This window comes from Molothrus aeneus, chromosome 11, assembly GCF_037042795.1.
Source record: "Molothrus aeneus isolate 106 chromosome 11, BPBGC_Maene_1.0, whole genome shotgun sequence".
Taxonomy (NCBI): Eukaryota; Metazoa; Chordata; class Aves; order Passeriformes; family Icteridae; genus Molothrus; species Molothrus aeneus.
Window position 1 is genome coordinate 11,277,202 of NC_089656.1, and position 72,089 is coordinate 11,349,290.

General features: G+C 44.8%; 1 protein-coding gene and 1 long non-coding RNA gene across 3 annotated transcripts; one reads left to right on the forward strand and one right to left on the reverse strand.

The window, feature by feature from the left end:
- Positions 1-19,575: 19,575 nt before the first annotated feature.
- LOC136561303 (uncharacterized) lies at positions 19,576-33,357 on the reverse strand. The gene is made up of 7 exons (XR_010784316.1): positions 33,240-33,357; positions 32,538-32,593; positions 31,941-32,067; positions 28,228-28,332; positions 27,340-27,504; positions 27,007-27,138; positions 19,576-19,786 (listed from the first exon to the last, which is right to left on the reverse strand). It is a non-coding gene; the product is annotated as an uncharacterized lncRNA (long non-coding RNA).
- A 2,038-nt stretch (positions 33,358-35,395) lies between these two features.
- Positions 35,396-38,753, forward strand: IRX5 (iroquois homeobox 5). 2 transcript variants are annotated; one of them, XM_066557527.1, is made up of 3 exons: positions 35,396-35,650; positions 36,841-37,246; positions 37,494-38,753. In XM_066557527.1, exons 1-3 carry the CDS (start codon positions 35,402-35,404, stop codon positions 38,258-38,260), a joined length of 1,422 nt encoding a protein of 473 aa, XP_066413624.1. In that variant the 5' UTR covers positions 35,396-35,401; the 3' UTR covers positions 38,261-38,753. The 2 variants fall into 2 exon arrangements, with proteins under 2 accessions (XP_066413624.1, XP_066413623.1); XM_066557526.1 differs by having other exon boundaries at positions 35,402-35,650; positions 37,497-38,753.
- The last annotated feature ends 33,336 nt before the right edge of the window (positions 38,754-72,089 follow it).

Consider the following 72,089-nt stretch of genomic DNA (forward strand, 5'->3'; position numbering starts at 1 on the left):
CTGGAGGGAAGAAGGTGCTGAGGCTGGAGGAGCCTTGGGTGTGGGAAGGGAGAGAAGTGAAGGGAAACCATGCTATGACATGGTATGGGAGAGCAGCAAGAGATGCCCTTCACAAGGGCTGCATTATCTGCAAGAGAGACATCACCCAGATTAGTCTCAGTACTAATCCATAGTCTAGAACGGGGAGGAGCTGAGCAAGACAAAGCAGCATCTCAGCATGGGTCAGGCTGCCTTGGCACAACTGCTTTCCCAGCAGAGCTGGAAGGGCTGGGCTGCCCTGGCTCTGCGTGGGTAGCAGGGCTCGGCCAACATGGATCTGATTGATTTGAAGGGGTTTTGTTCCTACCACAGGAGGAAACAGCTGCAGCAGCCCGAGCAAATCAGCCACCATTTCCCATACAAATCACTTCTTATCCTGTCTTAGCTTCCTGAAAACATGATTTTGTTTGTTTAGGAGCAGCCACATTAAAATGCAATAGCCAAAGCACTGGAAAATTGATTAGTGAAAATTTTAGAAGATCTACATCCAGCCATGGTTTAATGGCTAACACTGACCATGCACAATGCAAACACACAGAGCTCTACTGTTTACATGCTCTCAGAGCATGGTAGGAAAGGCACCTCACAAAAAAAAAAGGAAAATTGGGCAAGGAAAGTGCGAACAAAGCCTGCTATTAGCATAATTCTCTCTAATTGTTTTATAACTGTTAAATTGACAGCATAAAAGGCTCTACTATTATTACCAGCTGTAGTCTATCTCTCTCTATCCACCCTAAGCTTCCAAACACTCTAGTTACTCAAAACAAATGGAGCCAAACATTCAAGCTGAAGTCAAACAAAAAGGAGGATCTTGGAAGTTTAACACCCACTCACACCCAAGAACAAATAAAACCTTGCAAGGACCTATTCTTTCCTGCTGTCTCCAGTAACAAATCCATCTAAGCTGATGAAATTTTGCATTGAGCATCTTCTTGAACTGCTATTCACACCATTCCCAGGGCCTCACCCATAACAGATTTTTGCCAGTGTTTCCATGTCACTGTTTCCAGGAGATGTGTGTTGGGAGCTCATTCTCATTCCTGACTAACCACCCTGTATAGCCTGACAAGAAACAACAGCACCTTGCTTTAAAACCAAGCACCTGGCCTTGCCCTCAGCTTCTGCCCTGCACAGATCCTCACCTGCAGCTGCTCTGCTTCCCCAGCAAGGCAGCCAGGGGGGCAGATCCTCACACTTACCCCAGGACAGGGGGTGGTGTCCAAGGTCCACTGCTGCCACATGACTTCTTCACAGAAAACAATGACATCATATTAAAAGCATTAACGTTGAAGGAAAAGTGGTTGAGCAAAAGCTATTAATAGAAGGGAGTCCACCAGCTGATTACAGCATCACAGAATGTGCTGAGTGGGAAGGGTCCCACAAGGATCATTGAATCCAAATCTGGCCCCAAGAGTCCCACCATGAGCCTGAGAGCACTACACAAAACTGCCTTGAACTCTGTCAGGCTGGTGCTGTGACCGCTTCCCTGGGGACCCTGTTCAGTGCTGACCGGCCTCTGGGAAAAGAACTTTTTTCTAACACCCAACCCAATTACAAGAGGTGAAGCCTGGCTCCCTTTGCAATCCAAATGATTAAGGAGCCCTGTCTGAATGGGATGATGCTGACAGCTCATGGGTGAGACCGGCCTGGGGAGCAGCTGAAGGGGTTTTCATTCTCTTATGCCTCCCAAAATAGTTATTTCCCAATTGCTGGAAATACCAGGATAAAGAAGAAGTGGTGCAGGTCTGGACATTTCTGTTTATGCTTTCTATTATCCAACACACCATGCTTCCCAAAAATAAATAAACTATAACCACTTTTGCTTTTGAACAGATATTTTAAACCCCAGTGTCTGACTGTGCACAGTGGAGTGAGACAGGAATAAGGAGAATACACTTATTTAGGGAAGGGGAAAAACAGTGGAGAAACAGGGTAAAAATGAAAGCAGGATTCCATTTTTCCAGTTAAGATGCAGTTTGCCTCCACTCTTACAGGTCTGATCCTTCCAAGATCAACACAAGCACGCAAGCTTCTCACACCTGAGTATCAGCATACATGACCTGACTCGTCAAACAAAAGAAACATTAAAAAAAAATAAAAGCATTTTCTCAAGGGAATCCAACACACCCTGTTTCCCCTTTCACCACAGCCCTGTGTTGAACTTCAGAGCCTTGCCACAGGCACCTCTTCTTCCCTCCTGTCTCACACAGCTCCTCTGTCCCAGCCCAGGTGAGCTCTGCCCTCCCTGGCCTGCAGTGTCCCACAGCTGAGCCCATCCCACACCCTCAGCCTCCTTCTCTGACACAAGGGGGTCTGAGCACCTTCCTCTGTTGTGGGTTTGCCAACCATGGCATCACTTAAACCCTGTTAAAGCAGGGAGAGCACACAGACTCTCCCATTGTCCTCATCCCCATGCTGGAGGTCCTACACCTACGCAGGATTGGATTTGCTCAGGACAATGGCAAATAATGCATAATTAAAGGCATAGCCCAAGGCCCAAATTGCTCTGGAAGGCAAAGCACTGGCAACTCTCAAAATCCTTCTGAAGCCATCAAATACCTTTCATGTTATGACTGAAAACACCATTTGTAGCTCAGTGAGCAACTCCCTGACGTGTGGAGTTCCCTGGATGGGCTTCATTTTCCTTCACAGGAAACTTTCTGTGCTTTCTAGCAAGATAAATGGAGATCCCCCAGATATCCAGAATCCTGGTCTGGACCCAATCAGATCCAGACCAACCCTCTCACATCCCCATAAGTGCCTAGAGCATTCTGGAAACACAGCGCTCACTATAATGCTTCCTGACAAAACAAATAGGTATTTTTCTGCCTAGCAAACAAATGTGGCTGATCTTCAGGTTATGGTTGGCAATGATGAGAATAATGTTCTTGTAATGAAGGTCCCTTCCCCACTTGTAGGTAACATCTTGTGAATTATATTCCAGTTTAAAATTATTTGCATCAGTGAAAAATTAGTAACAAAGTACTTGGAAGATATTGCCAATTATTCACATTGTGGTGTAAGAAACTCAGAGAAGTAAAGAATATATTCTGATCATTTTAAAAGAAGTGCTTTTAAGCAAAAATAAACCCCTTAGAAATATATAACTGAGTTTCTTTACCAATAAGCATCACACAGGGGAGGTGACCAATTTCCATGTAATTGACTACGGAGACACAACAACCTGCTGCACTGCTGAGAGAATTTTACCAGCTTACAGCTTGCGTGAACACGTGCTTGTGAAAATCTAGCAAAGGTAGATCAGCGCATACAACAAAAGTCTGATAATATCTATTGTTTTAAGGGGGGGAAAAAAAGGATGTTTCAAAGGTTTCCAGCAGTGACAAACTGCTAAGATCACCAGCCACAAACTTTCACTGGGTAGGAGATTGAGGGGAACTCGCTGCAGCCAGGCAGCCACCAGCAGTCCTTGTGTGCTAACTGCAGCCTGAAATTGTCCCTCTTGAAGCAAGCAGCAAATAATCCATGTGTCCCTTTTATCTACTTGTTCATAGCATCATCCTCTTAGATTTTGAGTTGAAGACAGTAGCACCACTGTGAGATTTCCATATCCATGGGGTTGCATTCCAGTGTAAGCCCAAGGCCAATTTTAAGGAAGGCTGTGCAGTCACCTCCTGTAAGAACATCCTCCCCAGCTTCAGCAGTTGTGCCAGGACAGCAAAATCTGCACCCTGAGAGCATATATTCCTGGTGGCCATGTAATCACCTTCCTTTTGACCCCTTCCCTCTCTCCCTCCTCCACCTTTTCCCTTTCCAGCCAATCTAAGGTTTCTTGGTGTTCTGTGTAATTTTTCCTTGTCTGAATGCTACAAACACAAGAGTCCCAAATTATCATATTTTTCAGGACAGATTTTTTTATTTTAAAGAATCATACTTCAGTGTTTAAAAATTACTATTTTCAAGGTATAGATAACATTTATTTGTACAGTTCTCTCCAACTTCAGCTCTGAATTTCTATAGAGAATAATCTGTGTATTTCACCCTTGCACAAGTAACGTGCCTCCCCTTTTCCACCCCAAAAGAAATGTAACAGCAACCTCAATCACCCAAAGAAGTTTGTAACATTTCCATTACAAACTTATTTCAACCTACCATTACCAAATTATTTAATTATCATAATTAGATATGAAGCTTTACTGTAAATCAAGATTAAACCGGGTTGTTGAAATAAATGCTACTATATTTAATTGTGGTAATTATTTTGGCTTCACTGCTATTCCTCAACAGCAAGTCTTCCAAGTCAGTATGACTGAATGATGTCTTTACATGGAGTTACCCAAGCTCACCATGCAGCAAACAGCAGCAGCTCAGTGTCTGAAGCAGAGGGCATTTTTCCCTGTGTACCTTGACTTCCAGTGAACAGATATTGATTTCCACTGGAAGCTAACAGCTCTTCATTTTTACCTTCAAGGTTTCAAATTAATCTGATAATGGTTGAAACCTATTCTCTTCCAAGGCATTACTGGTAGACACAAGGAGTTCCTCCCAGAAACATGGACTGAAGCCAAGAGATTGGAAGCGAGCAGGTCTGCTCACACTTTGTGTGGCTGATGAGGAGAAGTCACAGCCCTAACAAAGCAAAAGGCAGCAAGGGACTGTTATCAAATGCACTTCTACCTCTGCCCTGTCCTGTCCAAATCTGCATCATGCTGCTTGTTTCAGCACTTACCTTTGAACTGAAGCACAATTCTCATTGTAGATAATAAAGGGTATTGCAAGGCTCACAGGAAGAGGTAACAAACTGCCTGTCCCTCACAACCTGTAGCAACATTTGAGGCCAGATCTCTGCTGCTGCAGCAGCCACACTGTATTAGCCAGATCCATGCTGTTAGCTTGTTTAATGTATACTAAAGGCAGGTACAATAAATTTGATTTGCAACCCGTCTCATTTACATGATGAAGGCAGTGCAATAAAATACTTCTGACATATTACACTTGCCTATGACATGATGCCAATGGAAAATTACATGTCCCACCATGCTGAATATGATAACATTTATCTGAATATGTATGCTGCTTTTTTAAAATCTCTGAACAATTCTAAACTTAGCCAGAAAACATAAGATAAAGCATGGATTGAAAAAAATACTTCTTTTCTCACCATCTCACCTGACTCTTCAAAATTAGCACAAGGCTCAGCAGATGGGGTCAAGCCACTTTCAAAAGGCATTAAGAAGCCTTTAGAGATATTTTTAAAGTAAACATACAAAATTAATCATAAAATAGAAACATTTCAATATTTATTTTCAATATTCTCTGGGAATTTCTTTTATGCAAGTCCTGGAAGAGCACAGAGAAGATTTAGGTTCATGCTGAAAATGAACTCATCAGCCACAGTCTTTACCCAGGGCTGGGGAGCCAAGGCCTGACCTCAGAATCTGCACATGAATCAACATTAAGCCTTCATGGGCATGCAGCATTTCCCTCTAAAGGCCTGAGAACGCTTTATAAGCACTAATGAATTAAGTGTCCAGCACTTGTGTGAGATAGGGAAACACCATCCTTCTTTGTAGGGACTGTGGGCAGAAGGAGGTTAAGTGATTTGTACAGGGTCACCAAATAAATCTGTGTAAGGCACAGCAAAACTCATGTATTCTGTCTCCAAGTCACCAGGCTTGGGGTGAGGCCATTCCTCATCTCCACCCCAGGCACACGAGGGCTGGTGCTTGAGTCACCAGGTGTGGGAGACAGAACCTCTCACACATACATTTCCTATCTCCCCCTAATTACTGGTACTTTAGAAATACTCACATTTTTACTGCTTTCTTCCATGACAAAGTCTCACTAGGCTTGGAAAGGTCAAAGTAATTACATGTAAATGTGTCATATGTGTTATAACAACCTGCAGAAACCAGTCAGGACTCTTGAAGGCCAAAGAGATGAGGAGTCTGTAGGGGACTGGAAGAGGGTCCATCTGAGCCTTTCCAACCTGGCTGTCACCTGCAGACACTTCCCTTGGAGACACACAGGGTTTCAGGCTGCTGAGAGCATTCTGAGAAACCAGCAAACCCCTGCTCTGAAAAATATTTTGTTTTTCTCACCAGCTTCGATTAAATTAAAGAAAATTTTAAATTGAATACCCAGGGCAAGAAACCAACTTCCTGGTACTCTGATGTATTAAGCAAGGTAATCTCCCAGAGGAAGTGGCAGAGCCCAGATCGCTCAGAGCCAGACAGGGCCAAACAATCAGTTCCCTTGTCCTGAGACAGACAATTTCTCACCTGCAAATGGGCATTTTTCCAGCACACAAGCCCAGCCTTTAACAAGATAGGATTTTTTTTTCCCCTTTTGTACACTTACAAAGATGAAAAGGCACAGCCAGGGGAAGGGAGACAGAGCAGCCAAGAAGGATCCTCTGAGCTTTCCCAGCACACCCCCCCCAGCCCTCACCAGGGGCAGGTGGGCTCACACACAGGAGATGGCACAAATTGGTCAGTAACAGAACTGACTAAAGAAGTACAAGAAATCCACATAACCTCAAGTGAAAAAGATCATCTATTAACTGCTTCTGTGACTGCATGCACGCACGCAGCCAAGTGAGATTATTTTGCACAACTTTTATTTACTATTCTTGCCATATTTAATTAAAAATGCTTTCATTCATCCAGTTTCATTAAATTATCCATTACCTCAGAAAGGCCAGTTTACACTTACATTTCAGTTTGAAAGCTCAGAAATCTACTTGTGATCTGCTAGAGCAAGCAAACCAGCAGGAAAAGTTGCAAAATCAGAAGGAATAAAACCCCAGTGCTGCTTATTCTCACTGATGGCAAACCCAATATATTTAAAACACATGCAGAAATTCAGAACTACTCACAAAGTGGGTTTGAGCTGATGCTGGTGAATATCAAATGAATGGCTTTGCAATATGTAAAAGATGTACTGGGAGCCTGGTCTGGTCTGCCAAAGGCAGCCTTGGTAAGCTGATCTCCAGAATGTCAGTGACCCAGCTGCAGCACTAAACCCCACCAGGCACTGTGGGTCCTGTTACACCCAGCTGAAAGGCTGGGGCTTCAGATGTTTGCTCTTGCACAGGGTTTTAGAAACCTGAAAGAATTTCTCAGATGCCTTTTCCAACAAAAGTTTTCACTGGAAAGGAAGCAAAGGCGAAGCAATTGACATGATGCTATGTGGTTGTTTGTATTTATAAAAACAGTCTCTGTGCATTATTTTCCTCCACTTTTTAATCATCAGGTTTTGTCACACCCCTTATTCCCCAGCCACAAGGACCAAAGCAAGCCTTTGCTGGAGAAGCATGGATTGCCTGCACTCCCATGGGCAAGGTCCTGCAGAGATAAGGCTTTTCTGGGGACTGTAAGGAGAGGAAACAGTGCAAAGAGACCAGCTGTGAGACTTAGAATGATTTTCTACCACCTTGTTCTTGATTGTATTCCACAGATTACTTATTCAATCATTATTTTACATTAAAAAACATATAAAATCACTGTTAAATGACAGATAAGTTCAGAAACCAAAGCTAAGAAGTGTAGAGCATCCTGTGCTGTTCGTGTCCAGCCCAACAGGCAGGTCCTCCCAGAAAAATATCCCCATTTCTTCTGGCTAAACAATACTGACAACATAAAGCCAAATAAAATGTGGGACCAGAACCTGTGACTACAAATAACTTCAGTCAGTCTGGGAAGGGCAACCATCAGGCTTGGCAGCACAGGCTGTAAATGTCCTTCACACACAGGCTGTCCAAAACCAGCAGGTTGTAGCAGCACTCTTAGTGGCACTGGGGACACCTAAGTGCAGCAAATTCCCAAGGGAGGTGGTTCTTCCCCTCTACAGGTTCTCATGAGAGCCCACCTGAAGCACTGTGCCCAGCTTTGAGACCCACAGCATAAGAAGGACATGGACCTGTTGGACTGAGTCCAGATGAGGGCCACGAGGATGATCAGAGGGCTGGAACACACCTGTGAGAGCTGTGGCTGCTCAGACTGGAGCAGAGACAGATCTAGGGAAGCCTCATAGCACCTTCCAGTACCTAAAGGGGCTCCAAGAGAGGCAGAGAGGGACTTCAGGGGCATGGAGTGATGGGACAAGAAGGAATGGCTTCAAACTGACAGAGGGCAGGGTTAAATTAGATATGAGGAAAAATGTACATAGAGATGTTTAGATGGGATATTAGGAAAAATTACCACAAGGGTGGTGAGGCCCTGGCACAGGGTGCCCAGAGAAGCTGGGGCTGCCCCATCCCTGGAAGTGTTCCAGGCCAGGTTGGATGGGTCTTTGAGCAACCTGATCTAGTGGAAGGTGTCCCTGCCCATGGCAGAACAGGATGGTCTTTGAGATCTCTTCCAACCCAAACCATTCCAGGATTACTTGTGAGCTGCTCAAAGCTGCACATTTAGCTGGAAGACCAGCCCAAATGGTCACATTGTCTCCTTTCCCCCCACAGGCACCTAAACCACTGCCAAATCCAGCAGACAGAGCTCTGAAGCTCCTCCCTTTCTTTCTCACCTTCCTGACAACAGGCTACATCCACGGTGCCTGCACAAAGGCCGAGGCAAGGAGGTGCAGCTCCTCTTGCAGCACTGTCCTGCCTCAGCCATTCCCCCACGGCAGCACCTGCACCATCCCCAGCTGGGGCAGATCTGCCTGGCCACAGGCTGCACCTGAGGCACGGGGTCCTGCAGTGTCAGGGTCACAAATGCAGCTCAAATGAAGGTGTCTTGTCGAAATTTAGACTTTTGTCCTCCAGAGAGCTCAGCACATGTACCCAGCTGCTCCAGCTTCTCTTCACCATGGAGCTCACTGCAGGGTTTATACCTATCCAAGCCACAAGTTAACAAAACCCTACACACCTCCTTCCTTTGCCTTACCCCAAAAGAAACCAACATCAGAGAGTGATTCTGCATGGCTTCAGCAGGCAACCCAGATGCAAAAGCCCAGCCAAGCCTTCCTTGCAGTTTGCCAAATTTCATCCATTTCACTGCCTTAATCCAGGCTGGTTACAAGATTTCAGCTTTTTCGAAGTTCAGCAACAAATGTGTAATGTTTCTGTCTATCAAGAATGCTAAGTTCCTTTGCTGTATTGTGTCTGATGGGTCAAACCCCTACTAAATCAAGCTCATCGTAAAGCAATACTAGGACACATAAATTTGAGCCTTTTAGTGCAGGCCTTTCATCAAGTCATAATGCTGTCCATGCAGCAAAATCTAGACACTTTGGAAAGCCTAATTGTAAGTTCAGGCTATGAAATGCTCATTTTCCTATTTAAACCTTTTTTTATCACCACTCCTTGTTGCCCTATGCTGTATATTGATTATATATATTATACAGCAAGAGATAATTGTGTGAAAAGAGCTGTGTGTCATTTGAGAAAAAGGGAAATAAATAAGTCTATTGGCAAGACTGAGACACACTGGGTGAGTACATGTCACTCTTCCTACAAAAATACACAGTGATTGCAGGCTCTGCTGTAACCTAAATTGTAACAATTACAAAAGTAATTGTTAAATTACAAAAAGACATCAAACTCTCAGACCTCCCGGGGACCCTGTGCATTTGGCCATCCTCAGCAGTAAAATGAAAGGTGGGTGTCCCCTTTGTCACCATATCATGAAAACCAGACCAGGTGGCTAATCCTCCTCAGGGAACTTGAACCTTGGCAAAGCATCTACCAGAGGCTGAACAGATGCTCAGGCACTCATTAACCAATTCATTTCACCGTCACGCACACAAATGGGAGTGTAACACTGAGAGCCTCACAACTCTGCTTCCACCCCCACCAGTGAGACCCAAAGCCTGCCCCTCGCTCATTTAACATGGCCCAGGTCAGTGACAGGAGTTTAACTTTTCCAGCCATCTGGGAACATGCTGGGCAGCAGCACAACACAGCAGGAACCCAATTTCAGAGCTTTTGGAGCAGTTGGATGTAAGTTTTTGGATTATTTCAGGGACTAGCTGCTGTATTTATAACAAAACAGTAGCAAAGCCCTCAGATGCCAGCCTGCAAGCACTGTTAGATGAGCTGCCACTGCCACAGCACTGGCAGGGGCACTGCTGCAAGCAGGACATTGGCAGCTCCCACCCACACAGCACTGGCAGCTCTTGGGTTCAGCAGGAGAACCCAGCAGCAGCATCAGAACTGGGTCCTGAAGACTGCACAAAGCCTGAGGATGACTTGAAGCATCACATTACAGGGGCAGGGTGGCTCTAATACCTCTAGCAACTACCTGAGGATGGGATTGTTAAAAAGAAAAGGAACAACAGAAACAACAACCAAACAAAAACACTCAACAGCAACAAGAAACCTTCCCACCCAAAAAAAAATACTGCAGGGGTGTGTTTACAAAATATAATTTCAATAATATAAATACAATAGGGGATATGAGCAGCAAGTCACAAAAAGCAAAGCAGATTTTTTTTTTCCTAAGAGTAGTTTTAGAAGTTTAAGCCATTAAATAAGAGGCAATATCTAAAAGGGACAGAGAAAAGAACTTAACCCTGCCTCAAAATATAGTTAGAAACAGAAACGCTCTTATCCAGCTACTTAACTTTCACGTTCGACAATAACTGAAAGAAGAGCATCAGTATCAGCAGAAGAAACAAAAGGAGCAGGACTCCTGTACACAGCTCTACTTTACTTTCAGCTCATTTGCTTTCTCCTAGCATAACACCAACAGAGAGCTGCTCCATCACCTTGGTAAAACCAACAAGCCACTGGAGAGTCATTCAGCCAGGGCTGCAGGAAAACTTCCAGCACTGCCCAGATATTTTTGCAGGTAAATCTCATTTTTTTACACTAGGTTCACTTGTTTAAACAACAGAAACATCCATCAGTACAATGCTGGATGTTTGGTCAGTTAGATGTTTTCAAAAAACGTGGCTATGGCAAGCACCACACCACTACCAACACCACTGCAGCTGCTTTGAAGAAGGTGTTAGCCTGAGTTCATATTAAAAACCACACTTTGAACATTTTTTATTTCCTGAAATATTATCTTAATTGGTGAAGTGCAATGAAATGTGCTAAAACTAAACCCTGCCTTAGGCATCAGGGGCTGTCAGAACAGCCAAGGCTGGACTGGAAGGAGGTCCCAAGGAAAAGTTTTGGTTTGTCTCTGCCTGTCTATGATCTGCCTGCCAGAGAGCTCAGAGCACAGTCATACCCACCAGGCAGCAGCCAAGGCTATGGAGAACCTTAGAAGTAATTTTAATGGTCTTTCACAGAACAAAACTTCTCTAAAGTTTGTATTTTTAGTCTATTTTTTTAAGGTAGAAGTTGGTGATGGAGTAGCTTGTAACATGGCTCTGAAGAGGCAATGCTGGTGGATTTTGGAGCCAAATAGAGGATTTTATCCTCAAAGGATGAGAAACCAGCAAAAGTCTGAGACTGCCTTTGTGTGTTTTACAGCACTGGGCACAGGGGGTACAGAGACTGGAAGAAGAGATTCCAAAGAACAAAAATAAAGCAGAAGGGAGAAACGCCTTTCCAGCTGCCAATCTCCAGGCAACTGAAGCCCACAGCCCCCCTCCCTCCCCATCCTCAGGGAGAGACAGACCAACTGCTGCAGGACTTACAGGAACTGATCCTGCCAATGACAGACACGACCCAAGCCTCAAAAACCTTCGGAAAGAACAGCTCTGTAGACACACACTTTAAATAAATAAATTAATATCTCATCCCAGGCCAGAATAGAGACTTAGACCACAGATCACTGACAAGACAGCCAGCAGTGGTGCTACTGTCATGTCAGTGCAGCTGTTGGCTCATCCACAGGAGAGGCTCAGCACAGCTCCCAGATGCCAGCACAGAAAGCTCAGTCCAGGTGCAGCTCGTCCTGCTGCCAGTCAGGGCTGCTGGCAAGACCCAGCTCTATTCCCAGGCCTCCTAATTGCATCAAAGGCAAGGAGAGTGGGAAAATGCCACCATTTCATTTCTGAAAGTAAGAGCTGATGAGGATTATTTACACACAGCAGTAATTCACAATTACATCAAACCCTTGGGTACCTTAATTCCGTGCATCACACAAATTACTGAGCACGAAGGGTTTCTAACTGCAAGTCTCTGGGAAAAAGCTCAGGGAGCTGGATCAAAGTAGGTGGGATGGAAGCACCCAGGAAAGCTCAGAGATACTCCACAAGGTGTCAATGTACTCAAAAAATGCTCCTTCCTACACTCTGAGCCCATAATTCATAAACCTCTTAGACAAAAGCTGATTTTCTCAGGATTCTTCACTTCTCAGGGAACAAAACTGAAGCTCCTGATTCTCTACAGAGTGACCTGCAGCAGAAAAAAGTGCTTGCAAAGCAGGAGAGCAGCAGCTGGGGCATTGCTGCTGCTGGCAGTGGCGCTGAGCAGTCCCTGCTTGCCTCTCCCAAGAAACAGGCTGTCCTGGGCCAGTGCCATCCACACACGGCAGCACATCCCTGCTGCGTGCTCAGCCCCAACACGAGCTCTGTCCTGCAAGCAGGTGCCAATGGAACAAAAACACCTTCAAGAACAAGTAGTCCATTCCTCTGCTCAATTGTCCTATTTCTGAGGAACAAATCAGTGCTTTAAGAAGGCCAAAGCATGCTGTGCCCAAGTACAGCTTTTTTTTTCTCTTATTTAGAAGGTACACAAATGCCTTCAAGCTTTCCTCCTTCCCCTGCCATTCCAGGGGAAAAAGGCCCAGCAAAACAGAAGAGAAATTAAGTCAAATGTGCTTTATTACTTATTAGTTGGTAACATAATACTTGTGACAAGCTGAACAGTTGTAGCAGGCGGCTGTGGAAGTCACTACAGTGTTTAGAACAAAAACAGGAATGAGAGACAGCTCTGAAAGGGAGATTTTAAGCACAGTTCAGCCATCCTACCGTGCCCAAACCAAGCACTGTTATTCAGTTAATTTAGTGAATGAATCCCTCAGGGTCTCCAGCCATCTACCACTACAGCTCATTAGAGCCCAATATCCGACTTTTCATGTTGTATCACTGAAAGCACTTATGCTTAAAATGTAATTAAACTTAAAACAAACAAGGGCTGGTTCCCCCCCCTCGGCTGCCCTGGGACGCGCCCCAGCCCTGCCCCACAGCCAAAGGCACCCATCTCTGCTGGGTTATTTGGGAAAACACCCCCTGCTTCCCACCCCACAGGCTGACATTTGCCCCAGCGTTCATCCTGTGAGCAATTAGAAATCTAAATACTGGGTGTAATGCCTGGCTGTTGGGATTTAGACTCTTACAAACGAGTAATGCAGTAAGACTTGCTGTCCAACGAGGTGTCTTATTGAAATATCCCAGGCTGGTTTGCTTGTCACAGCTGTCGTTTCAGCCATTTGCACTTACACTGTATTGCTTTCATTACAAAAATAGAAATTTGTGTCCTAAGTGCTGTTACATTACTAATGCTAAATATTTAATTCCCCGGGGTTCTAATTATGGTTGAGCACTGGCAACACTGATTCTACTTTTTAATAACAACTGTAAAAGCAGTTTGAGCATTTTTCAATTAATTAAATACATAGTGTACGAGTAACCTCTTGTCATTTTGCCCTCCAGGACCCGAGCTAATTTGCGTGGAATAAAATGTTTTGAAAATTAACTGATATACTGGTCTGATCATTGTTGTTCTATTAAATTATAGTCTGCCAAATGAGTGGTGGATAATAGTTACATACTGTACCGTTCCCTTATTTATGATGGCGTGGTGGTTTTTTGAAAAAAAACTTCTCCAGCACATTTCTGTAGAGCACACTGGAGAGGCCTAATTAGCAGGCAGGAGATGGTCTATGCACCACGGGCATCAGTAGACTTGCAGTGCAGGGAGACTTCAGCAATGAAAAACAAAGCCTCTCTCCATTCTCCAGACCTCGTTTTCACCTTCTTTCATAGCTGAAATTAAAAGTGTTAATTAAATGACTTTCTGCTGCATAAACTCCCATGGATTAGTTAGTAGTTTACACTTTAACACATGGGAATTGACTCACGGTATTAAAACCCACAAGTAGCTTAGAAATGTTTGTCTTCAACTTGCAGAACCCAATGTGAAAAGACTTGTCCATAAAATGAGTTTTTTGGACTACAAAGACACTTAAAAATACCTAGCCTGCTCATGCAAACAACCAGGCATAAAACTAACTTCTCCTGCATACCTAACACAATGCTAAAATTATAAAGTGTATTTTCCATTTACACAGTCCTAGAAGTTTAGAACACTGACACACAACAGCACCTTCCGTATCCTGGTAAGGGAAACCTCTTGTCCAAGTCCCACACTGAAGATGGGGACTCAACCAGGAACAAATTCACAAAAAACCCTGAAATTTTGAAAATGTCTTTTCCACATGTTTATTCATAGCTGATGAAGAATGCTCTTTCAGCATGTATTTTAATAGTGTATTTTATTTTACAGTGTACAACAACAGTAAGTTGAACATATTGCTTGAAAAATGCTTAAGGTCCAAACATTACAAAATATACAGGCAAAAGTCTGCTAGTTTTTGCCAAATAATCCAATAGTAATGACAACATCCTACTCTGAAATCATATGAAATACAGATGATAGATAAACAAGTCTATTTTTTCACAACTTGCAAAAGTATCACATGTGGAACATTGCACTCATCATACTGGTTAAAATGAAACCCAGCCTCAGTTTATGCTGAGTAAGATTCCTTGCTTGCTACCACAGCACTCACACAGTAAGAACAGCAATCCAAACTAAGCAGGGATGTGTTCCAGTTTAAAAAATAAATTAATTAAAAAGCCCCACAATATACTGCAGATTACTTTTCGTACCAAGAAAATTGAGATTCTTAGTCAGTATTGAAACACTTTTTGCCCCCCAAATAAATACTAAATAAAATATACAATCACTGTCAAATGAAAGTGCCCAGGTCAACCATTTGTTTGTAGGTGTACAAGTACATACATAAAACATACACATAGACAAAACACAGAGAACACGAGCAACACATTGCAATAACAGCTCTCTTCTTAAAGACAGATTTATATAACAGCATAAAACTTGGAAGTTATCTTTACTACTATTAAAAGCTCCCCAGTATCTCTAGATGCCTGCCTTCAATAAATCCTGGAAACATTCTGCTCACATACTGAGTTTTAAGGAATGTGCAGCATATGTCAGCTTCAATAAAATCAGTACAGTTCTTTAATTACTCCATTCACCCAGCAGCTACTTTAACAAAGTATTTCTCTGAACTTGTAAAAATGTAAAATACCCAAAAAACCAGTCATCTATGTACAATAACCACTCAGCATCTAACAATAATGGATATACTGAAGGACAAAACCGTGAGTTGTGCCAAGCCCATATTTCTCAGTGACTGACTGTAAAGCACTTTGAGTCAGCACTAAGCTTTTAAAACTCTAACCCTAATCAATTGTAAACAAAGAAATAGAGATCTTGTCACAATATACATTGCAGTTGAGATGGCCACAATGCACAGAGTATCACCATACCATTTCAGAAAGCTCTAAGCATTCCCCCAAACAGAATAACACCTTACCACGTCAGAAGGCTTAAAGCATCAACCCATACACCACTTCAGAAGGCTGCAAACTTCTGTCCTTCTTGCTCTTTAGCCCAAACTTTTATACCCCTCATGTTGATGCACCGCACCTGTGTGCCCCTCACTGTTCATGCCCTGCCCCTGTGTGCCCTCTGCTCCCTTTGGTGTTGGTCAGTGCCCCTGGGCACTCCATGGCTCATTGCTGTCAGTGCTGCTCACCTGCTGCTCACAGCTGCAGCTCATTGGGGATGAGGCTCAGCCCAGTCCCAGCCCAATTATCACAAACTGGGCACCTACAAGATCTCACAGTTATTTCTAAAATCTTAAACACTAGCACATAACTTAAAATACTTTTTCTGATTTGCACAGCATTCTTCCCAAGTAAAATATGGACTTCTGCATGAAAACAGGCTTGTATATACAAGCTGAAAAATAACAACACCTATTTAAACACATGAGCTAGTTATACCTGGCATTTTGGACTTTGGTGGTAATGTATTGATTGCCATAGAGCAGAACACATCCCTGCTGGCCAAAACCAAAGGTGCACAAGATTCAGAAATCTACACGGAGACAACCTCTCCCCTTCTCCAAACACTTCTGCCCAAAAGTCTTTGTGGTACAGGACAGCAAACACCATCTCCCCAGGCTGTAGGGCACTTGGAAAAGTACAACTTGCACTCATTTGGTGACAGCATGGCAACAAAAAGCCTATTAAACAGAAAAAGGCAGATAACTGGATACAATCAACTTGCAATCATTTTCTTGTAATGTGATAGTGAATGGATGCCAGCTAACTAATCTTAGTAGAGAGCAAACTTAATTTATCCACAGCAGGAAGTTGTCAGATTATTTTCAACCTAATAATTATTTCTAGCAGAAAGGCAATACTACACTTTGTAGAAGCAGACACTCTGTAGAAGACACTTGCCCTGAAAAAGATGTTCATGTGCTGTTATTAATGTGGATGGGGCAAGGATGGAGGAACCATAAGAAGCCACCTCAGCCAATGAAACACCCTTTAGTAGCAAGCAGTCAGGTGAAAGGGGATCTTTGAAAAAGGCATTGCACTAGGAAATAGGAACATTCCCAATGCCCCTCCCAATCTTTTTTTGAAGGTAAGCTTAATTACCTTTGAGCAACTTTTCAGTGGAAGCTGCTATTCTATAAAGATATTTGCTACACTGGGACTTCTCACTCCCTTCCAAGCCAGAAGGATGTCTAAGATGACCCAGTGTGACCCCAGGTGTTGCAAAAGCCACAGAAGCCAGTGAGGAATTCCTCTACCACCCCCGGTCATTTCTTCAAGTATATACCTCTATAAAAATATTTCATCCTCATTCAAAAGACAGAAAATCTAATATTCCCTTTCTCATCATTTCTAATGATTCATTGGTCTTATTAAAAGTTTGCTCCTTGTCATAAACTGATTTTTATCTCTGTGTATTGTCAACACATATTGCTGTAAAAATGTTGTGTTATGTCTGGAGTATGCAAACAGTCATATAAAATCAAGTGCTCCATTACAGATGTAAAGATTATTGTCAGGAATGCACCTTTTATTCAATCAAGTTAGAACTGAAATTAAAGGAGTTAGAAAGTAACCATATAGTACCAGTTAAGAAGGTAAACTATGTTTTGTCCAACATATTTGTGGAGAATTTATATAGAAGTCATGTGTTTATAATAATAAACACACCATTATGATTGGGATTCCTGATAGATTCAGACCAAATTCAGCAATCACCAAAGAGCCAGGAAGTCTACTTGAAACCAACTTCGTATTTGGAATATTTATAAGAAGAAACTCTGCCTTCCCTGAAGTTTTACTTTGTTGGTTTTTTAGCACTAGATAAACAGTACGGCAGTTTAACTATAGTATTTGATGGTTTTAAGTGCTTGGATGCAAAATTTTACTGATCAGCTTAACATCTATGACAGTGCTCTATGTAAGATGTTATTCTGCAGTACTGGTTTACCTGTGTATTACCACTTAGGCAGGTAAATATATTCCTAGGCAATCACAAGCATTTCCTTAAACATTTCAATCTCTTTAATAATCCATTTTAAGATAAAAAGAGTCATATGGATTATGGGCTGTCTCGGAGAGCTGGGGAGGTCATTTGCACTTAGCTCATGGTCAGGGGAGACGTGTGCCATCACTCCTGAACCCAGCACTGAGAGCTCAGCCACGGCTCAACCCTGGGCTGCTGGAACAGGGCACAGCTCTCACACCTGGAGCCACACCTGCCCCTTCCTCACACACCTGGCACTTTATTTTCTTCCCTTCCATGTGTGCAGTATGGCCACTGCATATTCCTCACCCTTTACCTTAAGGACAAATAAAAGATAATGGACAACTCACAACCTGAGTGAGCTGGAGGCTCAGTCCTTTCTGTGACTGTGTTCTTTTCACCTGGCAGTGCCCCAGGAGGAGACACAAGCAGTGCTGCTGCTCTCAGCTTTCCCTTGTTCTTTGTATGCCCAGGCTGGCTCTAGGAAGGCACCTACACTCCACAGCCTTTGCACAAGAAGGGTCAGTGTGGAAGGAGCTGTTCAGTGCACTGCTTTTACTCACTATGTCTCTGAGTACTAAAGATTATCCATACATTCTAATTTTGGCACAGGGAACAGCAAGAGCTTGGATGCCTCACCAGACTCCAGCATCTACTGATTCAACACTGTAGAGAAGCAACAGCAGCCACTCCTGCTGGAGCTGTTCTCCCTCCTCCACTCAAGGCAGCTGATGTGTCAAAAGCAGTTCTCCTGAGGCATGCGTTAGCTGAGGCAGCCTCTTTGATGAGTAAAGTAAAAAGTGTGCTCTCTAGATAATGCAAACACTTGTACCATTCCCACACCTTGACCAGATACATTTTCCTGAAATAGGTGCCTGGCATGTACACACACACACACCAGTTCTCTCCCCTCATACTAGCACACACAAGGACTAAGTCAAAGAGCACAGGTTTATTCTGCATTATCCAGGGTGTCCCTGGAATGTGAATATTATGTGTGACAGATCTGCACAGCTTTCTAACACGTCCAATTTTTACCACATCTGAGAGATGTAACTGCACCTGCTGAAAAGGCGACACAGCAGGGCCAGCCCTCAGCAACTCTTGTCAACACAGCACCCTTCCCAGACATGACGTCTGCACAGCTGGTCTGTGCATGCCCTGTCCTTTCATCAGACTGACCCAGGGCACTGATAACTAATATTTGATAACAGGATTCACTTTGGCTGAAGTCAGTCTGCGTGTGCTCAGGGAAACAGCTCCGTCTGCTTCCCTAGCAGGGAGAGAATGAGCAAGCAAGCGTGCACGAAGCCTCCTTCTTTAACCAGCACAGCTGCTGACAAAGGAGCCTGTATCTCTCGCCTTCTCTGAAGTTAATCCCAGCAGTTTAAAGCAGACTTGTGAAAAAGCATGAATCTGAAGTTACTCTGAAACGCTACTCCAAGGACACATTAGTTCCACTAGAGTCAAAGTATACGCCAGACGCAATAGGTCGAGTTCTAGTCGAAGAGATTGCACAGAAAGTAAGAGCTAATAATTCTTAATTTGGCATAACATGACATTCCCACCAGCTTCCCTCTCTCCTTCCAGTAATTGTATCTTGGCAGTATACATATTAAAAAATCATTGCACAAAAGACACATGCTGTTGGGAAAAAAAACCCAAAAACCAAAACACCTTTCTTTGTGTTGTGTCATTCTAAAAAATGAAGACACTTTCACTGAAAGGGAAAATATGCTGATCAAAACAAAAAGGGGACAAAACCTCATTCATTCCTTATTTGTTTAAGAATTACTAAAAAGAAACATTTTTGTAGGAGGCTAGGGCAACAATAATTTAGACATTAATAAATTGAGCATTGTAACAATAACTATTCAATTGAATAAAAGAATTCTGGCAAGAAACTTTTCACATGGCATTCAACAGATATTAAAATAAATGAACAAAGTATGCAAGTTAAATTACTTCAAAAATAATGACTTTCCAGCATTTTACCATAATGACAACATCCAATAAAAAGATACAATAGCACTGTGTAGCCTAAAAATTGTCAGTTTTATTTTACAAAGATGACTTCCAAAAGCATCTTGTCATGACAATTGAGTTTTGAGGAAAGACAACCTGATAAATAGAAGAAATTAACTGTCAATAAAGTCACTTAAACACTCCTCCTTCCTGTTATCCTTCTCATCTTGGCAGTAAATGATAAGAAGATTTTCAGGGAGGCTCAGTCATTGATGGCAGGACCTAGAAAAGAAACAATTTTGCATACAGTTATTCTCATTCCCAGGTTCCAGTTATTGCATTTCACTAACCTGCCCTCAAGTGGCTTCCTTCTGCCCCTGGCATGGGCACAGTGGACCATGTACTTCATACAAATCACTGCTCCCTGTTACACCTTACCCCATGAAAATATCCAGGTGGCTGCAATCCTGTGGTGTTAATATCACATACAAAGGTAACAGTAACAAAGGTAACAAAGTCCCAGTAACAGAGCCCTGTTATCCACCAACTGTGAATTGCAAATACCAGCCAGTGCTTTAGCCAATAGGAACCAGACATTACTCATTATCATGCAGTTCATTGCTTATGGGACATGGTTGAACTTGAGCCTGTAACTTCTGGAAAATGCACCACTCATCCACAGGAACATACCAACAAAATAAATGAAGGACCAGATGCAATGGTTACAGGAGAATTAGTGAACAGGCAAACTACAACAGCACATTTCCTTCCCCTGTTCCCTCCCAAAAAACATTACCCAAGATTTTTTCTGACTAAGCAAGCAGCTTCAAGAGGAAAGGAGGGCATGGATTGGGCAAAGAAAAAAGCTCTGAGCCTTGCATATCCAGACTAAGTCCCGTGCAACCCAGGAGGTTGTGTGCATGGCAACCCCACTTCCAACATACAGAGTAATTAATTGTATTCCCACATTAAAGCTACCATGGCACACCTCCACCTTGGCAGATTTCTAGCTGGCTTTAATCCTTTCCACCCTCCACATGCCAGGTTCCTCACACCAACTGGCCCTCCGTGACAGCTGAGTTTTCAATGCCATACAGTACCTTGATGCAAATGGGTTTTGCCCTTTTTTCCACCTTTTGCTAGGCTACACTGCCACTTAGTCACTGCACTGACATAACAACTCCACCTTCTCTGCTGCAGTGCAGCTGTACATCCACTGATGTGACAATGGAAGTGAGGGCTTCATCCCTACAGGAAGAGAGCTGCCTTTCAGTTTGCAACTTGCATCATTTTCATGCTGAGGACAGAGCATATGGTCCTTCGAAGGGACATCAAAATAAATATGACAGGTCAGTGCAATCATCATACTGAATGAATTCAAATGATGCCGTATCTAAAATGAAGTGTGTGCACATAATAAAGATTCAAATGACAAAAAAATTCTCCTACCCTTTATCCCTCTCTGAATTATTTATGAATTCTGCAACTCCAGCTGTTGCCACCAGCCCAAGGACACTACTTCATTTTGGGAATGACACTTCATATTAAAAGACAAGTTAACAAAAGAAAACAAAAAGAAGGAAAAAAAGGACACTGGGGGCCTTTAAAGACCACAGAAAAGCACAATACATCTCTTCCCACCTCTTACAAAAGAAAATAATCAACAATCAATTCTGTTCATGTTTCTCAACTTGTTTCCGTAATTCCAGACACAGATTTCAACACTCATGCATTAAGTCAGCCATGCCTTTTTAACCATTGCAGTTAAGCAAGACTCTCACAGCATCTTGGATCCCTCACATATTTTTATAGGGTTATCTCAGTCTTACAGTTCACCATAAGCCATATGCCAACACATCAAAGACTGATACTATCTGCACTACTGACACCTTTTAATACATAAAATGGTCATTCCAAAAGAATAAAATATTTGCATATACGGAATTGCTTTTGGGAAAGCAATAATTTGTCCACAAATTTAAACAAAAAGAAGCAACACCTTCAAAGTGAAGTTTAGGGCACAAAGAATTGGTTTCAAGTAATCATGACATTTAGATGAGCAAATTCTACACAGTGCTGTCTGCCTACTTGTAGACTGCTCTGATTTGGATTCCATCACACACTAGTTCTTAGATTTCAAATAAGTAATTTGGAAATGGGAAGGAGGCAGCATGGAGAAGGCTTAGCCAGTAAGCACAATTTCCATCACCTACATCAACATGCTCTCCTCTCTCACTTTAAACTAAACTTGTTTTAGTTGGCTGGTCTGTAGAGCAGATAGATAACACAGAGGCTCAGTAAACAGGAAAAAAAAATATAAATCTACCATTGGTTTTGGTTGCTACTTTATTCACAATGGAATCAAGATCTGAATTGTTACACAAAACCACCCACTACGAGAACATACTGATGTATTGTGTTCACTGTGAAATTAACTGAGTCAAAATCTGCAAGTTGCTCAGTGCTGAGGGACATAGCCCCTAAACAGGAGCCCCTCATGAGTGACCAACAGCTTCATCTCTGCCACAAATGATATCATTCTGTTCTCTACCCATTATCTTAATTTCACAGTGTGAAATAAACTTTTACCTTTACCCAACTGAACAGCAATTGGGCTTATGTTCTGTTCCTGGGAGATCCCAAATGCCACAAGAACTTTTAACCGCTTTCAACCAATTAATTACTTCGGATTTTTTCTTGTCTGAGGTTTTTATTTTCTCCTCCATAAAAATGGACTAACAATTGTCACAGTTCTAACACAGAAAGATGTACGAATAAACTGCAGAGCTTCCAAGGCACCATCATCAGACAACTCCAGTATCACCCACAAATTAAAATAAAAAGCCAAAAATGCACCATTTGCCTTTAGTGCCAAGCACACGGTTCAGGCCTGAGCTGGAATGTCAGATATTCATAAATAAACTCATCTTTGGGAAAGGCAGCAAAGCCAGAGTTGTTGCCTGTCTCACAAATGAAAAATGCCAATGGCTTGCAAGCAGCGATCTGCTGTTACTCAGTTTGGTACCATGAGCTCATGCAGCGTTATCCAGGAAAAGGAGATGTTGTTAAAACAAACATTTATTTGCCCTTCAGTCTACAGCAGAGCTGGCACCCAGCCCTGAACAGTCTCCCTCTTCCTCGCTACTGTGGGAAAGCTACTGAACAAGAATCCTCCCCTTCCATCTCCTGCTGTTGGCCAAAGAAACAAAAAGGCACAGAAACAAAGAACAGGCAGAGAACCTGAGGTGTGTAAAATGTCACTGAGCAGGAAGTTAAGGTTCTACACTGGAACATTTGTAGATCTCTTGTAACATTTACAAGAGCCCCAAATTCTCCTCTTGTCACAGCTATATATTTCAGTTTATTAATAATGATTAATATTCTACAATATTTTGGAAATATGCACAAATCCTCTCAAAACTACAATTATTTAGTTGTAACCCACTCAAACGTACATCATACTTTTTTTTTGAAAAGTAGCAAATTAAAAACAGGAACATATCTCACATTCCAGGGTTGCCATTTAACTCTCAATGCCACAGGTTCTCAAGTGCCTCCTGAAATAGTTTCTAGCTGTGCTAAAGGAATGACATTTGGAAAAAAATCACCTGTGTGCTGATAGGAAAACATCCTTCTGAAGATTTTCACAAGCTAGTTGGATGAATTGAAGTTAGTCCTCAGAAAATAAGAAAAGTCGTCTTCATGCCCAAACATGCTCACTAAATGCTTCTGGCTATGACATTATTTCATAATTGACACATTACACACAAACAGCCCAAGAAAATATCTTTTTGTCTATGTCTGGATTACACGGCTATTTATACCCAGTGCTTCTGCAGAGCCTTCCCCATGTTGCACGATGCTCTTGAATACAAATGACCAATTGATCCTTTCACATGATAGGGTGGGGGTTTTTTTAGTGTTCAATACTTCTAATGTTTAAAAAAATTGTACCTCAACATGGTCTTTAATCCTTACCCTGAACAATTTGAGTACATTCGTATTAATCTATTAGATGCTTTTCCACACCACACCTATGGCACTGCATAAATTACTGTAATTTAAATGAATTGCTGCTTGAGAATTCTCATGTGGTAAGAAACATGCAGTATTATATGTTATGGAAAGAAAAATGTGCATTATGGTAACTAAGTTTTATACCACAGTATATCTAGGTGCTCATAAACCAGCCATTCTAAACTGTTGAAGGACAAGAATATTAGACTGATCACACAGAACACACATCAGTATGTCAAGAAGTCAATAATAGGAAATTAAATCTACAGTTTCTTTAGATATATTCCAATGCCCATATTGAGATTCCACATTAAAAATGCCATTAGGCTAGCTGAAGAATATTACTGCAAAAGATATTTACACCTATAGTAGTTCTATCTCTGCCCTGGATAACTTGCATTTTCCTGTGTTTAATCTACTGAAACATATTGAAGAACAAACAACTTGGAGAAAGAAAAAATAAACAAGAAAAAACCCCAAAATTCTTTTGTTACATTACTCCACATATTACCAATGTTTAAGGATGACTTGTTTAAGACTGCACATTTCAACTACCTAACACTAAAGAATGAAAAGCTTCTTGCTACAAGCTAAAAAGAAAGTCTTTACTATGCTCCTTGAAGAGCTCATTTTCACATTACTCAGGCTTCATTATGCTGAATCAATATTCGTTTAGTCACTGGGTTATTGACATATTTTAAAATAAAAGTATACCCTTCAGCTACTGCACTCATTACGGGTAATTTGTCTTGTCAGGGAGCAGGGAATATTATCCCAGTCTTTCAGGGGCTGACAGCCCATGGAAATACCTCCCCTTGGTTACAACTGTAAATAATTTTAAGGTAAAATATTGAAAAATCAATGACTGTTTCCTGCAATCTGTCACAAACAAATCAATCATAATCTGCACAGCCAGAGAGTATGATTTGAAGGAGATGAGAGCAGATGTAATTCTTGGCTGGAATCTCTCATTTCAAAATCACCTCACATAATGGTGTCATCATTTAAACACTTAGCAGTCACTGCAACTGCCACTCATAACATCTAGTTGGACAAAACCACAAGGAAGAGGAGGAGAAATGCCACTGCTGTTATGTAAACAAACACTTTATTTCAATGGTTGCAACATTAGCGAATTTCACAGATATAACAACAAGGCTTGCCCCTCCACAAACATCCAAGGTGCTTTTCCTTCTCAGTGGAAGACTGCCTATAAATGAGCCTCTCAAAATGCAAAGCATTTTAAATTTTAAAACCAAACTATGCTTCATAAAAGGTGAGAAATAATATCTGGTACTAATACTACCTCTAAAAATATTTTATTCACTTCAAATTGCTCATAACAGAATTATGCATCAAATTCTTAATAGATTAAGAAAGGAGAATTATCTGAGGTACCTTTGTCTTTTTAAGAGCAATAAGGATTTCAATGCTTCTTTGTCCTCTACATATTACATTTCACATCTAATTTTCATTAAGCACACACTCACTCAACTTTAGGGTAGGAACCACTGCAAAGTATATGCGAAAGAAAGTCATAACCTACATAAATTAATTGCTAATATATTTTCAACTTGCATTCAAAGATTAAATGTTGTATATGGAATTACACCTGTATAAAGGATCAATTTATACATAAAGAATTAACTACTAAACTCAGAATGCTATAAATGACCTTTGTAAATGTGAATAAATTGTGTAAAACTAATCTATTTTTACAGAGAAACACTAATGCTTAGACTAAAATTATTTCCTCATTTGTCCCCCCACCTCACTACATTTTCACCCCAATACTACAGTGTTTAAAAGAATTCTCTGCAGATAAAACAGGATAAAACTGTTGTACAACTGCAAAATGCCTAAGCCTGCATTTTTTGCACAAACAAAATTTACAAATGCTCATGGAGTGTTTCCCTCTGGAGTCTATAATTTGAGCTCTTAATCTTTAATGTGCAGAGCCCGTTATCACATACTCATTTTAATCACATTAACCTTAGCAACTCCTAATTCTGAATATTTATCTTACAACTGTGAGACTAAGAAAAAAATGCAACCAAAAAGATGAAATTATTTCCTCTTTTCTTGAAAAAAATCCCTTAATACTGTTTTAAAAAATCAAAGAATAGGGCATATTGTACATCTAAGTAAACCTCTCCAAGGTTTGCCTTCCTTTAAAGCAGGCTTTAAGTCTCTTTATCTTCTACTTGGAAAACATACATCTCTAACTCTATTGATATACATCAAAACCACTATTGTTTGTAGCAGCTGGACAGATTCCCTTTCTCAGCAAAATAAATTATTAAAAAAAAAAAAAAGAAACTGAAGTCTTAAAGAAGCAGTTAGTGCCTTAGAGGCTAACTAAGTGTAAATATCAGCCATGAAGAAAATCAGCTTATTGTGGGGAAAGGCCCCTCCACAGTGAAAGGAAGCGGGAGGAGGCAGTGGGTGAGCAATTGCTAAAAACCAAAGTAGCTCCTAGAAATGAGTTGCAGTTCCCCACTTTTTCCCCGGATGAGATCTATAATGAAGCTATCCAATGGACAGCCCCAGGCTCCTCAGCCCCCTCACATGTTCTCCTGGCCCAGGGGCAGTGACAGAGGGAAGCCCTGCTCCCCAGGCTAAGCCATTGTGCGAGGGGGAAGCGCGGCACGCACAGAACGCGCCGGCAGCTTCCGCCTGTGCCATTCCCCTGAGCCAGCTTCTCATTTCTTGTGACAATCACCTAATTAGGTGGGTCAAGAATTGCAGAAGATAGAAGAGATTCATTCTTCCTTACATGCCAGCTTTCCTATTTGTAAAAAGGAAGGCAATGGCTCTTCCACTCCATTGTAAGGCACCTAATAAATGTTAATAATAATTAAGTCAGTCACATCTCCCAGACAACACTGTCAGATCTTTTTTTGCAGTATTTCAGAACTATTTGGCTCAGGAGGGAGCTCCCACAAGCTCCAGACAGAAAAGGACTCACAGATTCCATCCTTCAATGCAAGAGGTCACAGAGGGCTGTGCCACAGCAGACATTTCACAAGCCCTGAGGAGCAAGAGCAGCACATGCTGCTGCACTACAGATGTTAATAGGTCAGCACTGTGAGTGCAATTTCCTGCTGGACAAAGCATTAAGATGCTCTAACAGCTAGCAGGACTGTGAAGTCTTTCTGGTTAAGAAGTTGAACTAGATTCAATTTCTTGAATGAAAAGATGGTTTGGGTTTTTTGTTTTTGTTTTTTTAATATCTCAATCAAGAAACAAAAGCACTACTGGTTATGCAAAGAGCTGAAAAAAGAAAGACACTGGATTTGAAGAACCTACGAGCATTTCCTCTAGTACCCACCTTCTCCATTTACTGCTCTCACTCATAATGTTAATTTAAGTCACTGGCATATGTTCATTTATTTAATGCAGCTCCACATGATCACTAAACAATATAGCAATGCCATATTACATCATGCAACATTACTGACACGACACTATTAGCAATACTATACCTAATGAAGTCTATAAAGTCTTCGTGTTTGGGCATTACAGAAAGATGAAGAATCCTGCTTTGAAACAGCTCCTGCCTTCCAATTCTGTCCTTCCCTTCTTCAGCATTGCTGAGACCATCTCACTGAGCTCATCTGGAGAGAACAAAAACAGAAAACAACATACTTATTACATGCACTGTGCAATTTTCTCAACAGAAATGGAATAAAGTTGATGTATCTGGAAACATTAATTCTGCATTTTGTAAGTGACTAAACCCAGCACCACAAAGGGAAGTGCCCCAGCTCTAATGCTTTGCTTAATGAATCATATCATACTCATAGCAGATTACTTACCATTAACTCTGAACAGGACTTAATATGGTTAAAAATACTGCAAGCCCAGGTGTATTCTGGCTTTGTACTAGGCCTCTTCCCATATTCAGGCAGGTACAGGATAGGATGGACTACTGGGTTCATTTTCCCCACTGTGCATCTCACTGCTTCTCTCTTGGGTGCAATCTGGAAAGGCAAAAAAAAAGGGATGTATGGAGAATGGGGCCTGGAACAAAAATACAGTATTTGTCACTAATTCAGACAGCATGTTTCTCTGACAAACAAGGATTATAGACTGAGCAATGCAAGGGTTTCTTCACTCATTGATCCTGTATGTTTGTTAAATCCCACAAACACTATGTTAGTGCCACATCCCACTGGATGGTGTTCAATCCTGCATGTTCCAAGAGGTACACCACAAACAGGTGCCTATGGAAGTCCAAGATCTTAGGAACAGGGCAGTTTAATGGCATTTTGCTAATGAAACAGTGATAGAATTAATCACTTGCTCAAAAGCACAGGAGTCTAACAATTATATGAGCATGGACACCAATTTACATCTGAACATTTCTGAGACAAGCAGAGTTCCTGTTAGGTAAACTGAGGCCAAGGTTACACGAACAAATCTAGGTCATAGGATGTGCCAGAAATGCAAGGAGAAAACAAACCCAGGTCTAGCCCTTTGCGTGCTATTAAGTTTTCCAATCCCTTCTCAGCCAGCCTAAAAGTCTCTCCACCCTACTGCAGCCTCCTCCCAAAGAATGGATGACCTGGATGACCTCAGCTTAAGTTTTACTTAGGGACAGAGCAGCACAGTGTATATTACAGGGAATATCAGCTGAACTTTAACTGATGCAAGAAATTAAATACTGAAATAAACTTAAGAAAAAGCATAAAGGAAAAAAAAACCTTTAAAATGACTTCTGAAACTTAGGCTCAACAGAGCTGTCCTCTTCCCAAGAGACATTCAGGAAACATAATGCCTACAGGAGCTGGGAGACAGCAAGGTCCTTCCTAGATAAAAGCCAGAAAGTCAGCACAAACAAAGCAATTCTCACACTGCCAATATCATAAAGAAGTCATAGGCACCTTTTTATAATGACAGAGTATTCTTAATAAAAGCTTCAAGCAGGTTTTACAGCTGCATATTATCCAATGAAACCAGTAATAAACAGCACTGTAGAATTATTTAGTGCAACTCCAATACGCCGAGAGTCTCAACCTGGGTTTTATTTATCACACAGACTAAAATGTTTGTTCTTGGCTTTACAGTAGCAGCCAAGCCTGTAGCTATCTTTTATCCCAGCACACTGCCATCTGGATATTGATACTTTGCTATAGGATATGAAAGAAGAGCATAGTTACCTAATACAGCTTAATTGAAAACACAGGACCTACATATTACACCATGCATTATTTTACACAAAATTAAATCTGAAGGGCATGAAAATTTCTGTAGATGTCAGCAGAGAATATTTCAGAGGTAAATGCTGTGTTCGTCATCTGCGCTAGAAATGCTAAAAAATACTGTGAAAAATATGTGCTTACAAGAAGACAAAGCTTGTTTTTGCTCTGTTGGGAAAAAAGAAATTGCTCAGAAAGGTGCATCTCCTTCAGGAAGAGTAGGAGAGTAATCAGTCACATGTTTATTAGTACATTAAACTCTGTTATGGTGATCCATATTCACCTTGAATGGTCCAACTGGTTTGTTTTTCTCCTGAAGCAATGATTTAATAATAAAAAAAGAAAAAAAATATGCTGGTTCTACCAATACATTCACTTTAATCTGCAAAAAAACAGCTTTAAGAATCATCTACATCTGCACCACTCACATTAAGGAATACAGACTAAAAAGCTCTAATAAAATCCCAGAAATTAGGAACTGTTAAAAAGAATTCCTTGGGTGTAAGGCCAGAAAGGCTACCTGGCTTTATGCTTCTCCTCAGAGAGGTACTGCTGAGCTCTTGCAAACACCAGTCATAAGGACTGCAAATATATGGAAGTAAAGTAGATAAAGCACAAAATCTTTGGAACACAACACTGCTATTAAGACACTCATCTCTAACACCCACACTGAAGGCCAGATTCCAGCTGCAGGAGCTCCCACCACGCTGCAGAACCGGCAGGCAAAAGGGAATTTGCCACCATGAGGGAAGCTATGGGCTCATGTAGATCCCATAAAGCAGCACAGGGAGCCACAGCCATCCTTCCCACTGAGCTGCTCCTCATTTGTTCTAAGAGCCAACTAACAGTAGATGTGGCTTGCTTTAAGTGAAAAACTTGCTCTAGACATGAAAGAAAGCAGTTTTTCATTTTTCACTCAGAGTCTATTTTCTGCATATGTCCATGGAACTGTAAGTAAAATAAACCCTAAAGACATTCTTAACTTAGTCCATACTATGCCAACAAATTCAAGCAAATAATGCCATTTAAGTTAATTACAGGAAACTTCAAGGAAACTGAAATGCAGTTTCAGGTTCTCCCATGATACTGTCAAGATCTTTGGAGTTACATGCTCAGTACAATAACTAGGTGCTTGAAAGACTTGTCAGCTGCACTTTTCTATTTTATTCCACACACTAAAAAGGCTGCTGAAGCAATTTAAAAAAAAAAAAAAAACAAGACTGGAACTGATAATCAGGCTTCTTTTAGCAGACAAGAAGTGATCTAAAATAGAAAGGTTTGGAGAGAAAAGCAAAACTACCTAATACCCAAATGCTAGGCACAGAAGAGTAATTCTAGGTGTTCACGAGTTTACACCTCACTCTCAGACCACAAACACAGAGAGTGTGAACAACGAGAATCTTGGGCAGAGGAAGTGCAGGAAGAAGAAACAACAGAGCAGCTGAGGGTGTCTTGCTCAGAGAGCTCCTCCTTTATCCAGGCTGAGAGCCACAAAACACCAGCACTTCCACGGCACCTGGAAGTCCCAGCACTGCACCTGAGGGAAGCAGCAGCAGTGTCTGCAGGAAAGGGCCCCTAAGTTTTATAGCCAATATTTTACACGCATTTTTTTAGCTCTTGCCCAGTTAATAATGTTTTGATTTAAGACAGAAAGACACAGGCCCCTCCCTCCCCTTTGCACACTAATTAGTTTTACTTCTATGGTAGTGCAAAGATGAGAAAGAAAATTTTCTCTTCATGCCTAATTAAAAGAATGAATATTCACGTGTATTTATTTTTCTCTTATGAGTTGTTAATACTTTAAAATATACTGTATGAAATATCTCTTATCAGATGTTTCCAGCAGCAATTTCCCCTACCATCTGAGTCTCACAGATTTTTTTTTTAATAGGACAGCTTTAACTGGAACAGGGTCTCTTGTAGAGAGAGAGTCTCTTGTAGAGAGAATTACTATTTAATTCTTTTTGCTTTAAGAGGATTCCCTTTAGCATCACGTACATAATTGTTGGGTAATATTGTCCCAAATTGAACTGGAGAAACAAATTCAGTGTCTAAGGTCAGGTATTCTGATAAAGAAATATCAAAAAGGTTCTGAGAAAACAGCCTCCTTCTCATCTACCCCTGTAAAAAAAAAAAAAAAAGAAAAAAAAAAGTTGAAATGATCTCCTAATGCATCTCCCTTCATAATTCATGCCGAAAGATGACATTTTCTCAGGATCTTAATTAAGATAATGATGAACACCTGTGTCGGCATTCTTTGGCAAGACAGCATTATCCATCATAATCTTTTAAGTACTCTCAAAAAAACCCAACAAAATCGTATGACGGAACCAATCTGTTGCCTCTCCTTGCACTAAGTTTTACATCTCAGACACACAGAAGAACGATTAGATCTCTAAGGACTGCAATAAAAACAGGATCGTTAGATTTTAAAGTTTCAACAGAAAGTAGCTATTAAATTAATTAAATTAAGGTGTATCATATCCAAGATAGCCAAGTTTAACTGCATTCACTATAAGCCACCTGGAACAAAACCACTTACAGTTAGAGCCTACCAAGAGCTCTACTTTTAAACTATAGTTTGCTGTTACTTCTAGGATCATTCTGCCTCTTTCCATTTGTTTATCCCAGAAACAAAATATTCTCAGCTGATCCCTACTGTACATTCATGCCCTGATTTATTAAGACATTTTATGCTGTACCCCATTTGCACAATCTAAATGAAACCATGCAAAAGAAACCAGTGTAGAAAAAACAAATATGCAAATCCAAGTTTTGCTATATTTTGGGTCACCTTTTGTGCAGTCATCTCAGATCCAAGCTCCTCTCATCCCAAAAACCCTACTGGAGTCCAACTACTAAACTAACCAATGACCCTTTTAACTGCTTTGCGGGACCAACCGAACAAACTGAAGGCTATAAAAATAGGGATTTTAATTATTTATTTATAGAAGCTGAATCTAAATTCACATGCCTAAATTTAAATAATGTCAACAGGGCACAGCCAGACTGTAAATCTTTCCCACTATTAAATAAGATTTTAAGGGCAAGCATTTTTGCTATTGCATTAACAATTTATCTTCAAAAAAATTATGAGAAAAATATAAACAGTCCAGAATTTTAATATCAATCTGCACTGTTATAGTTTCATTGGCAGCTGCAAAATACACAAAAACTCCTAATACCAAGAACTCATCCATACCTTCAAATGCACGTACCTCCAGCAAAACGCAGAGAAGCAGGAAATGTATCCTCAAGCCCCATGTTTGTTAACACCACTGATGAACAACATAAGAGTCTTGAAACAAACTTCTTATTTCCCTTCCATCAAGTGGTTGAAAAGTCCTGCAAAGCAGATTAGTCTTAGGCTTTCACATTTTAATATGCTGCTATCACAGGAAAAAGTTGCTGTGACTAGTCATTCAGTAAAGCTATCAATGTGCAAATAAAGCAGAAAATAGAGACATCCTTAAGAAATGAGTCTCAAATTTGATATAAAGTGAAGGTGACAACCACAGCAATAGAACTATAAACTAAATGTTTCGATATCTTGAATAATTATCTACAGTTCTTTTAAAACTGCAAAGAATATAATAGTGGCATAATGTAGTGAGAATGTCAGTTTGATAGGCACTTACAATCCTGACGGCATAAGAGTCCTATCACTACCGTTTATTAATCAGCTCTGGTATTATGTTTGCAAGGCATGAAAGTATGCATGAACTCACCACAGTTTCCAAAATGTATGCCTACAGAAGAAAGATTAGTGGAACATCAGAAATAAAGAGGGTAATTTTACATGACGTTAACCTTACCTCCTCTTCAAAAAAGTCAGATGCCATGGGAAGATGGTTAAAACTTCTGCTTCTTCCTACAAAGAAAGGACCACGGAAAAGCAGTTAGTTATTCTACTCACATATAAAATGAATGTTAAATGTATAAAACTTGACCAGATGATATCTCACTCCCCGAACAAGGGGGATTGTCAGAGGATTATGACAGAAGAGCTTTCGAGTGGAGAAAGAAATGGAGTGCTCCAGAGCGATCGCTATAATGAAGCCGGGGACAAATACCGGTGACACCGTGCAGTCGAAAACTGATGAAAGTGCACACCTGTGTGGATTGAGCATGTAAGGGAGCGTGCGAGCCGGGGATGGACCCGTCCCGTTTACCGAGGCAGAACCACATGGAGTTTAAAGAGACGAAATTCCGCACACCGCACATTAAAAAATTAAATTAAAAAGCCAAAAAAAAACAAAAACAAAAAAAAAAAAAACCAAAAACCAAAACGGAGGGGAGGGAAACGCAAGAGCATAGAGGCAGGAACGGCCAGACCGAGCGCGACTCGGCAGCAGCCGAGGAGGAGCCGAGCCCGGTGCGGCCCCGCCAGTCCCGCCCGGCGCTGCCGGGACCAGCGCGGGGCCGGGGCCGAACCGCGCCGCCCGTCAGGGGGCGCCCCGCGGCGGGGCAGCGCCGGCACCGAGCGCCAGAGCGGCCCCCGGGCCCCGCTCCCTCACCTCGGGCCGGGCCGGACTCAGCGCAGCCGGGCTGCTCCGGGCCGGACCGGACTCAGCGCAGCCGGGCTGCTCCGGACCGGGCCGAGCCGGGCTCAGCGCAGCCGCGCTGCCCCTGGCCGAGCCGGGCCGGGCCAGGCCAGGCTCAGCGCAGCCGGGCAACTCCGGGCCGGGGGCGGCAGCCGCGGCCCGCAGCGCCTCCGCGCGCCGTCCTGTCAGCGCCGCCTCCGGACTCCGCCGCAACCGCGCCCGTGCTGCCGCCGCCCCTCCACACCCCGCGCTGAGGGACAGCTCCGCGGGCCCGTGGAAGAAGCGGAGCGCCCGCCGCCGGCGGGGGAGCAGCCAGTCATGCGCCGGGACGGCCGGGGGCGGGCCTGGCGGGGCCGCGGCCTGATGGGTACTGTAGTGCAGGGTAGGGTACGGGGGTGACGCTGCTGTACGGCGGGCAGCGCCCGCCCCGCCGGCCTCGGTCCTGCCGCGTCCCCCCCGAAGGCAGCGCGGGCAGCGCGCCCTTCCCGCCCAGCCCCGGCCCTGCAGCGCGGCCGCTTGGCGAGTCCCAGCCTGCGTCCGGCTGGGGGCTGTGGATGCTGCCGCCGGGACGGAGCCCCGGAGAAGGAGGGAGGGAGGGACGGAGAAAGCGGGGCGGCGTCGGTGTCGCCTCCACGGCGACACGGGGAGCTCCTACCCCGGCCTGCCCGTTTTAAAACACAGCCCTGCTCCTCGCGTCTCCGCGTTCGTCCCGCGGGGGAGCGCGGCGAGAGCATTAGGGTCGGGAAATGCAAAAGTTACAAAATAAAATAAATTCTGAAAATATAAGTCTTATGCTATCTTCCCCCTTCCCTCAACCGAGAAAGGCACGGCGGATCCTTATGGCCAGGGGTCCGCGGCCGCCGGAGCAGCTCCTTTCCTCAACCGCAAGGGAAAAAATATGCGAGGAGGGAATAAATCGGGATATGTTTCTATTGAGAAATGTATCTGGTGGAATCACAGGAGATTACATCTTCTGATCGGCAGGGATTTATCCCGGTTCATATGGTTTTAATCTGCTTTCGCCTCGACCCTTCATGGAGCCGAGGGCGGGGGAACGATACCCGGTGTGTTCTTTAGATCCGCGGGCAAACCCTCGCTCTAAGCGGTGTCTGCGGACCCATCTCAGCCCCCTCCGCTCCCCTCCGGATCGCCCTTCTCCTGAGGCCGGCGCTGGGAGTCTAAATCCGAGCCCTCCGCGCGGCTGATCCCCGCTCCTGGCCGGACCCCGCCGCCGCTCCGCCCGCACAGCCGCCGCAACAGGTCCGGTGGCGGGGTGGCCCCTGCCCGCGGGAGTGACCGGCCGAGCAGCCCAGGGACAGGGCTGGCTGCGGCTCTTCCCCAACGAAAACCTCCTTTTTTGTTAAAAAAATCAAAACTAACAGCACCAGCAGTCCGCCGTATATCCCACCTCTAATGATTTAGCGGAGGGAGGGGCAGGGGCAGAGAGCACGAGGAGGGGTGGCTGTGAAGAGGGGGAGCCGGGCGGCTAATAAATCTTATTAAAGATCTATTTTTTTTTCATATACTGATTGGCTTGCATTCCGGCGCAACGCGGCTCCGCACGGTATTTAGCACATGCAGAAAGTTGGAGCTGATCTTAAATGGCTCGGAGGTGACTGCAATCCAGGAGCCGGCGCACTTGAGCCTCTGAGCGCTGGGGAGGGCCAGGGAAGCGCGGAGCCCTCCCGCTGGTTGGGCCCGGCCGCGGCAGCCCAGCGGGGTCCTGCCAGTCCTTCCACTGACAACACCCCGCGAAGGAGGAGCCTCGCCGGGCCGTGCTGAAGGCGTCAGGAGCTGCAATTTCCAACTTAGCATCTTGGCAGGACCCTTCGGAAAGCGAGAGCGAGGAGGAAGGGGGAAAAAAAAATCCCCCCAGTGCAAGGGGGAGAGAGAGAGAAAGAGAGGAGGGGGGGAGGGAAAGAGGGGAAAGCAAGGGGGGGAGAAAAAGGAGGAAGCGGTGCCCGGCTGCAGGCGAAAGCGGAGCAGCAGCCCCGGCGCAGAGCAAGGTGCCGCCTCTGCCCAGCTGGCGAGGGCGGAGAGGCGCCCGCGAAGCCCCGGCCGCAGCCGCTCCAGCCCGGCAGCGCGGCGGCTCCCTCCCGGCGCTTGGGCTCCCGGGTATATGTGCGCGCCTGGCCATGTCGTATCCTCAGGGTTACTTGTACCAGCCGTCAGCGTCCTTGGCTCTCTATTCCTGCCCGGCGTACAGCACCAGCGTGATCTCCGGACCCAGGACCGATGAACTTGGGAGATCTTCTTCGGGCTCCGCTTTTTCCCCTTATGCCGGATCTACCGCCTTTACCGCCCCTTCTCCGGGTTACAACTCCCACCTCCAGTACGGCACCGACCCGGCCGCCGCCGCCGCCGCCGCCTTCACTTCCTACGTGGTAAGAGCAGCCGCGGGCAGCCGACACCGCGCCGGGCACGACGGCATCCCGTGGGCGCCTGTCCCCCCCTCCCGGGCCTGCTTTTTGTTCCCATTTTATTTTTGCGATCTCGGGGACAAAAGGGAGCGCGGCTCCCCGCCTCGCCGCCCAACTTTCCCGCATCGCCGCTGTGCCCTGCCTCACACTGTTGCTGGCGGCAGCGGCGGGCAGGGCCGGGCGGGGGGGAGCCGCCGGCACGGCCCGGGTGAGCAGGACCATGGCAGGCAGGGACTGGTTTCATTCCCTAAAAAAAAAAAAAATCAAATGTATAAAAAACACCGACAATAGTTCTGCAACAATTAGCTTGTTGTGATTGAAAAGGGAATGAATTCAGGACGGGTCGGCGATGGGAGAAATCCGGGTGATAAATCCAGGCAACTTTCCCCTGCCCGGCGATAATTAGGCTTGAATATTGCAGAGCTCTAATCCCATGGCCGCGAGCTGCTCCGCGGGGCTGCGCGGGGAAGGGAAGGGGAAGGGAAGGGGAAGGCAGGCACTGCGCCGCCGTGCGCGCCCGCGGGGCACCGCGGGGCCAGTCCGAGTGTGGGACATCCACACCGCAGAGCTGCGGTCACAGCCAACGCCCCTCAGTTCCCCCCAAAAATCGGCGACTTTGGCTCAGCTTCTCCTCTATGTTTAGGGCAGAGTTTCTTTCCTTTTTCTGTGTCATTTTCTTTTCTTTAGCATTTTATTTTTGCCCTTCTCCCTCCTTTTTTGTTTCTCTTTTATCTTCTTTTCTTCTCTCTTTTCTTCTTCCTTTTATTTTTCCCCCTTCCGTCCCTGGGCAGGGAGGAGCGGCCCAGCCCGCCCGGCCGCCTGAGCCCGGCAGGTTGTCTGCCGCGATCGCAGCGCGGGGGGGAAGGCTCCGGTCCCCCTGCCGCTGTCCGCCCCCACACCGCGCTGCCCACTTGCTTTTCCTCTCCTGCATTTGGGGGAGAACCGCTGGATTGCTGCAAGCAGCCGGCGGTCTCCTGGGCCCTTCCTCCCGGGAAAGAACCGGGGGACAAGCCGGGCAGGGCCCGGCGCTGGGGGAGAGGCGGCAGGGCGCGGGCAGGGGCTGCGGGCAGGCCCTGGTGTTGCCTTTGCCCTGTCATTGCCGCCCCGCGGCCGCTGACCTTGCCCCGCCGGGCCGCTGTCCCCTCTCTCCCCAGGGCTCGCCCTACGACCACACGCCGGGCATGGCCGGTTCCCTGGGGTACCACCCGTACGCGGCGCCGCTCGGCTCCTACCCCTACGGGGACCCCGCGTACCGCAAGAACGCGACGCGGGACGCCACGGCCACCCTCAAGGCCTGGCTCAACGAGCACCGGAAAAATCCCTACCCCACCAAGGGCGAGAAGATCATGCTGGCCATCATCACCAAAATGACCCTCACCCAGGTCTCCACCTGGTTCGCCAACGCGCGGCGGCGGCTCAAGAAGGAGAACAAAATGACCTGGACCCCACGAAACCGGAGCGAGGACGAGGAGGAAGAGGAGAACATCGACCTGGAGAAAAACGACGAGGACGAGCCCCAGAAACTGGAGGAGAAAGGGGACCCCGGCACTCCGGACACAGGTAGGACAGCGGGCCCGGCCGGGTCACCGCGGCCGCGCCCTCGGGGCTGCCCCGGCCCGGTGCGGCGGTGGCGGGGCGGCCTGTTCCCCCGAGCATGCAGCCGGGGCGGGGGGAGCCGGCGGGCAGCGGAGCGGGCCTGGCCACGGCGGGGACCGAAGGGTGGGCGGCGAAGTGGGTGGGCGGGTTTGGGGGCGCAGGGCGAGACCGAGAGCTGCCCCCCCACCCCTGTCCTTTCTCCCCCTACCAGGAGCGGCGGATCCCAAGGCAGCGCCGGGCTGCGAGCGCCTCCAGGAGTCCCCCGGCCCCCGGGAGGCCGAGAGCGGCCTCAGCGACTCGGATTGCAAGGAGCTAGCGGAGGAGCGGCTCGACGGGCCGCCCGTGCCCCACAAGGCGCCCGGCGCTTCCCCGCTGGGACCGTGTCCGGCGGGCCGCGGGCCGCCGCCGGCGGGCGGCGAGGAGCCCCCGCCGTACCGCCCGCCCTCCGCCGCCGCCGGGCCGCCGCACGCCGCCGACCTGCACCCGCTGCTGCCCGCCGCCACCGGCGCCTCTGTCATCCACTCGCCGCAGCAGGCGGCCCTCGCCAAGCCCAAGCTCTGGTCGCTGGCCGAGATCGCCACCTCGGCGGACAAGGCGAAGGAGGCCGGCGGCGAGGCGGCGCCCCCCGGCCCCGCCGTGCTGGGCGGCAGCGGCCCGTCCCGCTCGCCGCCGCGGCCGCGCTCGCCCGCCGCGCAGTGCCCCTTCCCCAACGGGGCGGTCCTGCCCCGGCCGCTCTACTACACGGCGCCCTTCTACCCCGGCTACACGAACTACGGCTCCTTCGGGGCCCTGCACGGGCACCCCGCCGGCGGCCCCGCCGCCGCCGCCCCCGGCGCCCACTTCAATGGATTAAATCAGACTGTCCTCAGCAGAGCCGAGAGCCTGGCTAAAGACACTAAAATGATCAGGAGCCAGTCCCAAGTAGACCTTTGCAAAGACTCACCTTACGAACTGAAGAAAGGTATGTCCAACATTTAATATCGGCTTCTCCTCCCTAACCCCTCCTGGGACTGTGGTTTTGTTCCTTTTTTTTTTTCCCTTTTTTAATTTATTTGAGAGAAATAATAAATTGCTTTGGCAGTTATTTTTCCAGTACCAAAAGAAAAACAAAACAAACAGAAAAAGACCAGCTCCCCCCTCCCTCCCAGCCCCTCTTCAAAAGTTTATAGAGTCTATTTGAAATGGCTGGTGGAAACCGCCCAGAAATGTCTTAAGCAAGTGAAAAGCAAACGAGTGACACGCTCTCTCACACACACACAAAGAAGAAAGATTTGTATTAAATCTTATTCTGTATATTTAATGTAGCTTTTTTGTATTTAAATTGATAATACAGTATCTTTGAAGTAAATTATGAAATCAAGACAACTGTACAGGCATTAATGTTGTTTTCGTAATATAAATATATACATTTCTGTGTCTTTTTCCGAATTGTTTCATAGTTTTAAAATATATATATACAAGTTTAATTTAATTTTTTATGCCTATTGTTTTTTTTTCCTTGGGTGTGAGTTAAACTATAATGCAAAAACGAGACAAAAAAAGGAAATAGGTTATACGTATTAGATTTAAAAAAACCCAAACCTGCAGCCGCCTTTGTAAAATGCAAATATTTAATTAAAAGAGATTTTTAACAGAATCAAAACCACTCTCTTTTTGCAACGGGCAGATACGTGCATAGCTGCGGAAAAATAAAAGCATGTCTTAAAAGAGACGCGGGGCTCCATTTAGGACCTCAGAGTAGTACCTGAAGCCTTTTTGGAAGTGGCAGGAAATTTTTAGAGGTCAGGGGGCTCCGGAGGCGAGAGCCGCCCGCGGGGCCGGGAGAGGCGAGCGGCAGCGGGACGGGGCCGGGTGCGGGAGGGACGCTATTCCCAGAGGTGAAGGCTTAAATCAGGCCACGCACAAAAGCACTTGTTAGAAACACCAAATCGAAGCGCAGTCCCATCTTTTAACCTAATTACTTCCAATCAGTGTCGTGTTTTATGCAAAGCAATCAGCTGGTGAACTTTGCTAATGAGTTCGATTTTCTGCCAGATTTAGCCCGCGTCGCTGCAGCGGCGGTGCTGCGGCGGCAGCCGGGGCCGCCGGCTGCCCGGGCGAAGGCGCTCGGTGCGGCGGGGGCGGGCGCAGCCCCTTTGCCTTTGCCTTTGCCCGCTGCCCGGCCCCGGCGCGCAGCCCCGCGGTGCCCGGCCCGCGGTCTGGGGCGGTCCCGCGCAGGGCCGGCCGCGGGCGCGGTGCTCCCGGCGCTGGCAGGTAGGTGTCACACTCGGCCCGGCTTTGGCTCCCGCCGCCCGCTCGGCCGTGCGGGAGTCCCGCGGGGCCGCGCTCCGCTCCGCGCTAAGGCCGCAGAGCCGCGGCCGGTGCGGGACAGGGGCCGCGATCCCGGGGCAATCCCACCACAAGTCCCTGGGGTGCGGGGACAGAGAGCGCCCCGAGCCCCCTCCGCGCCGTTCTGGGGCTCCACAGCCCGAGGCAGGGGGAAGCGGGTCCCCGAGCGGATTAGGGGCTCCCCAGCGCAGAACCCCCAACCAAAACTCGGCTCCCGCTCGTGGGGCTGCCCGAGCAGCCCGGGTCCCCTGCCAAGGAATAACGGCGAGGACTGCTCCAGCACCCGGCTGCGGGAACGGGTCCCTCCTTGTTCAGTGTGGATTTTGGGGTGTCAGCTGTACGCCGACATCGACACTGCTGATGTGATGAGAGTATGACTGGGACCTCTGGGGCTGGTGCCGAGACACCTCTCCGTTTGCTTGGATTTTTTTTTCTTTACGAGCCAGATAATTATTTTGTAATCTCCTCAACTTTGTCAGAGCCATTTATATTAGCTGTAACAGGTTTATTCATGCATATTTACATTTTACGGGAATTTAAATAGTAGTTTGTATTTTGAGTTTTAAAGATGCAGTCTATATTCGTTTGGTTATACGATTTTTGGTAGATAATTTGGTTTAAAATCAAAATTGTTTCAACTGAACGTGCAAAGAATCAAATACTCCTGGGACAATAGTATGTTATTTTGTCATTCTATTAATGATAAATGATTATTTTAAAAAACGCTCGAATTCCTCCGTTGGATATTTCATTTCCAGTCAGTGAGACCTGCAGGAAGGAGTATTTTTCGCGCAGCAATGAGCTTTACTGGACTCACCTGCCTTGTTTGAAAGGGGATAAAGTTCTGGCGGCGAGGGGCAGGGTAGCGCCGGCCCGGGTAGGATCAGCCCCGATGTGCGGGCTGGAGGCAAAGCGCCGCGGGCCGCCCCTCGCCCGGGCTGTGCCGGCCCCGTCCCCGTCCCCGTCCCCCGGCGGAGATCGCCTGCGGCGGAACTCGGGGAAACTCCCTGGCGCCCTGAGCTAGAGGGAGCGACAAAGCCCCTCAGGACCGCGCTCCCGAGACAACAGGTTCCGCAGAGGAACGACTAACCTCAAAATAAATAGGTTTCAATTATTCATCTAGCTATGGATTTTTTTTTTAATTGTCGTGCTACCTTTCCACAGCTGATCTTCCGATCTCTGAAAAAGCTATTTTGCAAAGCAGCTTAGGAGCTTCGCTCGTTCAAAAGCCTTATTCCTTATACTCAGGGCTATTCTGAATAGGTCTATTAGCGATCTCAATACGGTTTTCGTTTGATGTATAAATTCCTAAGGGAATTAACCGTTTCCTTTAGGTTGCAGCCTGTCGCCTATTTTAAACCATAACTATTATTGTAACCCAAACGATTTCATACAACAATTTTATCCATCACCCTTTTCCCCTGCCACAGGAGATATACTGTATAGCTATTCTTTAACATAAGCACGAATTTACCAGTTTCTTTCCCGTAACAGAGTAGGGGGGAGGGGGCAGCGTTCGCCTTTTTTGCCTCTGGCATGTTAATTTGTTGTTAAGAAAAAAAAAAAAAAGACGTGAGGATATCTTAAAATAAAAATAACGCCTGCTGCCAGTTAGAGCTGCCGTAGGTTACTCGGGAGCAGCCGGGAGCGACTCTCCCGCTGGGAACGGAGCCCTCCCGGGCCGCGGGCTGCCCCGCGGAGCTTTGGGGAGCGAGGGCTTCGCTGCCGCTCCGAAGCGCTTTTTGGGCAGGTGAGGGGGAAGAGAGGGGATGGAGGTGGGTTTGTCCAGCCTGGGCTTTCATCAGCTCGCCTGGCAGCAGGTGCTTGCCCAGGGGTGCAGGTGGGAACGGCCCAGGCTCCGCTCCCGGTAGAAAGCGCTGGCCCCTTTCCGTGCCCGCTCCCTCCCCTTTCCGTCCCGGGCCCTACGGCACGGCCCTTGCTGGGGCGGGGGCGCCGCGACCCCTACGCCGCCCGCCTGGACGGCGCGGGTGGAGCGGCGCAGGTGGCAGCGGGGCCGCCCTCTCCCGCAGGTGACAGTCCAACACCCCCCACCAGCCCCCAGCGCTGCCGACAAGCGTGGTGGCGTGGCTGCTCCGGCGGGGCACACGCGTGGGGCCGCAGGAACAGCTCAGCCTCCAGGTCCCGTCCGCGGACCGAGGATCCGGGACCCCAGAGGAGACAAGGGGGGCTCCCGGCGGCAAGAGGCAGCTCGCCGGGCAGGGAGCGCAGCTCGCCTCGGGGAGCCGGGGCGACGTTCCCCTCCTTTCCCTTCCCAGCCAAGCGCCCTGACCCCGGGGAAGGATGAGGCTTCCCCGGAGAAAGCCGGGCAAGTGTCCCGAGGTCAGCCGTGCCCGTTCCGATGGGCCTACCGACACCTCAGAGCGCCCGGGATGAGGGACCGACCCCAGCTGGACTGCGAGCCCAGGGCTGCAGCCACCGGTCCCATCCATCCCAGCCACGGCAAAATTCTCTCAGTCCTGGAAGCAAAGAGACAGAGCTGGGGGTGCGATCCAGCACAGCCCCCGAGCTCCGGCAGGGAGCCCCCTGTACTTCCAGCCCCGATTCTCAATCGCGAGGACGGAGGGCGAGAGAGGCGGGGAGCCTGGCACAGCCCTGCTGCTTCCTCCTTCACGCTTAAAAACAAAACAAATCCTAATTTAGACCCTCAACACCCCGGACCGTGTTTACATCCCCCCCGCTGCTCTCCCCGCGAGTGTTGCCTTTCCAATTGTCACGATTAACCTACGGGGCTCCCGCTCGGCGCGGAGCCTCCGCCGCGGCCGGGACGGCGCGGTCGCGTCTAATTGGCTTATTGGACCTCCCCCGCACACCTCCCCCGCCCCGGCAAGAGGTTCTGAACAGCATCTTCTCTTGCCGTGCCTAGGAAGTACGTGAAAGCCCCTCCGCCAAGAAAACACGGGAAATTACACGGTCAGCAAGTTTAAAGGAGACGAATAAAAAATATCACAGGGGTTTGCAGAAGGGAAAAGTACAAGAACTTCAACCAAAAACTGAGACGAGTTTAGGAAAAAAACAAAAACGAAAGAAAACAAAAGAAAATTCGTTCCCACGGCCCGGTTCGGCCGGCGCCCAGCGCCGGTGCGCAGCCGCGGGTATTCCTCAGCCGGAGTGCGGTGCGCCCGGCTCCGCAGCGTTCCGCCCGGCTCCGCAGGGTTCCGCCGGGCTCCGCAGCGTTCCGCCCGCCCCAGCAGCAGCAGCCTGGCTCGGGGCAGGCTTGGAGCCGCACGGGAGTGCCGGGGAGCCCGCCCGCCCCCCCCCCCCAACATCCCCCTCCCGCTCCCCTCTTTCTGTGACCTGCCACGATTATTAGTAAGGACATCTGTGGCTGGCAAGGGAACAAGTGTTACCAAAACCAGAACCGGCTGTTTTTCCAAATGAGCAATATGTTAATTCCTCATCCCCCCTCTGGTTTCTTTAAAACCTGGCACAAATACATCAATGGCGGAGAATAAGGAGCCTTTGCAGAGAACAAGTGGCAGTTTTGAATTTACCTTTTGTGTGCGCCTCAGATGCAATCTTGAGGCATTTTTTCCCTTCTCTCCCACAGAAAAAGAGTGTTAATCTGCCCTATCTTGGGACCCAAAAGGATTGGAGTGGAGTAGATATTCACTGGAATCACATAGGGGAATAAGGGTCTTGCTTTATTGAATCATCAAATCCCAGGAATGAAGCTCTTAATTAATTATGGGTGCTAAAAATTCAGGCCAGCTGTTTCTTTTTACTTGGCTCTGACAGAGAAAGACAAAGTCTACATCGAGATCTTCTAAGGCGCATTCAGCATAAATCAGCGCCCTCGGCGGCGCTCCCGGCCGCGGCGCGACCCGGCGGTGACAGATGGCGCATTGTCCCCGCATTCCTCCACCGCGCCTCCGCGGGCGCGGAAGCGGCCGCCCGGCGGCGCGGCCCGACTCAAACTGGGGACCTTTCTCTGCCACGGGAAAGGGCTAGCCCGGGACCGGGAGGGATGAACGGGCCGCGCCTGGCCGAGGTGCCGGCCCTGCCCGACGGGGCGGCCGCGGCGGAGGCTCCTGCGCAGGCTCTGCCTTTTCTTGCCCGAGAGCGCTCCGCAGGCGCCTCCTCCGCCCCGGCAGTCCCAAAGGGCCATTCCCAGTCCCTGCCCCTGCTCCGAGGCTGCGGCTGGAGCCCCGGCACCGAAGGCTTCCTCGGCTTCCCTCGCTGCACCCAGCACCCTCGGCGATGCCTCTGCGGGACCACCTAACGCTGGAGCGAGGGACACGGGGCCCCCCAACATGGGCCCTTCTGCTTTTCTCCCGAAGGCAGAAGCGTTTCCCTGCGCGGCCACGGAGTCCCCCGGGAGGGCTGCGCCGGGCCCCGCAAGGGGCAGGAGGCAGCGGGGGTCGCAAAGGCGCGGAGAGCCGCGCAGGAGGTGCGGCCGCGGCCCGCCGGGTCACCTGCATCCCGCTCCCCGTCCCCTCTTTTGGGGGTGACCGCGTTCGCTAAATGCCCAGTACTCAACGGGAGCACCCCGCGCTATTTCCATGGCCAGTTTGCGGGCGGGGCTGCCCGAGCCCCTCTCGCCTCTTCCCGCACTTTTGTGTCAGGGAAATCTCTGCGGGTTCACCTCGGCGGGGCCCAGCTCGGGAGGCTGGTGCGGGGTGCTCAGCGACCTCCCGGGGTCGTACCCCGCCAGGCGCTTCAGCCTCCTCAGCCGAGGATCCCTTCACCTCCAACTACCAGAAAATAAATGTCCTCCGCACGGCGTTACTCATCTGTTATAATTAGAGCATGTGCGAACTCGCAGCGTGCCGGGAGCCCGGCTCGGGTTGATGCAGGCACTTGTGCAATAACCACCTCTTTCTGCCGTGGCGCGGGCAGCCCGGCAAGGGCCGGCTGGGGCCGCATCCTGCCCCGAGCCCGTCCTGGCTCGGCTCGCCCCTGCGTCCGCGACGGGAAGGGAGCGGCATCGTCCTGATACTTCTTTTTCCCCGAAATTGGCTCTTATTTGCCTAAAGCTAACCACAGACCTCTCCACGCTCACGGCTGATGGATGCAAATGTAAATGTGCACTTATTTAATTGGATCAGGTCCCAAGATAAAAGAGATAAACGGCTCCCAGTTTGCCAAGTTATTTTCAGAGGCATGCAGTGATGTGTGGAGGGAAAGTTAATGAAGAGGAGAAGAGACACACTGTACTTAAAATACCTCAGGTCTAGACTCGGGGAGAGGGAAGCATCGAACTCCGCCGCTGCGGACCGGCGGGGGGCTCCGCGCCCCGGCCCCGCGCAGCCCCGCGCAGCCCCGCGCAGCCCCGCGCAGCGCGGCTCGGCGGGGCCGCAGGGACCGCACGTAGCCCCTCGCCCAAGCCGCAGCGGGCGGGGGGAGGCTGCGCCCTGCGTGGCAATCAACGCTCTTCCCCTCTTCCCTCCACCAAAATTGTTCTCCGTTCCTGCCCGTCTCCCCTTGTTCCTCCCCGTGTTCTACATCCGTATGCATGAGACATTAACAGACGGTTATTGATACAAACATAGTTTTTGTTGCTAAAGGCCTTCCAAAACAAATTCTCCGGCTGAATGCCAATGTATGCATGTTGGCTGGTGACAGCTGATTAGTGAAATGATTTACGGCCAAGTTAAAAAAAATGATACTGTCAAAGGCAGCAATTTGAAAAAAAGATAAGACAGTACAGCCTCAAGGCTTCCCACTGTAAAGCCACCCAACAAATCTAAACCTACACTACAAATACCTGAAACACTCAAGGAATCAATTGGTTGCAGATTAAATACAGTCTGTATTCTGACTCGCCCTGGTAATCTGTTACTCTCCACAGGAGCAGCCCCTCGATTTATGCCTCCAGCCTCACCTGCGGCAGGGCTGGCTCCTGCCCGAGCTGCCCTGCCGGCCTCCCAGCATCCCTGCAATCGGAGACTTAGGCCTCCTTTTTGTTTCAAGACTTTTTCTCTCATTAATTGATTAAAAAAATCCCCCTTCCCTCATTTCTCTGTAGCTCTTCTTCATAAAGAAAGCTTTTGCTCTGCAATAAAGTAAGAGACTTTGATCCCAGATCATCCTCTTAGGCCTTCCAGCTGAAATCAGCGGAGAAACTATGTGGAGTTATTGTTCGCACTTGCTGCACTTCTGATTCAGAAAGGGCTGATTTATTAGCTTGTCAAGGGAAGCATTGTTCAGGAAGGCAATCAAAAAGCACTTACCTAGCTAAACTAAAATTACTGCCTTTTCAGTGGCTAATTTGTATAACTCCCATGGAGGAACTTGGGTAGTGTTTGATGAGGCATAAAATGATGATTAATGAATTTATTGGCCTGCTGCTCATCAAATAGGAGTAGTATATCTTTCCCCTATTGGGCGTTGGGTCTAATGCTACATGTCTGTGTAAAGCAAGTCCAATATGATCTCCTTTTTAGCCCCCTTTTAACCCCCATGACCTGAAGAATATCACCGTGTAACAGAGGCAACATCAGGGGACTGCAAAGACAAAGAGCCCGTTTGATAAAACGCTAAATGAGAAACGCGAGGAAAGTTGCTGCAGGGACAGATCTGCTCAGTTTTCGGCTTTCAATCACTTTGACTACTGAAGTGGGAAGAATGTAGAAACTAGATAAGGTGTGAGAAGCGAAAAGAAAATGATAAACCAATTTTAACTTTCATAAAGGATCCAGCCAAACAACTTCATTGCTACTTGAAAGAACGAGCGAGTGCGGGAAGTGCTGGGATTCCCGAGCAATCAGGCATGCTGCAGCACCTCACCACCCAGCTGTGCATGGAGACACGGGGAAGATGCCCCCAAACTGGCCATATCCAGGGACAGCATGTAACCTGGTTGGTACTCTGATCAGATTTGCTGCAACCATTTGGAGCTCATACATTTAATGTCCTTTTTTCTCCACTAAATCAGGTTTCTCCTCTGCTCGGTGTTTAATGCTCAAATCACTGTTTTGGGGCTAAAGGCTTCTGAGAGAAATTACTTACTTTCTCCCTTTTAAAAGCCCTAAATACTGGGGCCCTAATACTAAATTAGTTGTGATTCAGTGCCCACCTGGATACACATGTGACTTACAGGGTGTGTTATGCTCTACAAATTGCTGCTTTGAACAGGTTGAGACCCCCAGAAATGTTGCTGACATTTCAAAAACTTGTTAAAATAAGTTTGTCTGAGATTTGGAGTCAGAGATCTTCACAGGAATGAATCAATTTAGCTCTTAGCTTCCATGCACAATTCCCCCTTCCTGCAGCTCTGAAGCTTGTCGAGAGATCTGCAGCTTGCATGTCTCCCAGTGAAGATGCACATGCCTTATCTGGAGCCTGTTGCCAAAAAGGCAGCATGTCTCATTACCTTTTGAGGTTTCTCAGAAGTACCCTCAGGCCTGTGTGTCAGCAGCCCACCGTGCTGAAGACTGAGAAGGTGCAAGAACATTTTGCAGAACTGCTGATGTGATCAACACTTGCTGGATGATGTGATGTATCAGGCTCCAATAAGGCTTAGAGAAATGGTAACGTGGAGGTACCTGGCAATCCCAGCAGCCTGTCTTCCCTCTCTGCACCTTCCCTTGGTGCCTCTGGAGAGCCAGAGCACAGCCTGCTCTGCGCTCCTTCAGAGGTGAGTCAAGAACTGAAAGCAAGCTGTAGATGATCCTTCCTTTTGCTCTCTTGTGTTACAATGCAGTCTTTTCTGTATTTTTTTTTCTTTCCATGACCTGTTCTGTTATGGGCTGTATTAGATTATGTTTCTGGAAAGCTGCTTGGGAATTGACTGAGTCAAGTCTAGATCTCAGCCCAGGAAGGCAGGAACATTGCTCTCCTTAATTTTAAGGGACTTTAGCACATATTTTCTGAGAAATTCTTAAATTTGGCTGTTCCATATTAGATAAGAACTGTGATTTCAAACATTCTTGTTTGCAAAATACAAGGTATGTAGCAAACCAAGAATTGTTCATTTTTCAGATCTGTTTAGAAATAGTTTCTGAAATGGTAAAAGGAATATACTCCTGACCAATCTTTAGTTCATCAAAACAAAACTTTCCTGTGACAACACACTGGCTTCCTTGACAAAATGAAAAAGGCACCCACCTTATGTTAACAAGATCAGAAAACATTTATTTCAATTCTACCAATTGGTATTTGTCTGAGACACTTTTAGCTGAAATGATCTTCTGGAAAATAATGTTTATAAACATCCTTGAACAAATAGCACTCTCCTGACACAAGCCTACCATCAATGTACCTCTCAACAAGCTTTATCTACAAGTCCTTGACTTGTGACTGCTTTTACAAAGGCTCTCTGTTCATTAGCAATTTAAGGTCACTTTAAGTACTTGTGTCATGAGCACACAGCACAGCCATAAAATATATGTATTAAATGCCAGCTGCATTAATATAGGGGTTTATTTTCCTCCACTTGGCTCCCCAAAGCAACACGATCTTACACATTGATGAAAAAAGACATAGTTATATTTGCATAATTACAGCAATATTGTAAGTCTTTAGTGCAATAGACCTAAGAGGCTGATTTATGATTAAATATGTATAGCTAAAAGTTACCATGCTGGGTAGTGTGCATAGCATTAGACAATGACAGTTTTGGGACATAATTGCTTTAATGTGGGCAATTAAGACTAAGTGCATGTGATTTTAGTGTCTGCCCTACATTCCTCTGAATGATTACAATGATCAATACACATGATTTGTAAGTCGCTTCCTATTGATCGAATGGTAAAATGTTTGACCTTCCTTTGAGGAAGTAATTTGCTAAATTATGACACCACATAAAGTCTTTCTTGGTTCAGAGGTGAGGGGTAATGGTGCTCAGAATTAGAAAAAAATAAAATAATTTTCCCCCCTTTTCCTGAAAGTCAGTCTCTGTAATGTCTCCACCAATTTTCTCTGACTTCACCTGTGGAGGGAGGAGTTTGGCACATTCGTCTTTGAAAATAGGGAAAAAAAAGGGAAAAATTGAATTGCAAACTCATTCCATCTTTGCAAGAAATCCTCTTCATGAACTTTATCTGTTTACTCTATGCCAAATCATGAGGACGTTCTTGACCACAAGATCTCTGTTGTTTGCAAGCAGCTTGTGAAAAATGTGCAGCAGCAAAGTTGGGGGAGCGGAGCACACGGTGAGTGCCGTGAGCGGCTGGGACTCGTGGCACAGCTCCCTGGGCTGCCTGCCAGGCCTAATTTAGCTTTGCATGCACAGGACCAAACAGCCTTCACTATATCACATTAGCAGGTACGAAAAGCAAACCAACAGTGCTCATGAAAACACTTTAGCCAATGAACAGTAACTTAGCTACAGCTGAGGACCTTCCTTCCATGCTAGCGTTGCCATCCTAAATGCACACAGTTGCAAATTAGATCAAAATTAGTTGATACCAATGCAGTGAGATGTGTCCTGTTCCAGGGGTTCACAGAATCACAGGCTCAACTAGGTTGGAACAGACCTTTGAGGTCATGGAGTCCAACCTGTGACCTAACACCACCTTGTCAGCCAGACCATGGCACTGAGTGCCACATCCAGTCTTTTACTAAACACCTCCGGGCACAGTGACTCCACCATTCCCTGGGCAGCCCATTCCAATGTTCAATCACTCATTTTATGAAGAACTTCTTCCTAATGTCCTAAAGCCTAAACCTCCCCTGGAGCAGCTTAAGGCTGTGTCCTCTTTTCCTGTCGTCGTTTTCCTGGGAGAAGAGGCTGCCCCCCACCTGGCTGCCCCCCCCTGCTGTAGAGAGTGATGAAGTCTCCCCTGAGCCTCCCCTTCTTCAGGATGAACACCCCAGCTCCCTCAGCCACTCCTCATAGCACTTGTGTTCCAGACCCTTCACCAGCCTTGCTGCCCTTCTCTGCATGTGTTTGAGCAGCTCAACGTCCCTCCTGAACTGAGGGACCCAGAACTGGACACAGCACTCAAGGGACAGCCCAACCAGCACCCAGCACAGGGGAGGAATTACTGCTCTGATCCTGCTGGCCACACCATTCCTGATACAGGCCAGGAGCCATTGGCCTTCTTGGCCACGTAGGCACCCTGCTGGCTCCTGTTCAGTCTGCTGTCTAGTCTCCACTCCATCTCAGAGACAAGCCTTCCCAATACAATCCACGGCACTAAAGCTCCAGCATCAACACGCTGCCCTCACCATGGCCAGAATGCTTCAGCAGCCTGTGCAAAGTTGCAGTTGCCCATGCAGATCAGTCTTCAAACTTCAGTTCTTCTCCACCTTACCCAGAACCGGGGCATCCCCAACCTCGAATGCTGTGCTCAGCCTCCCCCTTCCCCCAGCTCCTGCCTTCCTAGTCCATCCTAGGTGAGGAAAGTAGCTGGAACACAGCTACAACATGCTCATTTCCACACTGCTGGCAAAGGCAGTGTAATGGACTAGAAGGACAGAGACACTTAAAATGATGATGAAGATGAAAACATACCACAAATCATGTAGCTAGCAAGAAACATCCTATTTACTGGCTGTTGTGCCAAGCACACACGCCGTAACACAAGGTCCCACTCTTAAATCCTTTCTGTAAGGAGAAGACAGCATCAAAGAGTTCATAAATTTCCTAAAACAGCCGTACTGAACAATGAATTAAACTACAAAGCAGTTGGAATTCCTGGTTAGATAAAAGTTCAGTCAGACAAAGGGCTGACTTGTTGGAAAACTGAAGGTAAATCTGCTTGCCAGACCTAAGAGGACAGGCCCTCCTGGAGCTCACCAACCACTGCTGAAGCATCCTTGGATCCTGGTGTCCAAGCATCATCATGAACAGATGATGCTTGGACAGCAGGTAGAGACAGACTTTCTAGGATGAACAGGACTGCTCTGAAAGTCCACCCTTTCCCACCCCTAACTCTGTGCCAGTCCTATGCCAGGAGTGAAGGGTATGACTCCAAACCATAATCATCTTGTATCTAGATTTTGAACATTCCTTTTAGGTTTCTCCCAGGGTTTAATGACCCTCACAGAGACTTAGATGTTTCATTTTTAAGAAATCTTACAGACCAAAGTTGTTAAGGCTACACAGTATACTATAGTCACTCTTAGCTGAGATTAAAAAACCCAAACATAAGACACAGCCATGGATAAAGACTAAATAGATAATTTTACACTCAAATTTCCATTTTCTTATTCATGGTATCATTCCCTTGGCAGTAATCCATTCCAAACAGTTTCCCATGCAACAAGTGCTCTAGCCTTTGGTCCCATTTCTGGATGGCTCAAGTTGAGCTAGCTGATGATTATCACTGGATAAGAGGACAAGAGGATGGAAAACTGGTAGTGGCAGTACTAACCAAATGTTAAACATGAGAAGCCCCAGGTAGGGTAACTTGGTGCTGAGAAAGTTGTTTATGCTTCATTTTGGAAATTTTCCTAGCACAATGTACTCAGATAGGTTTCCATTATTTTTAATTTAAACAAATTCTTCTTTACTCATGAACACTTCCCTTGCTTTTCCATTGAAATATTTATGGAATAAGATAAAAACCCATTACCCAGGAATGCTCATAGTCACATACTTAGCTTTAAACATAGAGCCATTGAACTTGATGAGACTTCAACACACAATTAAACTGCACACTTCAGCCTGGTCTGGTTCCTCACACAGCACTTTATGTAGGAGATTCAGGTTCAAAAATCTGCTTTTTTCAGGTGTGAAATAACATCAAATATATGATTAATCAAATGACTACATCAAAACTAGTTTTTCCCCAACTAAATTACTAGATAAGATAAGAAGAGAAAAAAGGAAATATTAAAATGTGTCAACATAGGAATGGAAAAAGAGAAAGTTTAAAAGCAAAACTAGTAGCAGGATTTGTGGTATTCTGCAAGTTCAAAATGCAACTGACACATTTCTTTGTTGCTGTTAATTTTGTTTTGCCTTCATATTAACTGCATCTCTTTGATGAATATTTTTAAAAATAAAATAATGGTTATCACTCAGGCTGCTTTGAAGTACTTCTGAGTTGAATGACTGGTAGCATTTATTGATTTCATAGTGTGACACTAGAAGTTTTGATATGGGATTTTAAAAAACGATATTTGAAGTTAAAAGAAGACATCTTGATTAAAGCCAGAACAAATTGTTTGGCTGAGATTCAAACTCTGGTTCACATGCCTTTCCAAGTTTGTAGATTCACTTGCTCGCTAGGAAAAGCCCATATGCTTTCAATGGACGAGTTCAAAATTCATGCCATGGAAAGGCAGGAAACTGCTTCAAAGTTGGGAACCAACAGTCCAGCTTAAACCCTAAGGGAAAAATACACTCATAGGCATTAGATATAAGAATGAGGTAGAAAGGTCTTGTGTTTAAGGGGTTCAGTTCTGAGGCACAGACAGCGTGACCTTGAACCAAATCCCGTAGTCTTCTGTGCATCCGGTGCCCATATGCAAAGTGCTGATAACATCATTCTCATCTTCTCCTGGGCAGGAAGCTGTGAGGATGAACAGCAGCTCTGTGGGGCTGTAAGTCATAGGGCTGGCTGGACAGATGATCTGTTGGGTTATTACTTCAGGTCTCAGACTGCAATGAATGCTACAGATCTGGTGGGTACAATCCCTCCCTGCCAGCAGCCTGGGTAATTCTGGTTCAAAAGGTACCTCAGACTCCACCACACAGGGCACTGAGTTTCTGTGCTGGCCACTTCTACTGAGATACCTGATGTGTTTCTCCAGGTGAGGGGGGAACATTTAACCAAGGACTCCATGCCTGAGGGCTGCTCAGTACTTCAGGGTGAGCAGAGCCCTGCAGCTGTCTTCTCCTACATTGGGTATTGTCCTGTGTGGCTTAAAGAACAAGAGTGGAACTAGTTCTTCAGAATGGACCAAAAGCACTAAACCTTTACAGAGATCATCTGCTCAAAAGCCACGTGGGTCCTTATTCTTTAAATAACTGACCTAAAGCACCTGCTCATAAAGCAGTTTCTGCATCTTGGGAGATGATCACCACTTCTTTTCCTGACCTTCTTCTATTGCTGGTTTCACCAGGGATGGGACTGACTTTTAAAGGAAAAATTTGCCAGTGCCATTTGGGAAGGTTATGAAGAAAAAAAAGGAAGTTGTCAGTTTTAGCAGTGGAAACTGCAGTAAGTCACCAGCAGGCTACTGACCGAGTTGTTAAACTCAGGGGGAAAAAAACTGTTAGGTGAGCTGGTTAATATCAAGGCTCACCACTGACTTCTGCATACTACAGACCATGTCAAAAGCTTTCCAGTAATCAGTAGAGCTTAAGAAAAGTCTCTGATTAACTTTTCTTTCATCTTTCTCTTTTCCATCTGGTGTTAAAGATCAAACCTTCAGTTCCTCTACTCTTTTAAGCCTTGCCTGTTTGACAGAAAACCTCTCATCCATCTTAAATCTAGTGTGGGCTAGAATGTCTTTCAGCAGTGGCTAGAGGGTAGATATATTATCAGATAGTAACCATATTGCTCCCTCTGCTTTTACTTTAGCTCTGTATTTGTTATTATAGGATATATCTGGGGTTTGTGAGTGTTCAGCCTCTATCCCTCTACTGCAGGGATAGTGCTGCTAATGCTTTGCAAATCACTGCACTATTTATTTCCAGTTTAGTAATGTCCTATCTGTGCTTTGCATAACTTCTTCCAATTTTACCAGCAGCCCAGAATACTTGTCTCCTAGGACTTGCAGCATCTGCACTCTTAAAGACACTGTGATGTGGGAATGATGGTGACTTTGAGAGTGCTGGGGCTGTAACTGTTTCAAAGTGCACCACTGCTGATTGTCAGCTGGGTAAAAGCAGCATCTTCCCCTTCCACAGAGACTCCAGGAGGATGGGGATGCTGAGCCACCCCTTGGAAATCATTGCCTGCTTGGTGGGATATGGGTAAAGACTTCTGGAACTGCTGGGGTTGATTTACACCTGCCATGGCATCTTCCATGGCACTCTTAGACGTATTTCTTAGCAGCAGAAGAAAAGCAGCTCTATGTGTTTGCTATGTGACTTACCCAAAACAGAGAAAGAGGTCACACCTCCCCAGCACATTGGGGCCACCAGTTAATATAATAGAGTACTTGGATAATGGTAAATATAGATAATTACACGATAATTACATTTCTCATTATTTGAAAATGAGGCATCTTTTTAGGAAGAGAAATTCCATTTACTTCCTGGCTCTACCACCCAACATCACTTTTAAGCTATGACTTCATAGTCCATGTGAATTATCAGATCTACTCAAAATATCATTTTCAGGCTAGTTATTGTACCAGAGATTCATAAAATGTCTTAATGACTTTGCAGAGGGAGACAAAACATTTGAAAATTAAAGATGCTAAAAGATGTGGGAAAAAGAGGAAAGCTGCCTCAGGCAATTTACAGTGGAGTGGTGATGACATTCTGTAAAACAGCAAGCAGTCTGTGAAGGCCAAGTTGTTTTTAGAGGACAGTGCAGCCAGCAGTAGCCAATCTACAGACACTTGAAGTGCACAATACCAGGGCATCTATTCTGGTTAGCTCTACTCTGGTCCTGTGAACTGAATTAACATATTAGGGGTAGCCCAGAACAGCATTATCTCCTGTGGTTTAAACAAAGGGAGCACATGCAGTCTGTGTGCCATCAGATCTCTCTGTGATATAAACCACTGAATAGCAACTGGTAATAATCAAGAATTTTTCTTCACTGGTGCTCAAATTAAACACTTTTTCTGTCATACCTATCACAGGATTTTTTTGGTTAAGTATCTGTGCTCCATAAGCATGACACAGCATTGGGTCAAAAGCTTTTTCATGCAGCCTACCCTCTCTCTCAAAGGTGTTGGCCTGCAACTCCATGCCTCCATAAATCAGAGTGATGTAAACCTGCTCTGCAGACCAGTTTCAAATCTTAAATTTCCAAAAGAAGTAGTCAGACTGATCTTGAATCCTTCCTGTCTGTAAGGAAAGTTAACTGGGACCTTTGGAGGGAAAATGGTATGATGCTGTATGTTTGAAGGTCTTTCTGCCTTGCTTTTCTGAGCCTGGACTAAAGAACTGGGGTGCAACATCTTCCTGCTAGGAAGAGTAGAAGAAAGCACTTTTGGAAACAGTTGGTTCTGTGTCTGAACCAAAGCAGCAGCTCTTGCCTGGTGCTGATCAGTACTTAATATTTCAGGAGATATGCAAAAGCTTATTTTTGGGCAGATGTAAGCAGCTTGCTTTCATATCCTGCTCCCTAGCAGTTAGAGACTGATTTACATCCTAGAACACATGGTTCAATTCCTTTTCACTATGTGTTGTATTATATATAACATTAGGTATTTCTGATTTCAATATAAACATCTAAATCTGAATCCTAAATCTCAGTCTGAACAATTTGCTGTGGCAGACAGGCCCACAGTTAAATCATGTGTTGTGTAAAAAAAGCATTTCCATTTATCAGTGCTGAATTTCATACCTTTAACTATCAATTTAGGTGACACTGGAATTCACTTAAAACATTTCTTCTCAGTGTAATAGACCCTATATGTGAAGTTCATGCTCATATGGCAATCAATTGTATTTACAGTTATAAACACAATTATTCTGCAGCACCATGCTACAGTTCCTGCAGCTCATCTTAATGTGGATGCAAGGGTTATTATTACTGAGGGCTGAGAGATGGGTTAAAATAATAATAAATACAAACATTCTGGTTAAATAGGAGGAGAATGTGAAGCATTAAACCAGCTTTGGAAAGGAGCAACTCCTTTCAGTTTTCATTGGCTCGTATCATTAAACTGGGGGCATGACTCATCCATCACTACAATATTTCAGATTTAAAGCAGCACAACTTTGATTGCAGGACAATTCTGATAGAAAAGCCAAAGAGATATGATTGTGGGACAGATTTCTCATTTTTAAAAATTTCTTTGTTCTATGTTACATGCAGATTACAGAAATGTTTCATGTTACAGTTTGCCAGACTGCATTTTATTTGCTGAAGGGAACTAACTGTGGAATTAAATGAGCTGTTCTGAAGTTGAGAGTGTGCACAGGCTCCTGGGTAAATGCTTGGAGAATACACTACCTTCCCATACTAATTTCAATTCTCTAGATAATATTTGGATAGCAAAATATGTATTTTAAATGTATATTTATCATCTCAGGAAATTTAAGTGACAGCACATACCTCCTCTTTTGGTCATAGGGTAAGTACTCATTTTGATAAATCTAAATTTCCTGTAACTGGCTAGCAGAGTAGCCAACATATTTGTCTCACAAAAGTGTTTTCAAGATTAATGTGTAAATAGTTTGCACTTCTGTGATGTGTGCAGTCCACATAGTTATTACAACTTATTTCACACATTAAATTAAAGGTTAAAATACTCTTTTTCCCCCCTAGTCATACAAAACTCAAATTCTTTGGTTGGCTTTTTTTTTTTTTTTCCATTCTTATTTTAAAATTTCTAAACTATAGTTTAAGTCTAGGGAAAATTCATTCCTGCCTCTCCAAAAGCATGGAAAGATGTCAAGCTTTCCAGAGCTGCTGTTGATAGCAGGAAAACCAACACAATCTGGGCAGAATCATCATCATCATAAATAAAAGAGTAATGTTTTGATTTTGTGTTCACTATAAATAATGAAATAAGCACCTGATTTTTATCCAAAAAATTAAGAGGCATAATTAATTCAGGTATGCTTCAGGGTAATTCTAACATGCACTCTTTGTTCTTGTGTTTTATGTTCTATTTGCCTCAGTTGCTAGGATGTTACTGCAGAATGATGCATCTTGAGATGGGCACTGCTGGGTGCTGTGGGTGTGACAGGGTATTCCTGTGAACTTCACTTCTCCTTCAGAACCTGAGAATTTTGCCAAGCTTGGTGTGATCCCAGCCTCCCACACCAACCTGCTTTTATGAGGTGGAATGAATGAATGAATGAATGAATGAATGAATGAATGAATGAATGAATGAATGAATGAATGAATGAATGAATGAATGAGTGGATGGATGAGTGGGAGACTCCTGCACACCTGGAGGGAGGGCAGGGGTGTGGGAGGCCTCCTTATCCCCAGCAGGGCTGTCCCCAGCCCAGGACAGGGACACAGCCCTTGGGGACACCTCAGCAGGGAGAAAATACTGCCTACACTTCTCAAAGGGCGAAGGAAAAGCAGCTAGAGCTGAGGCTGAAGGACCAGAGATATCTCCCTGACACCCTGAAGCTCTTGTGAAGGTCTGCCCTGTGGAGAAGATGCTACAATACAGCCCAGAGGAGGATGAGAAAGTTCCTCAGTCACCTTCAGTCCTTTCTGAAATAAAAATACTCCACTGTCCTCCTGGAAGAAAGCAGTTCTGCTCCAAGAACTCTGTTTCCTAAAAGCTTCATAATCCCTCCACCACAGAGCTGTCACCTTTAGGTCAGTAGGAGCAGGTGAGTCTCCAATTCCAGCCAACAAATTTCATTAATCTGTTCCTTTCCTTTTTTGCCAAGTGAAGATTCATTATTTTATCAACTTCAGCTTGTTTGCTAGCACTCATGAAGCTGATGAATCAGTTGCAATCTACTTTGACTCGTGCTTACTGGCACTGCACACCAAGTCCTGAGGAGCAGGAGGGATGTGAAGCCTCCTACAGTCTCCACAATTATGGCTCTCTTAGCTCATGAGTTAGGAGGGAAAAAAAGAATGTCACACAAAGGCAGTTCTTTTATGGCTCTTACAACTAATTATGCCAACTCAGATTCACACAGGCAACAGCAAACTGTAACAGTGGCTGATTTTAACAGTGTATCAAGGAAACTGCTCTTAATGTAATAATAGTCCTCACTTCCAAAGCCCACATGAAGCAAATTAAGTCCAGAGAATCTACATAACTGATTATATTAGATGGTTTATCCTAGTATCAAAGTGCATCAGGTAGGAAACAGACACAATTTGTGTGATAAAATTAGCAGCAAAATTTAATCTCTCGTTCCCACACATGCACAGCTGCATCCTAGAACTGGTCTGCATGAAAGCAAACAGAAGCAGCCAGGGATTTGGGGGCAAAGCCTTTGGCTATCAGGTGTAGCTGTGTTGTGTCATGAGAGAAAACCCAAGTGCTCAGGAGGCACTCAGCCTTGCAGCTGCAAGAATAACCACTGAGTACTGCAGGTTAGAGCACTCCAGTCAGTCCATAGTGCCTGAATTTACTATCATCCAACACCACGAAATCAGTCACAGAGTCTACTCCTCACCACACACCTGGTACAGCATCCCCACAAGTCCTGTCACAGGAAGAGCAAACCCCTCTGATTTAATGCTCAGAGTTAATGCAGAGCACCCTGCCGTTCTGAGCAAGTCTCTTTACCCTACCTTTGTCTCACTATCTCTACTTTTAGGGTAACTTTTCAGAGCCAGAAAAGCTGAAAGCAGTGCCTTGCATAGATGGCCATGCTCAGACCTCTCTGGTAGCTTTGCCCTGCAGAGCAGCTAAATTGATCAAGCAGGCCCTCATGCCTCTGGAGCTCACTTCTGTGCAGTGGGAATCAATGGTAAAGATGGCCTTATGTCAAAAATTGGATATATTTCTTCCCATGTCTCTAGTCCTCTTTAATTTACTAAATCTATTTTCCATACTGAGCTCAAGCCAATTGCAGGAACTCTATCTTAAAGTTTAACCATTCATTCCTGTGTCGGCAAAAGATGCTCTTTTCCATGACTGCTCCAGTTCAATCCCATCTCTCATTTATTCTGTCTAGTTTCCCCTTTAACTCATGTTTTGTCTGTCATCCCAGTTTCTCTCTGCATACAGAAAACAGCCTGGCATGGAGGCTCTGCTCTTCAGGTATGCCCATGGAAGATGTGCTGTTCTTCTGTGAGCATCCCTTTGCAGCTCTGGGCAAGTGGGCACAGTAAGAACACCCTCTGCCAACATCCTGGGAGCCAACCCCCCAAAAATGTGCCCCTGACTCTCAGATTTGTCTCTGAGAAGGCTTTGCCCTAAACTCAGTCACCCAGTTCAAGGCTAAAACTTCTCACTCAAAGAAATGAATCTACTACTTTAACCTAACTTTTCCTTGATTGGGTTGAAAGGTTAAGTGGCAACTGAGCAGGAGTTTAACCTGAGAGACATATTATGTACTGAAAGGTACCTATTATATTTCATTTTAGATATCATGTAAGAGATACTTTGCATTTGCTGAAGTCACCTCCTTCCTTCTCTGTGCTGTCAGCCAATATTTTGAGCAGTCCAGAAATGGTTTAGCCAAAACACAGTCTTTAAATTGCAAAACATACTTTTTATGCATACTCCACTTTCCATTTTGAAATGACAATATAAACCTCTTTCATGTAGCTGAAACCTACCCTTTTGTCTCTATACTTAACTCACCCAAATTATACCTGAATGCTTGCAAAGAACTTTAGGAAGAATATTGGTCTATTCTAAGACTTGAAGGAAATAAATATTGTGAAATATGTTTTTCATTCCCTTTGTTCTGAAGTTTTATGACTAAGTGCTGTGCTGGTAACAGAGGTTTATCAGGAATGCCTGACTTGTCCAGATCTTGAACTCTAATAAAATAATTCAACAGAGCAAGAAAAGAAAAGGGGGGAAGGGGGTAGAAAAGGGAAAAAAAAAAAAAAAAGAAAGAGTAAGCCAACTACAATACATGAAAAGTCTAATTGTTACTTGTAACATACGGTCAGTGTTTCCATCACAGCTGTAAAATAAAAAAAGCTGATGTTGAGCTGGTAACATCTGCTCTGTATCCCATGATTTCTATATTCCTGTTCACACTAGCTAGAGCTCTGGCCTTAATTATTTAGGCTTGGATCCTACTGGTTTTGGGTTTTTTTTTTTTCTCTAAAGACAGATGCTCTTATTGAAAAATACATCTTGCAGAGTTGATTGACATGGACAAATAAGGTCCCTAAGACTGCTACAACAAACATGGTCCTTGGTTCCTATTCTACAAAGTACACAAAAGAGGTAATTTGCAGTTGAAATTCAGTAGGGTATTTCTGATAATATGATAGTAAGTAATTAATTAGAATGGTTTGCAAAAAATCTAGAATGATGGAAGCCTAATTCAACCTGGAGCTTTATTGAAAGAACACCCTGTAAGTGACCAAGCACGTCAAAACCCTCCCTGCATGCTCCACTGGCAGGAGTGTTCCCAAAGGACACAGTACTCACTTCTGAAATCTCAACATAAGAGAGGCAGGAATAATTTTAAAGCAGCTCAAGAAATAATACTGCAGGCAACTAGGCTGTACATAAATAAATATTTAGCATAAGCGGATTCAACTGCAGTAATAACAAAATTAACTAAATTCAAAAGTGACTTCCCAGGATCTTCTGTGTGGCTAGAGAAATGCCATGCCTTGAAGACCTAATGCACTCTCTCTTTTCCTTGTTGGCAGGAAGTAGCTAACAATTAGGATGTGTTCACCAAGCCTGTCTGGTACCCTACCTGAAAAGCTGCTCACCCCATCCTCCATCTGCTCGCCACTTCCCTCTGCTGCAGGTTGCTATCCCTTCTCATCTGCTTGCTCAGCTGCTCACATAATTGCTCCTCACCTCATTTCAGGCACAAGGAACCACATTAATAAGGATCTAGTACTGGCATTGTTAAAATAACCTGCCTTGCTCCAACTGAAAGAGGTCAAGGCAGAAGAAAAAATGTTAGAGGTGACAAGAACTTGTGGAGGAGGTGAGGGAGCATGAACAGGACAGCAGCTGAAGACCATGTGTGTACACATTGATTAGAAACAAAGAGATATATAGCTTTGGGTACATAAACAAACATCTCCCACTGTCCTTGGCAGAGCAGAAATGAAAAAGAGTGAATATATGGGTCACTGAACACTCATAAGTCTGTTTATATATGGTAATTTGGAAAATGTATCAAGCCTGGGTACCTATCTTAAAATGAAACAAAACAGTATCTTTGCCATCCCTCACTGACCTGGCTTTCTTACTTGATGAGCTGTTACTGGAACAATCAGTGCATCTTTCAGTGCATCCATTCTGTAAGTAATCCTGCATCCTCCTCTGAATTTCTAAATTGGTCAAACTGAATGCCAGCAGAACACCAGCCAAGAGTGCTACACATCATAAGGTCACTATATCATAAAAATAACATTCAGTGGGGATAGATTGTGAAACCTAAATTTACAGCTGGGCTGTGTTTCGGTTAACATAACACTCTAAAATCTGAAAAACTGCTAAAATATAAACAATATGGATTTTATTTTTAATTTTATTTTATTCCAAGTGTAAGCATCCAGTTGCTGAGGAAGCTGACCTGAACAACTCCAAGTAATAAGAACATCTTCTTCTGAGATGCTACTGATGTATCACAAATTGCTTTAGAAACCTGCTACCTTTTATATTCTATGAGACATCCAGGGCATTTTATGAACACACCTCTAAGAAACTTGGCAGAGGCTTTGAGAAGCAAACAGAACGTTACTTGGAAAACATTAATGACCTTTATAACATCTGGTGTTTGATCCCAAGATAAACTTTGGCAGCATCCACCCTTCCACTGTTCTAGTGCTGTCAGGAGAAGACGGGGAGGGTTTTCTCAGGTGGGAGTGCCAGGTGGTCCAGGTGCACTCATGGAGAAGAAGGGCTGGCCTGCACCCACCATACTGCCAGTGCCAAGCCTTCAACAGCTGAGCAGGTTGTGGCAGGATGCACAAACCAAGGCTGCTGGGACTGTGCTGTGATGGCTGCTGCAACTGAGGTGTCTCCTTTAGGGTGTGGCCACGAGTCCAGCCATGTCTGACCTGGTGCAGTTTCACTCCAGGAAAGAAATGACAGTGTCTCCTTCTTGCCTGAAGCTGAAGCTGTATTTCATGGGACTCTACCTTACAGACCCCATTCTGCATGGTTCACAAGGCATAGACATAGAAACAAAAACTTTAGCTGTGTAGAAAAGTCTAGAGAGCTTATGGGAAAAAATGCAAAACTTGGGCGAGCACTTTGTACCTGTGGCTCAGGTGTACTGGAGCTAGACCAACATTTAAAGAGAAAAAGATTGACAGTAGCAGCTTCCCTGTCACTTTCTGCCATCCAAAGCCCATGTACAAACAAGAAATCTGCCTTAATGAAGAAATCTTAGATGGAATAAATGAATGAATAAACAAATGAATAAATCTTAAATCTTATCTGGTTCAGGCTGGCTCTTCACCTTCCTAGGCCAATGATCTGCTGGTGAGCTACACCAGCACTGTTCCAACTCCCAAGTTCCACCATGAAAGTACTGTCCTACAGAAAGAGGGGGAAATGCTAGGGAAATTGGGTGGAAGCCACATGTTCAATTGCCTTTTGCAACTCCTCTTCAAGGATCTCAGTTCTTGCTGTGAAGTGGAGGAATCTTCCCCATGCAATCAGAGGTACCATTCCCAACAGATAATTGTCTCAGCTCATTACTCAAAGGCCTGTGTGCTGCCTCACATGCCTGATACTCCTCAGTTCAGGAGCTGCCTCTTACACCATGGACTGTCTCCCACAGCTTTCAGGAAAGATGTAGGCCTGAAAAATCCACCTAAACTAACAAAGCAGAAGCCACCCCAGAAATGTGCATACATTGGATTTCCAAAATGATCTTACAGAAGTACAGAGCTGGTTTAAAGCAAACCTGTTTTGCTTCTGCAAAGCTAATCAGTGGATAATAATCAGTGTATTTCCATTGCCACTTGGTGTCCCCAAACCTATTAGCAGCTCACACAAGCTTGGCAGGACAGGTACAAGCTGGATGAATACATGTGATTTGATGCTTATATTTTGTTTTGCCAAAAGACTGTGCTGACACCAGCTAATCTCACAGTTCGTGCCAGGCTCAGCCTACACCTCCTGCAGAGGTTGCTAACTGCAAGAGTTACACAATGCCTGTGCACTGCACAGTCTGTTCTCAGGCCCACCAGGCCTCCAGAGGATGGGGAAATCCCTAAATGCCAGGAATGCCTGGGCTTTTGTGTTACAGGCCCAAATAGAAAGCTCAGTCCTCCAGCACTCCTTCCTCCTTGCCCATCCATACTGCAGAGCTAATTAAAGCAGTTTTATCATCTCTGTGAGTAACCCTTAGCAGGTCTATGCATTTCATGGCAGGGATGACTGCTACTCGAAACTCCTGAGCTTCCCCTTTCCTACCATTCTCCAGGCTCTGCACTTGCTCTGTGCACAGCTTCCCAGCACTGCAGTGTCAGTGTGCTCAGTGCTCTGAGCACCAGGGAGCCGTGCAGCAGGGCCAGTGCTCCTGCTCTTAACGAGCATTTGGGCTCCAAATTCCACGACAAGTCTCACGTATCACACTTCCCTCAAGAATGTGAGCAGGCAAGTTGGCCAGACAGCTCTGGCATTTGGACATGGGTATGGCCTGATCAACAGCTGAGTGGAGTCAGAGAGACTCCTTCTGTTCATTACAACCAGTTGTAGAATGGGGCCTGTGCAGCACAGACTGGATGCCATCCTTGCAGAGATCATCCCTGCTGGCCTTAGTGTTCATCACCCTCAGTGACTGATTAATTACATATTCTGTAAAACACCACTGAGTGTGCATCTCATCCTGGGGAATTACTGAAGCTCCCCTGTACTGACCAATGTTCTCCCACCCCAAACCCCCCCAGACCAGCTGGAGTACCTGGTGGCTGGGACAGGGAGGCACCAGCCAGCCCTTCAGGCTCTCCCTCCTCCACTGACTTTCTAAAGGGCCACACTCTTCCTCCCATTTCTCATCAGAGGCATGCACCTCTCTGTGTAAATGAAAGCACTAAGTAGCAGCCATAAAGGAAAAGAGAGCAGGAGGGAAGATTTCCTTCTGGTGGGTTATTTTGTGTAGCTGGCAGGTTCACTTTTGTATTTTCAGTCTGCCTTCACTTTGGTTTTAGTCCTTCTCTCTCTCCTGCTCCTCCCCTATGCACAGTGACAGAAAAGCCTTAAAGAATAATTTGTGACTGTAAATGATCAGGAAGCCTACAGGTAACATGCTTTTGTAAGATTGCAAGTTGCTCTTTTAATACAGTAAACTGCAAAACAAAATCACAGGTGCTGTAAGAGCCTATAGATTGTTTCCTATAAGGCCATATTAATATTTTATACCACTGTCATCTCTGAGCATTCTTGGCTGACTTGTTACCCTGCACAATCTGGAAGGAGCAGTTTGGCAATAAGACAGATCAGTGGGGACAATGTGGAACAGCACTTCAGCAAGAGGTGTTGCACTCACGATGCAAATGAGTCTCTTGACCTTGAGCTTCCCCAAGTGTGAGGTGTCACTGAGCAGGTTCATGACAGTGTAACACCACACACACAGCAGGGATGGGACAGGGCTGAACAGAAATAATCCTTCCTTAAATTTCCTTTAATTCCTGAAGCACAAAACCCTATCTTAAAATTACTAAGCATATGACATTTTTAAGGCAGCCCTGGCTCCAAAATATGTTATTCTGAGATAACACAATATGACTCAACACAGCAGCATGAGACAGAGCTGACATGTGCAGGTAAGTTGTCAAAACAGGTGACAGATGGAGTTGTGCTTAAAAACATTCAAGATATTTGCTTCTTAGCTTTTCCCCAACATGCATCACCCACACAGTTTTAAAAATTTACCTTGAAGTGCCTCTACATAATCTAATGTGATGAAAGAGAGAGAACACGAGTGAAAGAACGAATTGCAAAGTTGTTACAGATAATATGAGACATACAGCAGATACCAGCACACAGCAAATAGCCCTGTTTGCTGACAACCTATATTGCTTTGGAATAGTTTGGCACAAATTGCCTATACATGTATGATGTGTATTTTCTTCTTCTTGCAGCTCTAGTGATTTGAAATGCAAACTCCTCAGTGATCAAGGAAAATTAAATATATCAGTTCATTACAAAAGGACGAGATTTAGCACAAATCATCAGTGCATGTCTTCTTGTAGGACACAGTGTTCTTCTCCCTTTTAAAAGGAAGTGACATGACCCTCTGTTTATCTGATTGACATGGTTTTGATATATATATATATATATATATATATATATATATATATATGTATTTCATGAATACTGTACTACGCTATTCCATTTCTAATACACACATCACAAGGATGCTTTTCTACATTTCTTCATATCTGGAAAATAAATACTTTGAAATGGAATGTAACTTCACCCAGATCTGTTTGTTGCTGTAATAGACCATTATTTGTTCTGCAGAAGCACCTGATATTGTAACAAAATCCACCCAGAGAGGAGTTCAACTGGCATCAGGGAAGAAATTACCACAGGATCAAGGTCCCAGATAGTCCAAAATACTTAAGTGAGAGAAATTTAAAGGGTTTAACTAAAGCTCTGTTTCATTATGCATTCTTTTCATTTATTACTTTATTTATGACCATTAAAAAAAGATACCTAGCTCAGAATATTTATGCATTTCAGTACAGATTTGCATCTAATAGCATCTCCTGCAGTTGCAAATTTGAAAGTGGGGATTGGGGAAGGTGGTATGTGCCTTTAAATAATCCAGCAGCTCTTTCCTGATTCTCACAATGACATTTTGGGGATCTCAGTTACACACCATTAGTGGCTGCATTTATGCTATTTGAAGCCTGTTTGTATATAAAGAAAAAGCAGCAACAAATATGACACCCTAACTTAGAAACATGGCAAAATGGAAAGTTGATTGCCATTCAGGAGATGAAACTCAAAATCTGTAAGTTTAGTGAGCAAAAGAGATTGACTTTGTAAAGAAGCGCTGCACCTCAGGGAAACATCCTTGGCAATAAAGAAACAAAGAGCCAAAAGAAGGGATCTCAGTAAAGTCTGTGTGTTTGTCTCCAGGTGGATGTGTGTCTGCTCTGCTCATCCTCATGCCACCCCACCTAATGCAAACACTCTGTAGACATGCTAATGCAGAACAGCCTAGGCAGGGTTGAGGAGCTCTTGCTCAATTTTATGCTGACCATGGATTCCTGCACAGTTCTGGGGCATCTGGCTGGCTGGATCATGGGATCCTGGAACCATCCAGCCATTTCCCCTTCAATGAGCAGTCAGAAAAGGCAAAATACTGTATGGTTTGATGAATCCTGTCTTAACTTATAAAATCCCCAGGTGGGATTTTGTAGGTTGTGAAAAATCACCTGTTCCCAAAGGCATTGGCAATAGTTGTTGTCAGTGAACTCGTGCCACTAAAAAAAGAAGCAGTGGGGACAATAGTGCAATGTAATTTCTGGTATGTGGCTGAATTATGGAAGATATCAAACATGGCAGAGGCCTGTGAGTGTGCAATGGGCAAAATGGAGCAATGTCAGAGCAGCTGCTGCAGGGTTGATAGGATCCTGCTCCTGCATGCTTCCATGACAGAGCCTATGACTGATGCAAATCCAGGAAGCAGGAAGGAAAAGGCCATTTGTGCAACATCTGCCAGGCTCCCATATGGCAAGTTCCAAAGTCACTATTGCCTGATGACAGCATGCAGATTAGGGCATCAGTGTGGCCTGAACTGGAGCTGATCTTTCACTGACTTTTGAATAACTTCATGGCATGGATTAAGAGGGGCGTTAAGTTCATCTTCACATCACTCTTGGTCCCTTGCCCATAAAAGTTATTCCAAACTCAAGAGCATTAAGGAAGGGTATTTTGAAAACACACATCAAGAATTGAAACTATTTTGAGCTTTTATTTATATAATCCACACTCAGCATAGTGCTAGATGCTTAATTCAGCTCTTTGGTAGCTATGGATCCTTTTTGTACATTGTATAAAGATATATGTCAAGCCTTGGATAAGACTATCAGTAGCATTTCTCAACCCTTGTAGCATTAAATCCTTAGCTCCCAAACAATTATTTCCATTTGTTCAGCTCAGAGCACTCAAAAAGGCAGGGAAATGTTCACCACCTCACTCAGGGAAACCAAAGTGCAGAAAGGTGATTGGGAAACCAAGTCCCCTGCCTTCCACACCACATCTACAAAACCATTCTTTTTATGGACAGTCTGAGGTACTGACCCCAAACACTGATAATGTAAAAGCTATTTACATCTCATGTTACATCTGCACTTTTAGTATGACTGAGCAACCTGCAGCACCCAAGAGGGGCGTGCAAAGCTCGTCTGTCATCACGCACGTTCCCCTCAATGTTTCATTTAACTTCACCTTGCCTGGGAGATTGATAACTGGAGTTTGTGCTGCTCCCAGGGACTGCAGTGGCACAGTGCTATGTCAGCCAGAGACAGGAAAGCTTGCTTGGCATCATTTGGTACTCAATGAAACTTTGTAAGTTGGAAAGTTTCATTTGAACTAGAGCATAACTGAGTTTGTCTTCCCTTAAATAGAGGCTGATAGAGAGAGTAAATGGAGGGAGAAGTGGGGGAGGGAAAAAGACAAGAAAGAACCCACCGAGTCTGCAGACCTGATAGTCCTCCTGTTTGGGGATTTTTTTCAAGAGTCTCCTGTCAAGGCTTGCTGACACATGAGCTCTGTTGAGTCTTACAGTGGTGATTTAAGATGTTACTGCATCCCTTGCTCTCCCCCCACTTCTGCTAAAGGTTATACTCCACAAATCAGGATTGGCAGAAAAGAATATTTTCCTGTCTTGGCTATTCCAGTTAAAATTCTGGCATACTAGTTAAAATATTTTGATGAAAGGCAAAGAAGGATGGCACTGGAAGGACTGTGGAGGTCACCTGGTTCATGCTTCTGCCTGTAGGCTGAATCAACTGTTGTGTCCCACATGACAGATTTGTCTCACATTGTCTTAAACACCCCCAGTGCTGGACATACTGCAGCCTACATGATCCACACAGCTAATGAAAATACTGAGAAGTACAGGGCCTGCAGCAGGCTTCCACAAATGCCCACTAATGTTTTTTTGCTAGCAACTACAGCTTTTCAACATTTTTCAACCAATTCCCTAGATTTCAGATGCAAATAGCACATTGGATGATGTCAAAAGCCTTCCTAAAGCACTCCATGCCTAGTCCTCTGGAGAAAGACACCATATTTGCTATGCTGTAGCCCAGCATGATCTTCATTCCCACAAGCCCTGTGACTACTCCAGCTTCTTACAGGAGCTACAAGAAAATTTGTTAGGCCACTGATGTCCCAGCTGTATTGCATTTTCTGCATTGGTTTGTCTAACTGCATCCTATTTCACTTGCAAATCATAAATCTTTGATCTTAAGGCTATTTCCCCTCCTTTTCCCAGTGTCTGAAGTGAAACATTTGTGATTTGTTAAACTGGATTTTTACTACCCTTCCTCCCTTTTTTTTTGCACAGGAACTCTGCACTTGTGCACTTCATACTGTTCTTCAAGGAGCTCCTAGATCTGTTTGACTTTTTCCTTGGACAAGATTTCATGACCACATTGGAACTTTACTTTGAGGCTACATGAAGAGTAGACAACTCCTGTCCTTCAGCTACAACATATGTACCAGTTCTATTGCATGTCTTACACACAGAAAATGTATAGCATATTTCAGTGCCAGCCTAACCCATCTGCTTCCTTTATTTTCCAGTGACTGGCTAAGTGAGGCTTCTCTAACAGAGCCTGTGCTCCAGAGGTGTTAATTGGTTGTTCACGTAGAACCTTATATCCTGGATCTTCCTGGTTGCCATTGCAAGCTCACATGGCAACTGCATTCAGATTATTTCCCCTCTGGTAATTTTTACAGGTCTGTCACTGTCTCTAACCTGGCCCTGAGGGCAGCTGTGCACATCCTTAAGACCAACACACCCCATCTCCATGTGCTCCCCTTGCTGGCTCTCTGAGTAACCTGGAACAGCCACAGGGGCTCACAGGTGGGGAGGTGAGCCAGGGGACTCACACCCCTTGCTCTGTAAAAAACACAGGGCTCTTTGAAATTAAATCTTCCTTGACAGAGTTTGGGCTAAATTACAGGAGTGAGATCTTGACAAGAGCTGGGATCCCCAGCAGCACTCTGTGCCTGTGCTTCTAAAGCCCGTGGAGAAAGCAGGGGGTCGCTGTTCCAGGGACACGTCGCCCCTCTGTGAGACCCCTACCCAGTCCTGCACTCAGCTCCCTGCCTTTCAGAGGTCTCTGTTTGGGCTCACACTGAGAACCTTCCCTTGTCTCCATAAGACCTTTAATTGTCACAGGAGGCATCCTCTCCCTGGGGTGACTTTCCAACTAATATGCAGATGTGGCGGTCCATGTTTATTTCCCAGGCTCTGGGAGCTGCTCAGGTGATTCCTGGGTGTTTTGTGTGCTGCCACATTGAGGGTTTTCATTAAATGCCAAACAGAATTTGCCTTCCCTAGGAGATGAACTAAAATGATCTCTAGAAGTATTGGTATGCACAACAAAACTTTTACATCACCATTAGCAAAGCAGAATATTTCTGTTCCTATTATTTCAAGTTGAATAATTTAATGCTCACCCTTTTTAAATTTACCACTTTTAAATTAAAAACTCATTAAAATGTTTCAATAACAGTTAATATTAGCATAGCAATAAGACATACCAAGTGGGCATTACCAGGAGATAATTGACCTGATCTGTAAATTGGTGCCCTTGGCTTTACCTCTGGATGTCAATCAATTAAAGCAGTCAATCATCCCCGAGTAGTGCCTGCCTCAGCACGTCTTATTGCTTAATCATATAACTGTTGAGCTAATACCATTCATATTTCTGGACAAAAAATTCCACTAGGAATTCCCATTTATTATCACATCAAAATTAACAAGATCTTGTAATGCATATTATATTATTCATAGCATAATACTCTCCCAAATGGAAAACATAAAAATATATCTCCCCTTCTTTTTTCCCTTTTTTTTAAAGCCTGCCGTTGTTAATTAGCCATTCTTTAGGATGATCAAGTAATTGAGATACAGGTTTTAGATCAGGTTCACAGGGAGTACGTGGTCAAGTTAATGAGTCATGAAGAGACTAAAATGTCACTGTATAGAAAACTGACTTGTGCTCAGCTGATATTAATTGCAGTGGCACCGGTGAAGTCAATAGCTCTATGCCAATTTACTGCAGGTGAAGATCAGGCCTTATGTTTACAAGAGTGTGGAATTTAGTGAATGACATTTAATCTTCTATATAATGAAATTTAGAGCATGTAATTTTTTTAACTCTTCGGATTCTGCCTAAAAGCCTTTGCTTGGATGAATTGTTCTACTTAAGCTAATGACTTGGCAAAATATCATATCATAATATGAACAGAGAGTGAAATGGATCTGCCTGTGCCAGTTAAAGCTAACAGATTCAGACCCTTTGTGAGTTGAAAGCTGACTATATATATTAGAAAAATCCTTGCCTTCAGGACAGCCATGCAATCAAATGGAGCACAGGACCTCAGTCCTGCACATATTTATTCATGCATATTGTTTACTGGAAGGGGCTTGTGAGTGTTGAGCTAACATACACACACATAACCAGGATGAGAGCCTAGCTTCCTTTTTAAATTCAGAGATGTAAATGTGTCTCATTTTGAACATTAAATAGGGTGTAAATCAAATAGGCTTGATCATTATTGAAGTGCTGAAAAGCTATCATTCTGAAAAGAAGCATCTTGCTATTTTCTCCATAATGAAGCAGCAGACACAACATTATTAATGATAACTGTGTCTGGATTGTGCATTCAACCAAGATAAGAGTCAACATGTTTGGTAACATCAAAGAAAACCTGATACCTCAAGTATAAGAAGATTAGTATTTACAGTGATCTGTAGGGTTGGCAGTTCCAAGAAGTTGAACAGACAATGCCAGGAGGGACAATTAGTAATAAATTGGCACTGGGATTCTTTCCTGTGTTTGAAATCTGGCACTGAGCATAAACACACGTTTGAAGGTTTTGTTCAGAGCTTCCTGCTGCAGCCAGAGCGGGGTTCAGCAGAGTGAGAGTTGTTCCAACACGCTGGGAAAACCAAGACAGTTCTCTCATTGGCACTGAAAGGTGTCAGGTATTTTGTACAAAGGCTTCAAGGACAACATCTCCATCACATTCTGGGAGACTCACCCAATTCTTTTGGACATGCCACAGCAAAGCTATCGTGTGAAAGTTCAGGGATCCAGAGATTATTCTGCAGAACACATGGCTGGGCCATAAACCTTCCTGGAATCACATGGTACATGCCCACAGAATGAAGGGCTCTTTATGTTAATCCAAATTAATTTTTTTAGAGACACAGTAGAATAAAAATATCCGTTTTATTGTATTTATATTTACTTCTAATACCTCTTCACTGACCTCAGCACAAAAAATACGGACAGATCCCAAGTCACCCTTATTTATGTTTAGCTGTAGTTGCTGGAATTTACAGCCCTGCTTGGAGATGAGAAATTAGCTAAATACTGCACATCAGTATTATATCAGCTGAATAGTTCACATCAGTGCATAATTTTCTTTATTTTGATTTAAGTGGCACTAGCAATGGTGAACACAGTAAAATAATTTTAAAAGTATCCAGAAAAACAGGAAAGAGTGGAAAATTCCTAGGCCTAATGCTCACCTTACTTGAGTTTGGCATAGCTCATTGTGAATGAAGCCAAATCATCCTTACACATTGATAAAGGTGAAACTAAACCACTGGAGATGGAAACCCAGGAATATTTCTGCTAAATTTGACATTTGCACCTCACATTATTATTGAATGCTTTTATTATTGGATTACTTTCACTGCATAGCTCACTGAAATCAATAGGAGGTATTGATGGTATCGAGCCCTGGAAATTACCTTTTGATGGAACATCTTTACAACATGAAATGGATCTTCATGATATCTCTCTACAATAGATAAAGTGTCACTGGATCCAGTTACAGATGAGAAAAAAGTTTAAGTGACCTGGACGAGGTACATGCTAGAGGTAACCAAATGCACATGCTAGAAAATTCTCTTTTCATTTAAGGCTAAAAGTCAAATAATTGGTAAATACATAGTATTGATTCTCCTTTTCATGTTCCTTCAAATATAAAAGCTGAACTATAATGACCACATGTGTCAATGTGAAACCTAGAAGCCTCTAAAAACACTGGCTGCACTATTAGCAAGCCATATTTATTTCCTAACCCCCTTTCATTTAGGCCAACATTGTCAAAGTTTTTCAGTACAAAACCCTCATAATGAAGAAACTATAAAGAAGTAGTGATGGGTTCATGATGTTACTGTAGTATGGGCCCATAAAGGATCACAGATCTCTACAACAATTCTATATTAGTGGAGGAATCATGTATGTAGCTGCTTTTAATGTGATTTTCAGACAGAAACAAGGACATTACTAGTTTGCAAAAGCATTTTAATTCAAAAATGTCCATGTTAGATAAATATTTTAAAAATACTTAATGAAGACACTATTGATGTTTCCTTTTTCATCAGCAACTGAGCATGGAGAACAGGACCAAAGTTCATTTAAACTCTGGCATAGCACTAACTTCAGAATGCTTGAAAGGTTTATATCAGGTTTCCCAGATTATATAAACTACAAAGCCACAATTACACAATTTATGGCTCTTTCCAAGATGATCCTAGTTATTACACAGTTATTACACTTTGTTTCTTTTTGGCTGAAACATATTAAATATTTGCCGGTGCAAAAGTGTGTTTATCTAGAGAAACAGCTACTCAAGA

Bases quoted from the DNA above. Each gene is read 5' to 3' on its own strand.
- IRX5 (XM_066557527.1), top strand. From the start codon at position 35,402: ATGTCGTATCCTCAGGGTTACTTGTACCAGCCGTCAGCGTCCTTGGCT. The intron at 35,651-36,840 runs GTAAGAGCAGCC...CTCTCTCCCCAG, and splicing joins CCGCCTTCACTTCCTACGTG to GGCTCGCCCTACGACCACAC. The intron at 37,247-37,493 runs GTAGGACAGCGG...TCCCCCTACCAG, and splicing joins CCCCGGCACTCCGGACACAG to GAGCGGCGGATCCCAAGGCA.